The 69,230-nt window shown below is 40.7% G+C and overlaps 8 protein-coding genes and 1 pseudogene across 8 annotated transcripts; 5 read left to right on the forward strand and 4 right to left on the reverse strand.

The window, feature by feature from the left end:
• Positions 1-923: 923 nt before the first annotated feature.
• Positions 924-8,564, reverse strand: LOC142388238 (extracellular calcium-sensing receptor-like). Its single transcript, XM_075473276.1, has 9 exons — positions 8,407-8,564; positions 7,839-8,133; positions 7,604-7,690; positions 7,183-7,452; positions 6,552-6,752; positions 6,158-6,427; positions 2,132-2,359; positions 1,919-2,042; positions 924-1,834 (listed from the first exon to the last, which is right to left on the reverse strand). Exons 1-9 carry the CDS (start codon positions 8,514-8,516, stop codon positions 924-926), a joined length of 2,496 nt encoding a protein of 831 aa, XP_075329391.1. The 5' UTR covers positions 8,517-8,564.
• Positions 8,565-14,903: 6,339 nt separating this feature from the next.
• On the reverse strand, positions 14,904-19,436 carry LOC142389052 (extracellular calcium-sensing receptor-like). Its single transcript, XM_075474604.1, has 8 exons — positions 19,207-19,436; positions 18,683-18,977; positions 18,421-18,507; positions 17,958-18,227; positions 16,992-17,261; positions 16,120-16,347; positions 15,899-16,022; positions 14,904-15,817 (listed from the first exon to the last, which is right to left on the reverse strand). The coding sequence occupies exons 1-8, from the start codon at positions 19,434-19,436 to the stop codon at positions 14,904-14,906; spliced, it is 2,418 nt and encodes an 805-aa protein (XP_075330719.1).
• Positions 19,437-21,025: 1,589 nt separating this feature from the next.
• On the reverse strand, positions 21,026-25,634 carry LOC142388234 (extracellular calcium-sensing receptor-like). The gene is made up of 9 exons (XM_075473273.1): positions 25,525-25,634; positions 25,124-25,418; positions 24,918-25,004; positions 24,452-24,721; positions 24,023-24,223; positions 23,662-23,937; positions 23,204-23,431; positions 22,982-23,105; positions 21,026-21,936 (listed from the first exon to the last, which is right to left on the reverse strand). The coding sequence occupies exons 1-9, from the start codon at positions 25,632-25,634 to the stop codon at positions 21,026-21,028; spliced, it is 2,502 nt and encodes an 833-aa protein (XP_075329388.1).
• A 6,107-nt stretch (positions 25,635-31,741) lies between these two features.
• LOC142388233 (extracellular calcium-sensing receptor-like) lies at positions 31,742-35,519 on the reverse strand. Its single transcript, XM_075473272.1, has 9 exons — positions 35,410-35,519; positions 35,009-35,303; positions 34,803-34,889; positions 34,353-34,622; positions 34,015-34,215; positions 33,654-33,929; positions 33,194-33,421; positions 32,972-33,095; positions 31,742-32,652 (listed from the first exon to the last, which is right to left on the reverse strand). The coding sequence occupies exons 1-9, from the start codon at positions 35,517-35,519 to the stop codon at positions 31,742-31,744; spliced, it is 2,502 nt and encodes an 833-aa protein (XP_075329387.1).
• A 3,225-nt stretch (positions 35,520-38,744) lies between these two features.
• LOC142389053 (extracellular calcium-sensing receptor-like) lies at positions 38,745-40,350 on the forward strand (annotated as a pseudogene).
• A 935-nt stretch (positions 40,351-41,285) lies between these two features.
• Positions 41,286-45,194, forward strand: LOC142388235 (extracellular calcium-sensing receptor-like). Its single transcript, XM_075473274.1, has 8 exons — positions 41,286-41,314; positions 41,678-41,972; positions 42,088-42,377; positions 42,572-42,867; positions 43,400-43,605; positions 43,737-43,958; positions 44,059-44,182; positions 44,264-45,194. The coding sequence occupies exons 1-8, from the start codon at positions 41,286-41,288 to the stop codon at positions 45,160-45,162; spliced, it is 2,361 nt and encodes a 786-aa protein (XP_075329389.1). The 3' UTR covers positions 45,163-45,194.
• A 4,811-nt stretch (positions 45,195-50,005) lies between these two features.
• Positions 50,006-53,750, forward strand: LOC142388803 (extracellular calcium-sensing receptor-like). The gene is made up of 8 exons (XM_075474363.1): positions 50,006-50,103; positions 50,431-50,725; positions 50,833-51,122; positions 51,331-51,620; positions 51,984-52,189; positions 52,325-52,546; positions 52,647-52,770; positions 52,852-53,750. Exons 1-8 carry the CDS (start codon positions 50,045-50,047, stop codon positions 53,748-53,750), a joined length of 2,385 nt encoding a protein of 794 aa, XP_075330478.1. The 5' UTR covers positions 50,006-50,044.
• Positions 53,751-57,146: 3,396 nt separating this feature from the next.
• LOC142388804 (extracellular calcium-sensing receptor-like) lies at positions 57,147-61,003 on the forward strand. The gene is made up of 8 exons (XM_075474364.1): positions 57,147-57,175; positions 57,392-57,686; positions 57,788-58,077; positions 58,285-58,580; positions 59,069-59,274; positions 59,411-59,632; positions 59,733-59,856; positions 59,938-61,003. The coding sequence occupies exons 1-8, from the start codon at positions 57,147-57,149 to the stop codon at positions 60,834-60,836; spliced, it is 2,361 nt and encodes a 786-aa protein (XP_075330479.1). The 3' UTR covers positions 60,837-61,003.
• A 2,006-nt stretch (positions 61,004-63,009) lies between these two features.
• On the forward strand, positions 63,010-67,131 carry LOC142388805 (extracellular calcium-sensing receptor-like). The gene is made up of 8 exons (XM_075474365.1): positions 63,010-63,317; positions 63,671-63,965; positions 64,065-64,354; positions 64,564-64,859; positions 65,377-65,570; positions 65,706-65,927; positions 66,028-66,151; positions 66,233-67,131. Exons 1-8 carry the CDS (start codon positions 63,010-63,012, stop codon positions 67,129-67,131), a joined length of 2,628 nt encoding a protein of 875 aa, XP_075330480.1.
• The last annotated feature ends 2,099 nt before the right edge of the window (positions 67,132-69,230 follow it).

Raw genomic sequence — 69,230 nt, forward strand, 5'->3', positions numbered from 1 at the left:
TGTCTGCGGTGAGTTACAATTTTGAGGAGGTGCACCAGAGTGTCTGCGTAGTGTCTGCGTAGTGTCTGCGTAGGGGGGGGCATGTCTGCGTTAACTGCGACACACATGCAGACGACCTGGTTTCCGAGTATAAATCAGGCTTTAGAACTTTTGCTCACAGCAGTGGGCTCCTGGTTTGAATTCCAGCTGGGGCTTTTCTGTTTGGAGTTTGTATGTCCTCTACGAGCATAAATGTGTTCTCACCAGATACTCTGGCTTCCTCCCACCATCCAAAACATGCATGTTAGGTTAATTAGTGATTCCTGATTAGTGAATGTGAGTGTGCATGGTTGTTTGTCACAGTGTATCCCTGTGATAGACTGGTTGTCCAGGGTGTACCCCATCTCTCACCCAGTGGCTGCTGGGATAGGCTCCACCCCCCTGCAACACTTAATTGTGTTAAGCAGGTATAGAAGGTCGATTGATGGATATCTTTTTGTGTTTGATGTGTTTTTTCTGGCCTCTTCTGGCCCTGACCTTCAGCACACACTGGAGCAGTTCACAGCTTAATGTGAGGCAGTCAGAATGAGAGTGCATCTGATTGGGGATGGGTCCTTACCTCTAGCAAGGGACCTAAATTAGTGGCTTGTTGGATTTTCTTTAACTTTAGATGTACTGTACATCCAATTATTCTACCTCCTGAACATAAACAGCTGCTGCTTATTCCACTACTGAGTATCATTTCTTAATAATCTATATGGTATATCAACCTATTGTTGAGGTTTGAAAACATTTTTCGTTCGTCACGTCTTTGAAACTACAACATGCACAGACATTTTTTCATATATATAATTTTTAAACAAATTTCTTTATTGCTTTTGGGTTAGTGTTGTGATTATCGCTAAATCCAAAATACAAGGTGGAATTTAAAGCATTTGCTAATATCATGACTTGATTCCACGAGTCATTATAGCTTTCTTGGTGTTCCTCTCTGGTCTCAGCAGGATTATGTAGCATTTGGGTCCAAACAGCGCCAATAAGAGACCAAAACTGGAGGCCAAGATGGCAAATACCTCCACTGCATCTGCATATTTGCCTGGGGAGTTGATGTAAGCAGGAACAAAAGCCACCCACACAGCACAGAAGATCAGCATGCTGAAAGTGATGAGTTTTGCCTCATTGAAGTTGTTGGGAAGATTCCTTGCCAGAAATGCTAACAAAAAGCTAAGAATAGCTAGGAAGCCAATGTAACCCATTAACATAGCAAACCCAATGGTAGACCCAACTAAACACTCATAAACTATCTTGTCGTTGTGGTATTGGGTATTTTTATGTGGAGCTGGTGAAGCAGAGACGAGCCAAGCAGTGCAGATTGCTGCCTGAATGCAAGTAAGAACGAAAACTGTTCCTCTCTGCTGCATAGCACCAAACCACTTGAGGCTGGCTCCCCCTCCTGGCTTGGAGGCTTTGAACACAGCCAGAACCACCATGGTTTTAACCAGGATGCATGAGACACAAAGCACAAAGCTGATCCCAAATGCTGCATGTCTCAGCTGGCATGTCCACAGTTTGGGTTGTCCAATGAACAGCAGTGAACACAGGAAGCAAAGTTTAAGTGACACCAAAAGCAGGAAGCTCAGTTCTGAGTTGTTAGCTCGTACTATAGGTGTTCTGCGGTGATAAGTGAAGATACCCAGGACAACAGCACAGATACATGTGCCCAGCAATGAGGTGGTTGTCAAGCAGATACCCAGGGGCTCCTGATAGGAGAGGAACTCTGTTTTCTTAGGAACACAGCGATCACGCTGTGGACTGGACCAGAAGTCCTCTGGACAACTGATGCACTCTAGAGAATCTGAACAGAATAGAGAATATGGTGAGATATATACAATATCCCTCAGGCAAATTTGAAATTGAACTTTGAAAAATTAACACCTACTCTCCCTGTTGCTTATCTTTCCCTCAGAACAAGGGATACAATTAAAACAACATTCAGGTTGCCCCTTTTTTCTGGCAATGCGGGTACCAGGCGGACAACTCTCACTGCACACTGACCGAGGTGGCTGCATGAGGAGAAATGAATTTATCACTCAGTTATATTCTGCTACTATCTGCATTCCAAAAGAGGAAATGTCTGAAATAAATAAATTACCTCTTTTGATTTAAAGTTCCAGAAGATTTCATCTTCGTTAAGTATGAGCTCTTCACTTCTGGAGGCTGACCTCCTTACTTCTCCCACATTCTGAACTTGAATACGTCCACCAGGGAGCCACAGCCAGTTCATAACATCATATATTGGTAAAGCATCACCATTCTCATCAAATGACACTTGATCACCAAATGGAGTGGAGAAGTTCACCTTTTGCAAATAATGTACAAGCTACAAATGAAAAAGAGACCAAATGGAACAATTAAGGATTGACCAACAGTACAATAGCAGAGTGGATAAAACTTTGTTTTCACACATAGGTTTATCAACTCTTCAGCTGAATGACTTCCTGTAAAATCACAACATTATGTCCTTTATATCTTTTCAAATACCATCGTCTTGGGTCTGGTTATCTTTCACGTACATTTAAAAGATCAGCAAACTAGAAAGTCTGGCTTGACATATAAGGCCTGACAAAACCTAAATTAATCAGAGATTTCACAATGGTGATCATGATCTTTGTTAAGTCAGGCTTTGCTCTTCAGGCCCTGTGTGCACTCACAAGAAGTGATGCCTTTTCATGCTTCGTCTGCCCAAATACACTGATAACCTGACTCTTCATTCATAAGAAGAGCAGGCTGTATGACTGGTGAATCATATAAAACATAAAGGAAAATACACAGTTGTTGCAAGTAAGACAAAATAGGACTGCTGCCAGAAAATTGTTAGTTGTGCAAATTAATACACGCCTTCATTTTATATCATGACAGCTGCACGTCAAGCTCTAAAACGTTTACATTTGTAGGAGGTACATTAAGTTCTGCTGCTGCCTCATAATATCGTGGAAATCACTTTAGTCATTGACCAAATTAAAACAGAATTTTTTTGATTTGATATTCTAATTTATTTTCTAGAATATCTTACATCCAAAAAGATACACTATAGAACAGTTTGTTGATGAATTGGGATTATATATAAAAACAATTACTTGATTTCTATACTAACACAAAAAATAATCCTACATGTTGTTTTACTGTAATTGCAAAGATTCTTTGGTGGGTCAGTGGGGTTTGGATATTTAAGGTACTCTACACTGAGTTAATTCAACACTGAGTTCTAATCAAAAGGGCTGATTTTTAGTGAAGACCTGTGTGATGAACCAAATACGGGGTTAAGGCACCTGTTGCAAATGCTCCTCCACACCCCAGAATTGGTGTTAGGTAGGTATAGACAGTATGATGGTGCTGGGAGCTGGAGTCCACAAGGTGTGTGTAACAACTCATATGCAAAATAAACTATTCCTTAAATCAGGGCTCCGAACCGGTTCAAGGAACGAAAACGAAAAACGAAAACGAACGGAATTTTACGAGGAACGGAAACGGAAACGAAAACGAAAACGAAAACGAAATGGTCTTCAACTGTTCCGGAACAGAAACGTTATTCTGAAATCCACAAAACCGGTTAATAACGTTTTTTTTCGTTCTCTATATATTTAATAAAATTTCACAAAAGCGTAGCCTTTGTCAGGGAAAAAAAAAAGACTACTTCCGGTTGTGCGTTCACTTCGCTGCCCGCTAGGCTCAATGCAGGCAGCTATCACGAATCACTTCCTTTATCCCCTACTTAGTCTAGTTACCCACTAGTTATCCACTAGTTAAAGTGATGGTTCGGAGTAGATTCACCCTAGGGTCATTTGAACCGTGACATCCAGCCAAGTAGCCCACCCGAAGTTTTTCCGATCTTGGCTTAACATCGGCCGAGTTACTGAGTTATCCCGAATAGCTTAGTACAAGCGCTAACGGACCCTGGCAGTATCTCCAAAATTACCACACTAAAATCACAAGCCATGACACCAAACTTCTACAGTAGTACAAATATGGTCTGTACTCACAAAACGATGCATTTGGAAGTTTGTACATAGTCCAGGAGTTTATTATTATCAAGACAAGCCTAATAGCTTCTCTGCTGCTAAAGCTGCGTCGACGTCACTTCCTTGATCTGGGTGCTTCAATGTAAGATGAGGGTTGATCTACTACTGTAGACAACAAAGCAAGGCTGCTCAATTTCTCCAATGATAAAATAAATCAACAACTCTACAACATAAAAAATCATGTAGAATATAGCATATAGTTTGTTGTCTACAGTAGTAGATCAACCCTCATCTTACATTGAAGCTCCCAGATCAAGGAAGTGACGTCGACGCAGCTTTAGCCCATCTGAATGTTTTTGGATGCTGCCGGTGATTTATTATTTTTGGGCATAGAGCTACGGTGTAAATCAAGGGCAAATACTAATGAGTACGTCTATTCTAAGGTAAAGTCCACACACGTAGACTTGATAGGCCCGCCAAACACTGCCGGAACGATAAGAACGAACGATATTTTACGTTCCGAACCGGTTCAGGAACGATATGTTGGTGGCGGAACGCAAGAACGAAAACGTTAAACATGCCTGAACCGTTCGTAACGGAACAATTGAAAAATAATTTCGTTTTCAAGCCCTGCCTTAAATCTATGTTGAGTCAAATATGTTATAGATTAGATGGGTCTATTGAAAAATTGTCACTAAATCAACACTGCATTGTGGTAAAATTTGGTAATTAAGAAACTAAGATTTGATCAACATCTGAATTTAATTGGTTTTTATGTCAATTTGGGAATTTACCAATCCAACTTGTTAAATGTAAATTTTTACTTTCTTTTACTTTGTCATAGTGTCAGACAACAACTTTCAACTTCCTGCCTGATGATATTTAAACATTGTTTTAGTCTTAGTTTCCTCTCCAGAATATCATCAAAATGGGGGTCAGTGACAGCGTCTTTTTTCAGATGATTTAATCTGAAACACTAAATATTTAACTGCTTCAGAGCAGATTTTGAGTTCAGCCTAAGCTACCATGGTGATCTAGCGAGGTTGAAAGAAAGAGACTTTCAGCTCAACATAGCTCTTCTGACCACTAATCTCACTTCATAGTACACTCCTCCTAACTACCACATCTTAAATGATTGGATTTTCTTCTCTCGTGTGCCTACAACTCCATGAAACACACTGTTGTTAACAACACCCGTCTAGAGGCTAGACTGGCACACCTTAAACAATAAGCAATGGGCTGCAATCCATTAATGACCAGTTAGAGCAAACTGGAGGTTTCAGGAGGCGTTAAAGAGACAGTCACAAAAGTGACAACAGGTTCTGCAGCAATGTACAGCTTGAGAAACACAAGATGTTTTTCATCAATAAAACAATTTAACCTCCTCTAAGGGAATACACCATTTTCTTCTTAAAACAGATGTATTGAAATACAGAGATTTTTCTTCTTAAGTTTTTTAAGTCACTGGGATTTACAGATTAGAATGTAAAGTATTTTTTTACATTTATTATGTGGCATTCCTTCCTCGCTCATTTATTTTCACCTTCTTTGTCTCAATATTTCTATTGGCTTATCCTTGTTCATATAGCCTTGTTTTGGATTTTGGATTTACCTTTGGAAATTACATTTATGTGTAGCATTTATGTCTTTTGATGATAGTTGGACATTTTCAGCCACTTCCTATTTAAGATGGCCTCTGATTTGTGAGAATAGTTTGCGTGATGAAGATCTAAAAACAAAACATTGTCTTTAAAAAGTTTTCTAAATATCTTCTAATCTTTTAAAAATCTAAATATCAGCCACTGCCAACAGTTAATGTTATACTACTAGCAGATTGCAGTCTATTAGCTTGTATTGGCTGCAACCAAAAAGCTGCATATTGGCTGATATATCTTTATATTTAATGTACTCAAAATTAAAATAATTTTAAATGTGTAATTAGAAAAATATGGGCCTAATAGCCTTAAAATGGATGGAAATGTGTTTCATCTTGCAACTTGCAATTTTGAACATTCTGCTTTCGAAAGACTGTGATCAAACCAAAAAGCAAATATATCATTGTAATGATTGAAAAATGTGTGTTTTCTGAATTCTATGCTAATAAAGACATCAGGGTGGTTTTTAGAAGCATACAAATTAAGTGTAAGTTGATACCGCACCTGCCATGGCTCCATATTTTGCAAAGTGGCACAGCTGTGTCCTCTGAAAGGCCCCCTCCCTGGCTCACACTGCAGCATATCATTAAGAGCATATGCCAGCGCATACACAGCCTTGTAAACATTGTACTCAGGCCTGAGGTTAGAAAGGTCCAAAAACTCAGTCTCCACACCTTTAATATCTTCCTCTCCAGTGCATATTGCTCCTTCATTATCCATCCAATCTGCTGGATCAAATTTACACTTAAATGTGTGTTCCCAAAACTGCCTCACCTGAAACATGATTTGAAAAATTTGCTTAATACATCACTTTCATCGCCTTAACTATACCTTTTATGATATAACTATATTATTATATACTATAATTTGTTTTAGAAAAAAAAGATTAGAGTCTTACCATGTTATATCTACTGTTATCATTTTGGTCAGGACTTAAGTGTAACAGGAAGTCTCTGAGACCTGGTATTTCTCCACGACGGATAGCAATGCCCAGTGTGCCACTGAGATATGGCATGAAGTGTGCTGTCTGGAGTACAGATGCTGATGTCCAGGCTTCACTAGCAATCCACTGCCGACCTGTTACATTTTGACTCACCACCTAAAGTTATCGAATGCAAAGCAGTTAGCATTTCAAATGATAACTTTTTATAGTCATAGAAAAACGGACAGTACATTTATGCATAATGAGTAATTTGAGCTTTCCTAAGATGCAAAATGGATGCTTACATAATGCCACTGTTTGTTTAAAGCTTCCTTCTTGTAGCCTAACTACTTCAATCTAATTGTCAGAATTTGTATTTCATAGTTAATGAACAGCTTTTTAATGGCTGAACATTTTATATTATAGGTAAAATTGCTGCATTTTCTAATGGTTAAAACAATTACGTATATAAAATAGGCAACATCACTGAACACCATTGCCTCATAAAATCCAATACAGTATTTTGGTAAAGCATATGAATAAGCAAAATAATTATACATGTTTTGCAAGACTGACAGATTTTCAAATATTAAAATTTTTTTCTAACCTCTTCCATTAGTTGAATCATGTGAATCTCATGTGCAAACACGATGACAACACGAGCTGTTGATGTCTTTATCAAATGTACAATCCTCCTGAGTTCACCAGGGTCACTGTCCCAGGGTATGACCTCAACATAGGCCAGACAACCTCTACCAGACATAACCAGGTCTGACTGGAAGGACTGGGCAACATGAAGTCCATAATCATCATCACTGACCAACAAACCTACCCACGTCCAGCCAAAGTGTTTCAGAATCTGAATCATAGCACGCACCTAAGTGAAAATATTGGCATGAGTAGATTAGTTTGTTGACTAGTTTTATAATTATACACATTATATTTACATCTGTGTCATTAATTCTCAGCTTACTGTATTGTCTGAAATAGATATATTGTACAATTTGTATGTGGTATTTGTCTTTCACCTGGAAAGCATCACTTGGGATTGTTCTAAAGAAGGTTGGAAAGCGCTGTCGATCACTCAGGCATGAACATGTGGCAAAATAACTCACCTATAAAGAAACATACATACTTTCTGATGCAAGTCAAACCCAAAATAAAATATTTAAACAGCTTGTTGCTTAAATATTAAATCAAACCATAAACTGCATTGAAATTAAAATTCTACAAAAGACAGATCATATGAGACATGAAACTTACAATGGACATTTTGTATAAACCTAACACATTGGCAATGGCAATAGAAAATGTTGAATAGTGATCACCAACAATCCCCAGGACTGGAGGAGTCCCTGAACAGTTCTCTTGAAGAGGAAACTGCTTATCCCGACCACTGACCAGTGATAAGGCACCACTGAATCCAATAACAAGTGCACCACAGTTATCATAAAGACTGTATCCCAGGGTCATGTTTGGTAACAGGTCGGAGTTATTGTTGATCTCTTCAATAGCAAAAGCCATGGTCATGGCATGCCTGAATCCTAGCGTGTCAAAACTAACACACAAAATGTCACAGTTAGCTTCTAATGAGAAATTTACAATTTACAGTGAAATAAGTTCATATACTTTGTATGTGAAAAAACATTATACAGTTTAAATAATCAGATAAATTTGTAGATGCATGGTATCATTTTGTCTTACCGTCATAAAAAGTTTTAAATGGTATTTCTTATTGAGCACCATATTATTATCCTCAGTCTGAGAAATGCATGGACAAGACAGCATAAATTGTGCATTTTTGCTTTTGTCGTATGCGTGTGATACTTACCCTTTGCAGATGGGCTGTTGTGGCTCTGAGGTAAATGTCTGTTCAGGGAAGACAGAAGTGTAGTGGACCTCAAACAACCCACCAAGAACCACATCACCAGGCTTGTGCATTTCATTTAGATGAAACCTTCTCCTTAATTTACAAGCTGAGGGAAGGGAAAAGGACCCATGGTATAAAAAGATAAAGCAGAAACTCAAGAGTACATATGTGTACAGAATAGCCCCCATAGTTGCTCTCCTCCCATCACATCTATTTATTTCAAAGTTGCTTTATTTTATACATGGGGTGGTGCCATCCCTCTGACACTGTGATTGTTTAATCTTTTCCATCACCCTGGGGAAAAGGAGGGGCAGAACAAACAATTGAAAAGCTGACTTTTTTTTTAACTTTCTACAATTATATATTTAAAAGAATTAATTGTATTGGCTGTAGCTGCACAGCAAGAGGATTGTGGGTTTGTACATACCCCGTCAAAAAATACTAGGAGAACGAGCAGATAACATGCCAGTTATTGTCAAAAAAAGTTATCCCGTGTCTAAATTACTTTTGCTCATGCAACTGTACCAATCGCAGACGATAGGACAGAGGTGAACCACAAGGCCCTGAAGGCCTAAAATGCTGTAAAAATCAAATATTAAAAAGTTTCCTGCTGTAACATTATCTTGTCAGTTTGTGCTGTTGGATGAAGAGTTTATCGAAAGCAGTTAGTTTGTCGTCCTATTGGAATTTTTCCCGTTCTGTTGCCCAGAAAAGGCCAAAATCAAAATCAACCACAGAACATGACGACATCTGTGGAGTTAAAAAGTCAAAAGATAGCTTGCTTTTTATCATATTCACCATTGTTTATTGTGTAACATTACAGAACCAAGCATTTGTGTGTACGTGTGTGTATTTCACAGTAACTGAAACAATATATTCTTGTAGGAAAGAAAGTGCTATCTACCATTGAAGATAACTGATTTGAGGATCTGAGAATAAAAAACGTATCACACGTCAATAGTGAAGCCTTCAGCCAATCAGAGTTATGGTGTCATCGAGGTGGCTCTCAGTTGGTGCAGCCAGTGCCTTATGTGTGCCACCCTTAGCCACCTCCGTCCCATGAGGCTTTAACAAGGTGATGCATTGATGAAAATTGGACAAGATTTTAAACTAGCATACATGGCTTCAGGACCATCATACATCACATCAAGTTGGTTCATAAAGTCGAACGCTCCTTATGGACTATGTTCAGCTTTGTGATCGGCTTGCCTTGTGTAAAATTATAGTCAGGAACATGATAAGGGAGCTCTTTTAAATTACATTTATTTGATTAATAATTTATTTTCCTTTAATGGATTGGCTGTGTAATCACAAAATGTATGAAAAGTTCTGCCTGCTGAATAACAAGTTACCTGAAGGCTGTTTTATTGTAAGTTTTAGCTTGAGAAGGAATCCCAAGAACAAGAGATGGTTGCACTTTACATTACAGCATGCTAATAAGATGGTAATAGTGTGGTAACAAGATGGAAATAAAGCCATAATAGTAAGATAATTCCATGTAACTACCAAAGTAATAACTAGGTAATATCCTGGTCATAACAACAGGTACATGATGGTAATAACAGACCAAAATTAAAATTCCACAGTAATAAGGGCCCTGAAACCAAGAACAATAATGAAGAAACTAATTCAAAGATTATAAAATGCTTATTTATAATAATTCCTTTATATTAATTTGGTAGATGTATGTTAACACTGTAGTAATAATATGGTAACCGTCTAAAAAAATAAAATGATTATATAGGTACACACCTTTAAAAAAAAAAAATTGTAATATGATTACATGGATATGGTAATGACACAAAATTAAGGTAATAATGAACAATGTTTCAAATCAAATCAAATCAAATTTTTTTGTACAGCACATTTCATGTACAAACAATTCAAAGTGCTTTACATAAAATAAAAGCATTGCAGCCGGGAGTGGAAGAAGCATCAAAATACATAAAAGAATATAAAGAGAAACAAATAAAATCATTTAAATTAATTTAAAAACAAGCAACAGTCAAGATAAGTTAAAAGATACCGTGCAGATTTCATACATAGACACATGAGAAAAGAAATGTTTTGAACCTGGATTTAAAAATGTCTACATTTGGTGAAAGTTTAATCTCTACTGGCAGTTTGTTCCACTTGTTTGCAGCATAACAGCTAAATGCTGCTTCTCCATGTTAGTCTGGACTCTGGACTGGACCAGCATAAGCTATTTCCTTAGCATTTTAGGTTGGATTCAACAATGAATGAGGGCTGCAAACTGACGAGTTATGTTTCCATTTATTTTCATGGCAATATTGCATTAAACCAAACACCCAGTGTTATTATGATGAACTGGAAACGTGTGGTTCCTTCCATGGAAGAACCACGAATCAGGGCTGCAAAGTGATGAAGTGCCTGTTTTTGTTTAATTTCATAGTAATATTGTCATGTCGCCTTGAAGTTTTCGGACCCACATGCAGAATCGCTCGGGGAACCAGTAGATTTAAATGTTTTATTTACGGTAAAAAAACAGGAATCCAGAAACAGGACAAAGTGGACAGGTTATGGCGGTGAGGTACAACCAGCCTTCCGATTAGTATGGATTGTTAAAGGGGGGGGGAACATGGACCGGGTAAGGATTTGATGCGGAGGGTCTGCAGATGGAGATCCAGGAAGGGTGAGAGCGAGATCTGGGAGGATAGGTATTGCAGGAAAAGTCGCGCTGGAGAGTGGGCAGGAAAGTGAAGGAGATTGAAGATGTCTGTACACAGGTTAGGCCTTTCCAGGAGGATCGAGGACGAAATGGGCTCTCTTATCGTCTGGGGGCAAAACAGGATCCACATGAAAAGGTTCACTAAAAAGGCAAAGATTCACAAGAAGACAGATAGTTACTTAAACACTTAATTCGCATTCAGGCTGTCTTTCTAAGGCGCCTGGCTTTCGCCATTATGGTAAACAAGCTCATTCTAACCTTAAACAATATTCATATGAACCAGTCCACAAGGCACACGATGTAATTAGGCCATGTCATGACATTTCTCTCCCACAGAAGTACCATCAAGGTTAATCATCAGGCGTCAAGAGGTGATCTCCTTTTCCTTATAAACACCAGCCAGCTTGATGTCAGATTGGCCTCAGGTGTGCAATGACCCAGAACTGGCCAACTCTTCAGCAAAGATCCTCTCTTCAGCCAGAACACTCACACACACAAAACACAAATACCAAATCCTAACAAATATCACAAAACCAAACATTGAGGCATAATTATTAGCTTTGAAACATGATACATTTATTTAACTTTTCAAGAGGATTTCCTTTCATTATACCCCTGGATATTTGCTTTAATGCGATATTAGCAAAACATAAAATAAAAATTTTAACTTTCAAAATGGATTACCTTAAATTCAGTTAAAACACAGCACATCACTTCTTGTTAGTCCAATTATCACTTCCTGTCTGGCTGACCAGGAAATGCGACAAAGCAACATGTTAAGCTGCACATGGATCCGGGTTACCTGACTCCCACCCTCTGGTAATTCGCATACCATCTGGGACGAGCCCACAACCGACATGATTTCAAATGGGGCTATTTTTTCTAAAACTCGTGCATGTGATTGGATGAAGAATCTGTCCGTCATCTTGACTGACACGCCACTTCAGCCACTCCCAATGACTCAACCCGTGACGTAGCTCAGAGCTTACCCGACTCCCGCCCTCTGGAGCATGAATGGGCGGCCATAACGCCGCCCATTCATCCAAAGTCCCACCCAGCGATTAATGATTGGCTCTGATTATTTTCTAATTGGACGAAACACATATGACTCCCAGGCTCCTCAGATGGTTGTGTGAGGAAAGGGAATGCCCCCGCATGTAGTTGGTGAACGCAGCCAGATGACGTGAGTCAGGTTAGGATCCGGGTGCATCCACACCAAGATTAGTAAATAAATACTGCAAAGTATATCATACTGCCATGCTACTTTGCCACAAAATAAGAGTAGTAACAGAAAGATGTATCACAAAAAAACCCCACACGTTTATTTATTGCTTCAAATTGCCTCTAAATTCTTTATTTTTATTGAAAAGAGATTAGGTTCTTTACGCATTGTAATGGACAGTACAATTCATTCAAGGTAAACACAAGAAACTTGTGCTAAAGAAAAATAAATAAATAAAAGGACCAGACTCAGTGAGTAATTCCTTATACTCCCTATATAGACCAGTGAGCAGTGCTGACCAACATATCATTGGGGTCATCAGGTGGGAACCTCCTTTCATCAGTGTTTCATCTAGTTGGGCCCACGACACCTCCAGGAGGCTAGACAATGACCACTGGCGTCCCAGAGTCACCCCCCAATGCCAGCCAACACTGTCCCTCACACCACAACCACCATCTTATTTTTATATTTTTTTTTTTTTCTCCCACAGCCATAAGCTACCTCAGCCTCTTCACCAACTGCACACCAGTAACAGCAGGGTGGGGATGCAAACCCTGGTTCGGGTAGGGGGAGAAATAAAAGCGGTTAAGATAAGCAGGAATGGGATTCAAACCCTGGTTCGGGTAGGGGTAATGAAAGTATAGAGGGTGTCAGAGGTGGAGGCAGGACAAGACACACTAGCAGACACACTAGCAGATTCAGCAGACAAACTCACCTAAACAGTCCTATAATCAGCAAAAATTCCAGCAAAAACTAGGCCATACAACTCACTCAAAGCCAACTCACCCAAAATGGCCGTCTGATTTCAAAAGGATCACATGGGCCAAACCCTCCACTTAAATATCCTGAATTTCTTCTTTGCTTCTTCCAAGAGTCTGTTTACCCTAAGTGCTCCCCCTGCTGGGCCCCCAGCTGCTATTGCTTCTTCTTATCCAAATCCACTGACTGGATTTTACTGCTTCATCTGACAGTTCTTTCACTATTTTCCTCACATTCTGTCTACTTACACCCAGCTCCCTCAACAATGAGACAACCGACTTTGCAACAAATCCTCTACATCCTACTTCCACTGGACATATCCTAACTTTCCATCCTCGCTGCTCTGCTTCTGCCCCCAACTCCACATATCTAAGCTTTTTCCTTTCATATGCTTCTACTACTAATTCCTCCCAAGGAACAGTCAGCTCTATGAAATAGACTCTCATTCTACTCCTAGACCACAAAACTATATCAGGCCTTAAATTTGTAGAGGCTATCTCCTGGGGAACAACAAGCTTATATCCTAAATCTACCTGCATCTCCCAATCACAAGCATCCTCCAAGCTGCCATGCCTCCTTATTGTCTTATTAACTTTCTCCCCCTCTTGAACAAACTGAATTGCAACTCTCTTCACCTTAGACCCTCCTAAGTTTACCTGCCTTCGTTAATCTTCAATACCTGCAGCTAAGCTTCTTAATACTTGGTCATGTCGCCATGTATACCGGCCTTGTGACAGACTAACCTTACAACCTGACAAAATATGCCTTAGAGTTGCAGTACCTGAACATAACGAACATAACGGGTCTCCATTTACCCAGAGTTTTAGATTCTGGGGAGTTGGCAATAAATCATATGTTGCCCCTATCAAAAATCTAATACTCCTTTCGTCCATACACAGTTCTTTCCAACTAAGCTTTTTCTTCTCTACACCTTCCCAATTCAACCACCGTCCTTGCTTAGCCTGAGCCAATACCTATGCACCCCTTAACATTTCCTCCTGTCTACGAACCTGCTCAACAACTAGTTTTCTCTTCTCCTTGGGACCTGCTCTACTCCACACTGGTTTGCTTGGGCCAAGCCCCAAGTCTCCCTGGCCTATTTGCACATTACCCACAATCTCTGTATGTCTAAGAGTTGCTTCTGCCTCCTGAGCTGCCATTCTTGGTTTCCACTTCCTCCCCTTGGTTGGGTTTGGAACCACCTTACTAACTACCACATCTTTACTCCCAGCTAACAGGAGCTCTGTCCTAACTTTAGTACATTTAAACTCCTCTACTAGACTAGATACTGGGAGCTGGAGTATGCCTTTCCCATACAGTGCCACAGTACTTAAGCATCTAGGAACACCTAGCCACTTCCTAATATAAAAACTAACTAATCTTTCCATTTAGATAATGGAATCTCATACACAGACAGTGGCCACATCAACCTAGGAAACAATCCAAACTGCAGACACCACAGCTTCAACTTTCCTGGAAGCTCTGATTTATCTATTCTATCCAGTCCCTCAGCAACATCTTTCCGAAACTGCACTGCCCACTCTCCATCATTTATGTCTGCCTGGTACCACCTGCCTAAACTCTTTACTGCCTTTTCCCTAATTATTGGAATGCTTTCTTCATCTATTACAAACTTTCTATCACTTAATTTCCCTTTACTTATTGAGATACTCCTAGACTTAGTAGGTTTGATTTTCAATAGCAATATCAAGGGCTAATCACTAATGGGAAAATGCAAAAACCAGGCTTGTTTATAACAAGTGAACATTTAATTATAAACTGTTGCTTTTATGAGTTGGTTGTGCCTCGACCCATGATTGCTTTCTTGGTGTTCCTCTCAGGTCTCAGCAGGATTATGTAGCATTTGGGTCCAAACAGTGCCACCAATAGACCAAAGCTGGAGGTCAGGATGGCAAATACCTCCACTGCATCTGCATATTTACCTGGGGAATTGATATAGGCAGGAACAAAGGCCACCCACACAGCACAGAAGATCAACATGCTGAAAGTGATGAATTTTGCCTCATTGAAGTTGTCTGGCAAATTTCTTGCTAAAAAAGCTAACAGGAAGCTGAGGATAGCCAGGAAGCCAATATAACTAAGTAGAACTGCAAATCCAAATGTTGAACCAACATCGCACTCATAAACTATCTTGTCATTGTGGTATTTGGTGTTTTTATGAGGAACCGGTGAAGCAGAGATAATCCACACAGAGCAGATTGCTGCCTGAATGCAAGTAAGAACTAAAACTGTTCCTCTCTGCTGCATAGCACCGAACCACTTGAGGCTGGCTCCCCCTCCTGGCTTGGAGGCTTTGAACACAGCCAGAACCACCATGGTTTTAACCAGGATGCATGAGACACAAAGCACAAAGCTGATCCCAAATGCTGCATGTCTCAGCTGGCATGTCCACAGTCTGGGTTGACCGATGAACAGCAGTGAACACAGGAAGCAAAGTTTAAGTGACACTAAAATCAGAAAGCTCAGTTCTGAGTTGTTAGCTCGTACGACTGGTGTACTGTGGTGATAAGCGAAGATACCCAGGACAACAGCACAGATACATGTGCCCAGCAATGAAGTGGCTGTCAAGCAGATACCCAGAGGCTCCTGATAGGAGAGGAACTCTGTTTTCTTAGGAACACAGTGGTCACGCTGTGGGCTGGACCAGAAGTCCTCTGGACAACTGATGCACTCCAAGGAGTCTAAAAGGAAAAGGAGGAATTACTTATTTTCTATCTGACTATAAACATGTCCACACTGATAATAAATACTGAAACACTGACCAAATGTATTGCTTATCTTTCCTTCAGAACAGGGAATGCAGTCAAAACAACATTCAGGTTGCCCCTTTTTTCTGGCCATGCGAGTACCTGGAGGACAACTGTCACTGCACACTGACCGAGGTGGCTGCACGAGGAAAACTAAATCTGTCATTTCATTTTAGTATATATTGACATTAGTGTTCCACAAAAGAAGCTTTATGAAAAAAAAAAAATTGATTTACCTTTTTTGATTCAAAGTTCCAGAAGATTTTGTCTTCATCAAGTATGAGTTCTTCACCTCTGTCGACTGACCTTTTTACCTCCCCCACATTCTGAACTTCAGTTTTTCCATCAGGGAGCCACAGCCAGTTCATTACATCATATATTGGTAAAGCATCACCATTCTCATCAAATGACACTTGATCACCAAATGATGTAGTAAAGTTCACCGTTTGCAAATAATGTACAAGCTAAAAATGCACGAGAGAAAAGACATATCAAGAAAGTAACATTTCATCCAAACAGATGTTAAACTCTTCCAGCCTTGTTTAATTATGAATACACTGGCATTGTGCATATGCACAGTAGTGTTCCTACTATTGACCTTAATCTTAATAAGAGACTGTTCTGATCATTGTCTTTACATAAGCTGCAGATAGAATATCCCATTCAAATTCATGTTTTCATGTTACAGATAATAGTCATGTTGATGAGCCACACCCACATTATATTCCCTTTTTCAGTTGCAAGGTTTGCACCCCTCCAAATTAAATCAATGTCATTAAAAAAGAAAAAGGCTTAACCTACTCTGGGTTATCCTGTTTTCTGTGTACCATAGCCTTCCTGCTCTGCACTGAAATCCACTGGAGCTGGTGTTGCCAGATCTCATGACAGCAATCCTGGGTTCCCAGTCCAAAATCAAACCCTTATAATAAACATAATCAGAATACTCCATAACCTAATTATATGTTTGTCAAAGTATTATATGCTGTTTACATGGCAGTCTCTTTCTAAAAGGAGGACTTAATCAGGTTAATTTCAGAATATTGCTGTGCATGTAGATCATAGACCAATCTCTCTTGTCAAGTAATTGGAATTTAACTTGATACCACACCTGCCATGGCTCCAGATTTTGCAAAGTTGCACAGCTGTGTCCTCTGAAAGGCCCCCTCCCTGGCTCACACTGCAGCATATTATCAAGAGCATATGCCAGCGCATACACAGCCTTGTAAACATTGTACTCAGGCCCGAGGTTAGAAAGGTCCAAAAACTCAGTCTCCACACTTTCAATATCTTCCTTTCCAGAGCATATTGCTCCCTCATATTCCATCCAATCTGCTGGATCAAATTTACACTTAAATGTGTGTTCCCAAAACTGCCTCACCTGAAAAATTATTTAAAAAATTAGCTTAATACATCACTTTCATCACCTTAACTATTCCTTTATTCCACATTCAGAACTGGAAATGTTTTTTTTCATTTAATCAAAATAAGATTACCATGTTATTTCTATAGTTGTCATTTTGGCCAGGACGTATTTGTAGGAGGAAATCTTTGAACCCGGTTATTTCTCCTCGACGAATGGCAATACCAAGTGTGCCGCTCAGGATTGGCATGAAATGGGGTGTCTGGAGCACAGTTGCTGATGTCCAGGCTTCACTTGAAATCCATTGTTGACCTGTTACATTTTGTAGCATCACCTGTGTGTTACATTAAAACAAACTATTAGACTTCTAGTGATAGAAAATACAATATATTATCAGAGGAGAAACAAAACAGAATAAATTCTAGATGCAAGTTCTACAACCTAGAAATAACATTAAGTTAACATGAAGTGAGTTTTAATAGACTCACTGATCTTTGTGGATTATTAGTAGGTTAGGCATTCTAAAAATGTAAAACTATAACTTATGAATTACATGTGGTGATTATAGCATGCACTCTAGAAGTAATTTACTGTCTCCGAAAATTGTGTGTGCTCCAAACTGATGATAACTGACATCGAGTTGGAAAGTGAAATTCTGTTTACACATAAATATGAAGAAAATAAAGTTAATTATGTCTCTTAATCCACTCTTACCTCTTCCATTAATTGAATCATGTGACTCTCATGTGCAAACACCATGACAACACGAGCTGTTGATGTCTTTATCACACGTACAATTCGTCTGAGTTCACCTGGGTCACTGTCCCAGGGTAAGACCTCAGCGTAGGCCAGACAACCTCCACCAGACGTCACCAGGTCAGATTGGAAGGACTGGGCAACGTGAAGCCCATAATCATCATCACTAACAAGCAAACCTACCCACGTCCAGCCAAAGTGTTTTAGAATCTGAATCATAGCCCGCACCTAAGTGAATATATTGTCATCAAGAGAACATGAAGTGTGCAGACTTATATACTCTTTCATTAAATTACACTATTGTAAATTCTATATTGTCCGTTTATGGTTAATCTATTACAATTAAAAGTAGTAGAAAATTAGGAGAATTTTATCATCAGAAAAACAAACACACTTATCAACTTTCAAGTCTGTCTCTCACCTGAAAAGCATCACTTGGGATGGTTCTGAAAAAGGATGGAAACCGCTGGCGATCACTTAGGCAGGAGCATGTGGAAAAATAACTCACCTATAAAGAAATATACATACTTTGTTATCTCATGCAATGTGCATATACATGCACTATACACATATATATATATATATATATATATATATATATTTACATATACATATATATACACATTTGTGAGATGAACAAACAAATAAGATCAATGACAATCAGAAGTAAACTTGCAACTTACAATTGGCATTTTGAATAAACCCAACACATTGGACATGGCGATAGAAAATGTTGAGTAGGAGTCACCAACGACGCCCAGGACTGGAGGAATCCCTGAACAGTTCTCCTGTAGAAGAAACTGCTCATCCCGGCCACTGACCAGTGATAAGGCACCACTGAATCCAATAACAAGTGCACCACAGTTGTCATATAGACTGTATCCCAGGGTCACATTCGGCAGCAGATTGGAGTTCTTGTTGATCTCATCAATAGCATAAGCCATGGTCATAGCATGCCTAAATCCTTGAGTGTCAAAACTAACACACAAAATGTCACATTTTTCCATTATAAAGTAAAAGTATCTACACAACACATTGTATGTAAACTATTAATTAAAGTGACATGCTAGCATATAATATTCATATTCTATAATGATCAGCATTAGCAGAGTGTCCAGCATTGTCCTTTTCTTATGTTTGTGTGCTCTGAACAAAAAGCATAATTTGCACAAATCTATATCATCTGCTGCATGTGTGAGGTACTTACCCTTTGCAGCTGGGCTGTTGTGGTTCTGAGGTAAATGTCTGCTCATGAAAAGAAGAGGTGTAGTGGACCTCAAACAAGCCACCCAAAACCAAATCACCAGACTTCTGTATTTCATTTAGATTAAACTTTCTCCATAATTTACAAAATGAAATGAGAGATGAGGACACAGACAATACAGAAAATACAGAAAAGACAATCAAGAGCAAACATGCACCAAGGAAAGTCCCCATAACTGTCCTCCTCCCTTCTGGCTCGTTTATATTCTCCATGTGAGGTTAGCTGATTTTTTATTCAGGACTGTGTCATCATTTTTGCATACTTTGCAGCAGTGTTTATTCTTTCACACACCCTATAAGGGCAGTCATTGTGGGGGCAGGACATAACATGCATGAATTTAATTATGTTGATTTTACACTTTCATATTAAGATAAAATTATTACATCAGTGTTTCAGGAAACATAACCACATAATGTTGTATATTTTGAGAATTAGTTTTACATCCATGTTTTTTTTTTCTCCTTGAAAATGAGAGTGGCACATTCGTAAATTGATAGATGTTGGAAATGTCTCAGGATTTAATCAACTACAGTGATTTCAGTGTAGATCTTTCCTTTTGTTTTGTCTAACCTGGTTTTAACAATGAGAGGTCATTGGGTGAGAGGCAGGGTACAACCTGAACAGTTCGCCAGTCAACCACAGGGCCACATACAGACAAACTAAACAAACAACCATACACGCTCACACTCACTCCTAGGGTGAGTTTAAAGTCACCAATTAACCTAACATGCATGTTTTTGGGCGGTGGGATCATTGCCATTCTGAAAAAAATTAAGCTGTTACACAGACACTTTCCAGGTGGTATTGCATATATGATCAAGATCTGAGAGGACTTTTCCGTTTTTGTCACTTCTACATCAGACAGTTCTTTACTTTGTGAAAATATATAAACATTCCCTGGTCCGTTCCAGCATAGTCCAGGTCTAACTGCTTTGAAATTATTATGGTTTGAGTTGTTTTATATGGCAAACAATTTGCTCTTCTCACAGGCCCTTTCTGAGTAGGTTTAACTTTAGCTTGAGCATCAGGAAAGCTTTTGATTCCCCGAAGAGCACTGTGGAGAATCAAAAGCAGCATAATTTGGAATATTACATTTAGAATGCCTTTTAGACAGCCACAATTACCTGGGGACCATTTCTGATAAGGCTTCTGCGAAGAGTACATGGATCACCTAAAAGTCCAGATACACTGCACATCTCCCTTTTCTCAAAGACATCATTTTCAGAAACTCTTCATCAACTATAGACAGGTGTATGTTTTTTCGTCTACCACTTGTCAAGTTCCCTCAAACTTTTAAGGACACACTGCACATAATGCCAAAGTGTAACACGTTTTCAGCTAATAGGTTTTTTGGGAATCATTGTGTTAGCCATGAAAATACTATCTTATGACTGTCCAACTGTTAATTTTGGCATTTTTGCCAAATGTAAGTAAATAAATGGCAGTAAATATGTTGTTTATGCTGTTAACAAAGTACCCACAATACAATTTATTAAGTATTCTTTGCTAAATCGTCTGTTATATACAAGCACAACACTCATTTCTTGAGTTAGGTCCTCTTTCTTAATGCTAAATCAGCGGCTTAACCAAAAAAAAAAAAAAGAAACACCTTGAAAATTGAGAAAGCCTGGAGAACTGTTGCTTAAGACCACTTTAAAAGATGATATGAAAATCTGGCTCCTTGGAAGTAGAATATGAAGAAATAAGGGAAGACTCAAGACATTTGCCAAGCATTGTCTTATTTACAGAATTATACTTTTGCTTACTTGGTTGTGCCTCGACCCATGATTGCTTTCTTTGTATTTCGCTCTGGTCTCAGCAGGATTATATAACATTTAGGTCCAAACAACGCCACTAAGAGACCAAAACTGGAGGCCAGGATGGCAAATACCTCCACTGCATCTGCATATTTACCTGGGGAATTAATATAAGCAGGAACGAAGGCCACCCACACAGCACAGAAGATCAACATGCTGAAAGTGATGAATTTTGCCTCATTGAAGTTGTCTGGCAAATTTCTAGCTAAAAAAGCTAACAGGAAGCTGAGGATAGCCAGGAGGCCAATATAACTAAGTAGAACCGCAAATCCAAATGTTGAACCAACATCGCACTCATAAACTATCTTGTCATTGTGGTATTTGGTGTTTTTATGAGGAACCGGTGAAGCAGAGATAATCCACACAGTGCAGATTGCTGCCTGAATGCAAGTAAGAACTAAAACCGTTCCTCTCTGCTGCATAGCACCGAACCACTTGAGGCTGGCTCCCCCTCCTGGCTTGGAGGCTTTGAACACAGCCAGAACCACCATGGTTTTAACCAGGATGCATGAGACACAAAGCACAAAGCTGATCCCAAATGCTGCATGTCTCAGCTGGCATGTCCACAGTCTGGGTTGACCGATGAACAGCAGTGAACACAGGAAGCAAAGTTTAAGTGACACTAAAATCAGGAAACTCAGTTCTGAATTATTGGCACGTACGATAGGTGTGCTGCGATGATAAGTGAAGATCCCCAAGACAACAGCACAGATACATGTGCCCAGCAATGAGGTGGTTGTCAAGCAGATACCGAGAGGCTCCTGATAGGAGAGGAAATCTCTTTTCTTAGGAACACAGCGGTCACGCTGTGCACTTGACCAGAAGTCCTCTGGACAACTGATGCACTCCACAGAATCTAAAAAAATAATTGAAAATTCCCTTTACCTTTGGTCATGATTAGGTATGTCATATTTTTATTGCATTATGTGTCTTTTAATCATTTTTCACTTGTAGACCCTTGGTCTGGAGGGAGCTTCAGGCATAACACCCAAAAGTCCTTGTGCATATTTTCAATATTCAAAAACAGCTTTGGTTAAAGGGATAGTTCGCCTCTTTTGATATGAAGCTGTATGACATCCCATATTAGCAATATCATTTATTAAATTTGACCCCCTGCTGCGTCCTGTGAGCCGAGTTCCAGCCTCGTTTTGGCGTTGACGAAGGTAGTCCGGCTAGTTGGCTAGGACCACAAACATACAGCGTTTTTGCTTCTCAAAAAAATATGTGTTCAACAGAGTAATACATTTGCATACATTGGTGCTATTTTCTCTCTCCCTTCATATCACTACGGGCTGTGTAAACCGTGCAGACCGAAGTGCAGACCGAGCAGTCCCCTGCTTTCAAGCAGTAAACACCGTAACAGGTGCGGCCATCGGCAGGTGGCTGAACGCATTAATATGAAGGGGAAGAAAATAGCGCCAAGCAATTGGGAGGTCTGACTTTTTCTGTTGAACGATTTTGTGATCAAATTTAATAAATGATATTGCTAATATGGGATGTCATCCAGCTTCATGTCAAAGGAGGCGAACTATCCCTTTAAACACCAAAATTCTCCAATAGCTTGAGAAATTGCATGGAAGGTTTTTCTGCTTCAGAGAAATAGAAAACTTACATCACACAGCCATCCCAGCCATACAAATACATTTCTTTAACACGATTAAGGACATTGTCTCTCTCTGTGAAGACGTTCATGTTCAATGTGCTGCTGATATTGACTAATTTGAATTTTCCCCATTGCGGGATGAATAAAGTATTTTTCTATTCTATTCTATTCTATTCTATTCTATTCTATTCTATATAAAGAAATACCCCTGATTCTGTCGTGGTTGGCCTCTCCACACCAATATATCAAGAGGGAGAAGATTCCTGTATAATCATGTTATGGTAATGATGAGACTAACCTGTTTTATTACTGGACTTTCCTTCAGAACAAGGGACACAGTCAAAACAGCACACAGGTTGCCCTTTCTTTCTGGCCATACGGGTACCTGGGGGACAGCTCTCACTGCACACTGATCGTGGCGGCTGTGCAGAAAGTAAACATTTAATCACTTTTATTCTACAACACTATTCAACTGTTTCACACAAAACTAATGTTTGAACAACAATAAATAAAAAAGAACCTGATTAGAGTCAAAGTTCCAGAAAATCTTTCTTTCATCAAGTCTGAGTTCTTCACCATGAAGAGTCGTCTTTTTAACAACCCCCACATTTTGAACCTCAGTTCTTCCATCGGGGAGCCACAGCCAATTCATGATGTCATATATAGGTAAAGCATCACCATTCTTGTCAAAGGACACTTGATCACCAAATGGTGTTGTAAAGTTGACCTTTTCCAAGTAATATACTAGCTGCAGAGGAAGGCAATAAGTTCAGTATGATTAGTACTGTAACATCATGGGAAATAAAACATAATGTCTTGACAGATGTTCTGTGCCAAATGCTTACTATGTTAAGTAAAATGCTCTTCTGTCGTGCACTGACATTAATATCTTAAGCTGATTAAAATATTATTAATTATGATCAGCTGAACCTACTAAAATTAGTACAGATAGCATTTGATTATAAAGTGATATCTCACCTGCCAGGGCTCCAATCTTTGCAAAGAGGCGCAGCTGTACCCATCAAAAGGTCCTGTCCCTGGCTCACACCGCAGCATGTCATCAAGTGCAAAAGCCAGGGCATAAACAGCTTTGTAAATATTGTACTCAGGTCTGAGTTTAGAAACATCCAAAAACTCTGTCTCCACACTTTCTAGATCTTCTTCTCCAGTACATAAGACGCCTCCAGCTTCCACCCAACCAGCTGGAGGTGGTGCAAATCTACACTGAAATGTGTATTCCCAAAACTGATTTACCTGAAAAGTAATTCAAGCAAAGTCTGAACAAGACTACAGTAATTAGTGGTGCAATCACAGTTCCAAGTAAGGATTCTTATCTTACCATGCTGTTTTCATTGTTGCTTTTGTAATTAGGGCGTGTTCGTAATAGAAAATCTCTCAGTCCTGATATTTCTCCTCGACGGATGGCGATACCCAGAGTGCCACCCAAGTATGGCATGAAATGGGGTGTTTGTAGCAAAGCTGCTGCCGTCCAGGCTTCACTGGCCAGCCACTGCAGACCAGTCACATTCTGCTTTACCACCTGTTCATTAGATTTAAGAGTAGGGAGGATATTACTTTTAAAATATAGTACTAACAAAAACCCCAACCTCCGTTATCTATCATAATAGCTAGACAGACAGACAGACAGACAGACAGACAGATAGACAGACAGACAGACAGACAGACAGACAGACAGACAGACAGACAGACAGATAGATAGATAGATAGATAGATAGATAGATAGATAGATAGATAGATAGATAGATACCTCCTCCATGAGCTGAATCATGTTGGTCTGATGTGCAAACACAACCACCACACGAGCTGTGGATTTCTTCATCACTTCCACAATCCTCGTTAACTCAGCTGGGTTTTCACCCCAGGGCAAAATCTCTGAGTAGGCCAGACAACCTCCACCAGACTGAGTCAACTCAGTGTGAAATGACTGGGCAGCATGGAGCCCATAGTCATCACCACTGACCAGCAGACCTACCCACGTCCAGCCAAAGCGTTTTAATATCTGAATCATTGCATGCGTCTTAGTGGACACAAAGTTTAAGGATTAACATATATTTTAAATGGAAATGTTTAGCCTGTTCGCACTCTTAGTAACATCATAATTACAACACTTTGATCAAATTTAATGTTCAAAATCCATTCAGAATAAAAAGACAAATATTCATGCACTTTCTGTTAAATCTATTTTGCATATTTTCTCAAAATCTGAATCTCACCTGGAAGGCATCACTTGGTATGGTTCTAAAGAAGGATGGAAACCTGTGGCGATCACTAAGGCAAGAACATGTGGCAAAGTAACTCACCTATAACAAAACATACAATTAAAATCAAAATGTAAAGGTTGATGGAGAAACTCTGACAAACAGCAAAGATGTGAAATACCCCACCCCAGCAAAACTAAGATTGAGGGAAAGAAACTCACTATGGGCAGTCTGAATAAACCTATAACATCAGAGGTGGCAATAGAAAATGTCGAGAAGGGGTCACCAATGATCCCCAGTACTGGAGGACTCCCCGAACAGTTCTCCTGAAGAAGAAACTGTTCCTGTTGACCACTGGCCAGTGATAATGCAGCTCTGAATCCAATTACTAGTGTAGCACAGTTGTCATACAGACTGTATCCCAGAGTTAGATTCGGTAGCAGGTTAGGGTTTTTGTTGATCTCATCAATAGTGAAAGCCATGGTCATGGCATGTCTGAACCCTGGAGGATCAAAGCTGACACATAGAATGTCACAATTAAACACTAAAAAGAAAAACATTGTATCAAGAAGCTGCAGTGATTCATCCTGTCAGCCATCTGCTGCATGAGTGTAACACTTACCCCTGGCAGCTGAGCGTACTTGGTTCTGAGGTGAACGTGAGCTCAGGGAAGACAGAGGTGTAGTGTACTTCAAACAGTCCACCCAGAATCACATCACCAGAAGAGTGCATACCATTAAGATTAAACCTTCTTCTTAATTTGCAAGATGAGAAAAGAGAAGAGCAGGAAGAGAATAAGGTCAAATAGACATACAAGGACATTGATGTGTGGTGAAATGCCCCCATAACTGCACCTCCTCCTCACACCACTGTTTCTTATCTTCCAAACTGGGGATTTTATACGCAGGCTTACCACCCTTCATGGTTTCATCATAGTTGGGGCAGGGCATACGCATACCAAATAAGCTCCAAATGCCATGATAATGACACGTGTTTGTATTTTTTCATACCTCAAGACTTAAGACATATGCTCTATATTATTGTATTGTTTGTAGTTATTACTCTAGTTACTAGTCTATTAGTCTACAAGGTTTTTAATTGTTTGCTTAAAGCTGAAGCTCATCTTTGTTTGTATGTTTGTATAATAATAATATACAAACATAATATAAAATTTACAACACATATATATGTTTATATAGGAATATTTAAAACCCTATTACTCAAGGGTCTTCAATTGTCTGCTATTGTAAAGTTGGAGCTAATCTGGTCTTTTTTTTTTCCCAATGCAAACACAGGCTGTGAAACACCATGAAAGACCATACATATTTCAACCCCAGTAACAAAATTTAAGAACAGAACAGTAACACTGAGCTGGTAAAACATTGATGAAAAAAAAAAATATATGAAAAAGTCAATACATAAATCAACAGTCTAACATACTGGCAAGATCCAACTATCAATATTATCAGGAGGTGGTACATCAGTTACATTACCATATACTTAACCATCATCAGTGTGTTACAGGAAAAGTAGTCATTTCTCAATCATCATATCTATTCTATAGCTACTTTGCATCATATATAAAATTCAGATGTAGTGACGCTGGTGCACCTAAACATTTACCACACCAACTAGAATAGTGTATCAAGGATACCCTTGCGGGAGAGAGATGAATCAATTGAAAGGGTATTTCAAAGAAGTGCGGTTTACTGAAAATAATTAATGAAAACCTGTGTCCTTACAGACAACTTTGTTACTTTTTGTTACATAGATATAATTTTCTCTATTGCCAGCATATAATAATGGAAGAAAACAAAAAAAGATGATAAAGTAAAGTTTGGCCAGATTTAGTTAGTATTTATTCTATGTTCTGATTCTAACATGAGGCTGTGCACACCTGGAGGCAATTAAAGACCATTGTTATCTTTTCCAGGACAGGTCAACCAAATTAGATCACACTAATGGCAAGGCCTGTATTGGTCTCCAAGGTCATAAAGGAATCCCTGGTACTTTCCAAGCAAATAAAGGTTTCTTCACATTGCACAATGTTAATGTTCATGAGTGGCACCATCTGAACAACGTAAAGAAAGGTGGTATTCATGGTTTAACAACATCAAGTCCAGGTCTCTTGCATGGTTGAACACCTGAATTTGAAGCAGCGAAATGTTTATTTGTTTTTGAGTCAAGGTTAGCTCACATACCTCCATACTCTTGTATGTATTTTAATTAGCTTACAACCGGATGGTCCTTGACATTGTTGATATATTTTCTTTGTTTTCAAGACTTAGTGCAAGTCAGCTCACTTAAAGACAGTTTCAGAGTCAATCTTTTCTTCTTTCTGAAGGTCTGACGCAATCTCATGTTTATGATTCAGAACTGGCCATTGCAGAGGTCATTACAGAGGCTTTCAAAAGCCGCTTTCGGACAGAGCCGTTCTAAGAACGCAGTTATAAGAACGGTCCTCCTCGAATTTCGTTCTGATAACTGTCCTTCCCCAGCGGAACTGTTTCAGTCGGCATTCGCACATGAGTCGGGACCAGGTCGGGACTGATGCGGCGCGCACAGCCGTCTGCGACAGTGACGTGTTACTTTAGCCGTTTAGCGCCACATTCAACAGCAAAACAAAACAAAACAAAACCCGTTAAAAGTAAGGAGAGAAGAAAAAACACCACAAAGAAGCTATTATGCAGAGTGGGGAGGCCACCGTGATCATGGTCTGCATGATGGTGATATTAATCATGGACGATCACATCAGGCGTCTAATATCGAGGCTGGAAGAGCACACACAGAGAGTCAAGACACGAAGGATCGAGTGCAGGCCATACTTCTTCATTTCATGAAGGAAGAAAGGAGAGCAGAGCACCGCAGACAAAGGAGACCAGTGTAAGTTTAACTTATTAAACACGCGCCGGTTGTGTCTGTGTCGTATGAGTAAACATTTCAGCCTGACAGCATGACAAGGGGCGTAGCTACTGACCACCAAACGCCTCCGTCAGATGGGTTCCTATAGAACCATGAAAAGACCCAGCCTCCGAGAAGGAGCTGAAAGGGTTATAGGAACTGAGGGAAATGGTCCCGAGTTCGTGTATGTCCGAATGCGGGAGAAAACGGCCCCGTGAATTAAAAGGTTATAAGAACTGCCAAAGGTTCCTCCAGTCCGAAAGCGGCTAATGAGCAGGCTAAAACCACATCTGTTCTCTGACTTTAAGCATATGGTTGACATCAAGTCTATGTTAGAGTCATTATAACCAGTGAACTTTCAGATTCAATTCTGACTGACCGTAATCCTCTTTTCCAATCAATCATTCTGGCTAGTCTACCACTGGATCCATTGTCAGCCTTCTCTGTCAACCCTGTGCTAAAGGAACTTGTCGGATCTCAACTACTCTGGTACAAGCTTTCTGGTTGTGCAGTGTCTGGTCCTGAAATCAAGAATCCAGTCTACCCGCCTCAGAGGTTTACTCTTTACTGTAGACTTCAAGCTCAACTGTGTGAGTGGTTATACCTCTATGGGCACACCAAGCCAGTGAAAGATCGATAACATTTCGCTACAAAGATAGAATAAGCTTTTAAAAGGCTCATAAATTTATAATCATATAAACAGTGTGCAAGTTTTGTTTTTCAGTTATTTATTTTTTTGTACAGCATAGACTGGTCATTTTTGAGCAATTAAAGCTAAATAGACAGTTTTTATAAAGGATATTCTTTGGATGATAGTAATACTATTCAAAAAAATTTCAGCCACCCCTCATTTCTTTATAAGTGTTTGTGCAATTCAGCTCAACTTGAAATTCAATATTTGGTATGATCAACTTATTCAACATAAAAGGAACCATCTTTGACAAGCTTTCTTATAGTTTCTTTAACCAGTCCTTAGGAATAGTTTTCCAGGCTTTTTGAAGGACAAAGCTCTGCTTTGGATAAATTCTGCCTTTTAATCCATTCTCTGTCATAATTATCCCACACTGCATCACTAATGTTGAGGTCCGGGCTTTGGGGAGGCCAATTTCTTGCTTATAGTGTATTGAATCATTGTGTGATTTTCAGTCCAGGCATGCTTTTTGCAAAGTGTTTTACAAATGGCTCCAGACACTCAGTTTTGTACCTTTCTCTTGACATCCTCCTAACATAGAGAGGATGAAAGTGAACCAAGAATTTCTTGTTTGAATTCGTAACGCCAGAAGAAAATGTGTCTGCTGATAACAAAGAGCCTGTAAATACAATTTGAAATTGTATTTTTGCTATGTTGCATGCGGATACAGCACTGATTCTTTTTTTTTTGTTAAGGGCCCCTTTTTAATGTGTGAATGATTGACAGGTCAGTGTGGCTTACAAAAGAAATAAAAAAGTAAACTTAAAAAAAAAAAAAAAAACTCTGAAAATGGTCAGAAACAAGAAAAGATATTCCTTGTGTCACAATGGGTAGGTGAGGTAGGACACGGATGCGGACTCAGATGGGTAAAAAGCAAAGTGGGATTTATTATTCAAAAACAAAGGTCAAAACAAAGCCGCGGCTGAGCCGGATGACAAAACTTAGACTGAAATGAAAAACATTAACAGGACTATGACCAAAAACAAAAGACTAAGCATGGCATGGATAAATACTTTACTAACGTGACGTTGTGGCATGGCATGAGGGGGTGAAAATCAGGAGCAAGGTAAGGATCTCACAAACTGAAAGGGGAGACCAGAAACTAAATAGGGAAGTGGGTGTGATTAGTGACTGGGTGCAGCTGGTGGGGAATGAACAGGTGATGTGCGTGAAACTAATGAGCAAGCATGGGAAGTGAGGAGAAAAACAATGGCAAAACTTAACTAAACATGAACTCAAAAACCAAGACCTAAAACATTATAAAACTAAAAACATGGGGAAAAGTCACGTGGGCGTGACAGAGCTCCCCCTCCCCCTCACGGGGCGGATCCCAGACAACCCAAAAGTCTGAGGGTGGGAGGGAGGGGCTCGAAGCCGGAGACGGTCGGCCAGACTTCCGGCACCGTGGCTGCAGTGGCCAATCTGGCATGTGGCCAGAGTTCCGGCTTCAAGTGGCAGGAGGCGTCTGGCGGGTGGCCAGACTTCCTGCGACGTGGCGGCAGGAGGTGGTATGGCGGGCGGCCAGACTTCCTGCGACGTGGCGGCAGAAGGAGGTGTCCGTCCGGCGGGAGGCCGGACATCCGACGACGTGGCAGGAGGAGAAGCCGGAGACCGTCCGGTGGGCGGCCGGACATCCGACGACGTAGCAGGAGGAGAAGCAGGAGACCGTCCGGTGGGCGGCCGGACATCCGACGACGTGGCAGGAGGAGAAGCCGGAGACCGTCCGGCGGGCGGCCGGACATCCGGCGACGTGGCGGGAGGAGTCGGTGGTCTGGTTGGCACCCAGACACCCGTCGACGTGGCGGCAGGAGGAGGCGGTGGTCTGGTTGGCATCCAGACACCCGTCGACGTGGCGGCAGGAGGAGGGCCGGGGCCCCATGGACTCTGAGGCTTTGTCAGGCCCTGTGGGTTCTTGGTCGGGTTCTAGGACAGGTTCAAGTTCAGGCTCGTGGTCAGTTTCTCGGACAGGTTCTTGGTCGGGTTCTGGGACAGGCTCATGGACAGGTTCAGGGTCGGGTTCTTGGTCAGGCCCTGGGGCCTCATGGTCTGGGTCACTGGAATCAAAAACTGGAGAGGTGAGGGAGGATGTGAATTGCACAGCTACCTGTTCTGGCTCCAAGCCAAAAACGTCCAGTGAAGCAGCGCGGTGCACAGTCCTGGCATGATTCCAAGCGCCCTCCAGGTTATCGTGCCACCCCCGGAGCCCCCGCCTTACCGACAGGAACACCAGGAGTTTTCCAGCCACCCAAAGTCTCTCAGATGCGGAGCCCCGCTCAATAGTACGAAACAGCTCTTCGTATAAGTCCCAAAACTGGTTGGAATCCGCCGCATCCATTTTTTGGCCAGATCTTTCTGTCAGGTTGGGATGGAGGATACGGATGCGGAATTTTTTCAAAAGAAAAACTCAGTTTATTTAACAAAAACAAAGAAAAAACAAAAAGCGCGGCAGAGCCGGATTCAAAAAACGTGACTGTTGGAAAAAGCAAACAAAAACTCTTGGCATAGCAATAAATAAATACTTATCATGGGAAGGGACGAGGAACATGGAACAAACAGGTTTCTTGGCATGGAGAGCAAACAAAGATCCGGCAAACTGAGAGGGGAGATTGGAGACTAAATAGGGAGTGAGAGTGAGTGCAGCTGAGGGAAAAAACACAGGTGAAGTGAGTGAACTAATAAACAGAGTGCAGGGAAACTGAGGCATGGCTAAAAAAAAACTAAACATGGACTGAAAATCAAAACCTGGACCTAAACTGAATACAAAAACACAACTGAAACCTCAAACTAAAAACGTGAGTCCCATGGAGTGACAGGACTATGACCAAAAACAAAAGACTAAGCTTGGCATGGATAAATACTTAACTAACGTGACGTCGTGGCGTGGCATGGCATGAGGGGGTGAAAATCAGGCGCAAGGTAGGAAGGTAAGGATTTCACAAACTGAGGGGGAGACTGGAAACTAAATAGGGAATTGGGTGTGATTAGTGACTGGGTGCAGCTGGTGGGGAATGAACAGGTGATGTGCGTGAAATTAATGAGCAAGCATGGGAAGTGAGGAGAAAAACAATGGCAAAACCTAACTAAATATGAACTCAAAAACCAAGACCTAAAACATTATTAAACATAAAACTAAAAACATGGGAATTAGTCATGTGGGCGTGACACCTTGGAAGCAAAGTATAAAAAAATAAGAGAAAGCTCAAGGCTTCTTCCCAGCTTTGTACTATTTACAGAATTATACTTTTGCTTACTTGGTTGTGCCTCGACCCATGATTGCTTTCTTTGTATTTCGCTCTGGTTTCAGCAGGATTATATAACATTTAGGTCCAAACAGCGCCACTAAGAGACCAAAACTGGAGGCCAGGATGGCAAATACCTCCACTGCATCTGCATATTTGCCTGGGGAATTAATATAAGCAGGAACGAAGGCCACCCACACAGCACAGAAAATCAACATGCTGAAAGTGATGAGTCTTGCCTCATTGAAACTGTCTGGAAGATTTCTTGCCAGAAAAGCTAACAAAAAACTGATGACAGCCAGTAAGCCTATATAGCCTAATAACACTGCAAAACCAACAGTGGATCCAATTACACACTCATAAACTATCTTGTCATTGTGGTATTTGGTGTTTTTATGTGGAGCTGGTGAAGCAGAGACGAGCCAAGCAGTGCAGATTGCTGCCTGAATGCAAGTCAGTGCCAAAACTGTTCCTCTCTGCTGCATAGCACCGAACCACTTGAGGCTGGCTCCACCTCCTGGCTTGGAGGCTTTGAACACAGCCAGAACCACCATGGTTTTAACCAGGATGCATGAGACACAAAGCACAAAGCTGATCCCAAATGCTGCATGTCTCAGTTGGCATGTCCACAGTCTGGGTCGTCCGATGAACAGCAGTGAACACAGGAAGCAAAGTTTAAGTGACACCAAAAGCAGGAAGCTCAGTTCTGAATTATTGGCACGTACAATAGGTGTGCTGCGGTGACAGGTAAAAATCCCAAAAACAATGGTGCAGATACATGTGCCAAACAATGAAGCGGTTGTCAAGCAGATACCCAGAGGCTCCTGATAGGAGAGGAACTCTGTTTTCTTAGGAACACAGTGGTCACGCTGGGGACTGGACCAGAAGTCCTCTGGACAACTGATGCACTCCACAGAATCTATAAAACAATTGAAAATGCCATTTACCTTTGGTCATGATTAGACATGTCGCATTTTTATAGCATTGTGTGTTTGAATCATTTCTCACATATAGATCATTGGTCTGGGGAGAACTTCAGGCATAAAACACAAAAGCTGCATTTCCATCCAGCAGTCTTTATGCATATATTCAATATTTAAAACCAGCTTTAGTTAAACACCGAAATTCTCCAATAGCTTGAACAATTGTTGATTCTATCTTAGTTGGCCTCTCCACACCAATATATCAAGAGGGAGAAGATTCCTGTATAATCATGTTATGGTAATGATGAGACTAACCTGTTTTGTCACTGAACTTCCCTTCAGAACAAGGGACACAGTCAAAACAGCACACAGGTTGCCCTTTCTTTCTGGCCATGCGGGTACCTGGGGGACAGCTCTCACTACACACTGAACGGGGTGGCTGTGCAGAAAGTAAACATTTAATCACTTTTATTCTACAACACTATTCAACTGTTTCACACAAAACTAATGTTTGAACAACAATAAATAAAAAAGAACCTGATTAGAGTCAAAGTTCCAGAAAATCTTTCTTTCATCAAGTCTGAGTTCTTCACCATGAAGAGTCGTCTTTTTAACAACCCCCACATTTTGAACCTCAGTTCTTCCATCGGGGAGCCACAGCCAATTCATGATGTCATATATAGGTAAAGCATCACCATTCTTGTCAAAGGACACTTGATCACCAAATGGTGTTGTAAAGTTGACCTTTTCCAAGTAATATACTAGCTGCAGAGGAAGGCAATAAGTTCAGTATGATTAGGACTGTAACATCATGGGAAATAAAACATAATGTCTTGTCAGATGTTCTGTGCCAAATGCTTACTATGTTAAGTAAAATGCTCTTCTGTAGTGCACTGACAGTAATATCTTAAGCTGATTAAGATATTATGAATTACGATCAGCTGAACCTATACTAAAATTAGTACAGATAGCATTTGATTATAAAGTGATATCTCACCTGCCAGGGCTCCAATCTTTGCAAAGAGGCGCAGCTGTACCCATCAAAAGGCCCTGTCCCTGGCTCACACCGCAGCATGTCATCAAGTGCAAAAGCCAGGGCATAAACAGCTTTGTAAATATTGTACTCAGGTCTGAGTTTAGAAACATCCAAAAACTCTGTCTCCACACTTTCTAGATCTTCTTCTCCAGTACATAACACGCCTCCAGCTTCCACCCAACCAGCTGGAGGTGGTGTAAATCTACACTGAAATGTGTATTCCCAAAACTGATTTACCTGAAAAGTAATTCAAGCAAAGTCTGAACAAGACTACAGTAATTAGTGGTGCAATCACAGTTCCAAGTAAGGATTCTTATCTTACCATGCTGTTTTCATTGTTGCTTTTGTAATTAGGGCGTGTTCGTAATAGAAAATCTCTCAGTCCTGATATTTCTCCTCGACGGATGGCGATACCCAGTGTGCCACCCAAGTATGGCATGAAACGGGGTGTTTGTAGCACAGCTGCTGCCGTCCAGGCTTCACTGGCCATCCACTGCAGACCAGTCACATTCTGCTTTACCACCTGTTCATTGAATTTTAAAAGTAGGGAGGATATTACTTTTAAAATATAGTACTAACAATAATCCTAACCTCCGTTATCTATCATAATAGATAGATAGATAGATAGATAGATAGATAGATAGATAGATAGATAGATACCTCCTCCATGAGCTGAATCATGTTGATCTGATGTGCAAACACAACCACCACACGAGCTGTGGTTTTCTTCATCACTTCCACAATCCTCGTTAACTCAGCTGGGTTTTCACCCCAGGGCAAAATCTCTGAGTAGGCCAGACAACCTCCACCAGACTGAGTCAACTCAGTGTGAAATGACTGGGCAACATGGAGCCCATAGTCATCATCACTGACCAGCAGACCTACCCATGTCCAGCCAAAGCGTCTTAATATCTTAATCATTGCATGCACCTTTGTGGACACAAAGTTGAAGGATTAACATATATTTTAAATGGAAATTTAACATCATAATGACAACACTTTGAGCATTTTGATATTTAATGTTCAAAATCCATTCAGAATAAAAAGACAAATATTCATGCACTTTCTGTTAAATCTATTTTGCATATTTTCTCTAAATCTGAATCTCACCTGGAAGGCATCGCTTGGTATGGTTCTAAAGAAGGATGGAAACCTGTGGCGATCACTAAGGCAAGAACATGTGGCAAAGTAACTCACCTAAAACAAAATATACAATTAAAATCAAAATGTAAAGGTTGATGGAGAAACTCTGACAAACAGCAAAGATGTGTAATACCCCACCCCAGCAAAACTAAGATTGAGGGAAAGAAACTCACTATGGGCAGTCTGAATAAACCTATAACATCAGAGGTGGCAATAGAAAATGTTGAGAAGGAATCACCAATGATCCCCAGTACTGGAGGGCTCCCCGAACAGTTCTCCTGAAGAAGAAACTGTTCCTGTTGACCACTGGCCAGTGACAATGCAGCTCTGAATCCAATTACTAGTGTAGCACAGTTGTCATACAGACTGTATCCCAGAGTTAGATTCGGTAGCAGGTTAGGGTTTTTGTTGATCTCATCAATAGTGAAAGCCATGGTCATGGCATGTCTGAACCCTGGAGGATCAAAGCTGACACATAGAATGTCACAATTAAACACTAAAAAGAAAAACATTGTATCAAGAAGCTGCAGTGATTCATCCTGTCAGCCATCTGCTGCATGAGTGTAACACTTACCCCTGGCAGCTGAGCGTACTTGGTTCTGAGGTGAACGTGAGCTCAGGGAAGACAGAGGTGTAGTGTACTTCAAACAGTCCACCCAGAATCACATCACCAGAAGAGTGCATACCATTAAGATGAAACCTTCTTCTTAATTTGCAAGATGAGAAAAGAGAAGAGCAGGAAGAGAATAAGGTCAAATAGACATACAAGGACATTGATGTGTGGTGAAATGCCCCCATAACTGCATCTCCTCCTCACACCACTGTTTCTTATCTTCCTAACTGGGGATTTTATACGCAGGGTTACCACCCTTCATGGTTTCATCATAGTTGGGGCAGGGCATACGCATACCAAATGAGCTCCAAATGCCATGATAATGTCACATGTTTGTATTTTTCCATACCTCAAGACTTGAGACTTTTTGTAGTTATTATTCCAAGGTTTTTAATTGTATGCTTAAAGCTGAAGCTCATCTTTTCTTTTATTTTCATCAGACACATCAAGTTGTGTGAAATGAAATGAATGGCAATACATCTTTCAAACCACTAACAATGTTCAGTAACAGTAACAGTGAGCTGTTGAAAGCTAAATGGAAAAAAAGGAAAATAAAAAGTTAAACAATTAGCAACAGATAGTCGGTGGAAGCTTGGAGTATCCTAAGAGAACCCACTCATGCACGGGCAGAGCATGTTAACTTCACACTGAAAGGCCAGCCAGGATTCGAACCAGTAGGGATTCTTGCTTTGGTGTGCACACCACCACACCTTCATTTAGTCCAAGATCAAACTACCAAGAGCTGTAATCAATGTTACTGTAAACACTGAAAGGTGGTGGTATGTCAGTTATCCACAATGGTGACAGAAAGTTGCTGGTCCCTTATGTTGTTCAATCATTGTTTAAGTGATAATACAATATTATCAATAATTTGATACTACACTTTGTCTGCATGGGGACAAAAAGTGACAGTGTTATACCAAGAAAAGAATACCAAGTCTAACACAATCTGCCCACAACTAACCGAAACCATGTAATTTTTCATATGGCATTAAAGTTGAAAACAGTTGAAAAAGAAAATATATAATACTATGATATGAAAAATACAAGAAAAGACGTCTTTGTTGACTCACCAAGCCAGTCAGAGATCAAAAACGTGTTGGTAGCGATAGATTAAGCATATCATTTTGAAATAAATCTGAAATCTGAAATAAATTAAATTAATCTGTGAATCTTAAAGTTTTCATACACTTCTAGATTTTACTATGATGCCCACAAGATGATAGTGTCACAGTGAGACTTTACATCAGTGTACAGATACCTGTCCTCCTTTAACTATACTTTGTATACAGTAACTTCTGGTTGGGACATTGTGTTGAGAACATTGTGAAAATTAGTACCCAGATATTTGAAAGAGACTTTGAAAGAGTTGGACTGAAACAGGAAGTTGCACAAAAGTGACACATTTTCTGTACTGTAGGCCTTAGATCTGTTGTTCACATAAATTTCATGTGTCAGACAATAATCTAAGAAGAAAAAAAGTGAGGCACATGGTGGAAGTCAGTGAATTTTAAGATTAAATGATAATAAGAAAAAAACACAAAGTGACGGCATCTGCTCTCTCACCTCCAATTGCCTGACATTTAATAACAGGGATATAAAAACCAACAGAAAACACAACTACACCCATCATATAGACATTAGAGGGATGGAGATCAAAATTCTTTTTCTCGGCCTAAGAGTGGCTCTAGGTTGGTTTGAGGTGAACTCACATGTTGCCTTGGGTGGGTCTCTGACTGGCCTGAAACAAAGGACAGAGCAGACAGAGGCTGATGTCATCAGTGCTGGGACTTCGTCTATGTATTGCAACCTGCAGGGTACTGCTCGTTTACCTGTGTTCTCAGTGGATGGTGACTACATTATTGGAGGTGTTTTCTCCATCCACCTCAAGCAGCAAGCAGTGATACATAATTATACCACCCTGCCTGATCCACCACAGTGCACAGGGAGGTTAGTAAGGAGTGAAGATGATGGAGAATGGATGTTAGACTGAACAAAATAAATTATTTGATTTGTACAATGTGGAATTGTACTGCAAAAGGTTTTGATTGCTGTTGATGAAGGATTTTATTGAAATTAGATTTTTTTCAACTGGCGGCCTGTCCAGGGTGTACCCCGCCTCTCGCCCATTGACCGCTGGGATAGGCTCCAGCTCCCCCACGACCCGACCGACGGATTCAGCGGGTATAGATAATGGATGGATGGATGGATGAATTTTTTCAAATATTTTTACAAATATGTATTTAGATATAACCTGTGTAATTTACAGAAATTAGATGTTGTGATTCTTCATTGTAAATGTATGGCAATTAGCAACTGGTTTGAAAATGAATTAGGTTGAATAATAATTTAAGGCCTACTATAAAATAGTAGGGCTCAACGATCCCCTCACAGCAAGAGGGTTCTAGGTGTGATTCCCAGCTGGGGCCTTTCAGTGTTGAGTTTGCATATTCTTCCCGTGTGTGCGTGGGTTCTCTCCGGGTGCTCTGACTTTCCCCCACCACCCAAAAACATGCATGCTTGGTGACTCTAAACTGTCTCTAGGTATGAGCGTGTCTCATTTGTCTCTGTGTGGCCTTGTGATGGACTGGCGACCTGTCCAGGTTGTACCGTGCCTCTCTCCCAATGACAACTGGGATAGGCTCCAGCCCCCCTGCGCCCATAAATTAGATAAAGCAGGTATAGAAAATGGATGGATGGATGGGTATAGAAAATTGATGGATGGATGTAAAAGAGTAGACGAACAACTAAGCTTTGAGTTTAGTTGACGAAACAACGAGGCCTATATCGTCACAGCTAATTTGTGCCTGTTTCCAGTGGGCATATATCCTTTGCAGTATGTGTTGTTAAAGGGATAGTTCGCCTCATTTGACAAGAAGCTGGATGACATCCCATATTAGCAATATCATTTATTAAATTTGACTTACCCCCTGCTGTGTCAAGTGAGTTGAGTTCTGGCCTCGTTTTGGTGTTGACGAAGGTAGTCCGGCTAGTTGGCTGGGGCTTAAAAAATAAAGCGTTTTGCTTCTCAAAACAATATACGTTCAAAAGAGTAATACATTTGCATCACAAAATCATTCATCCAGAAAAAGTCTCTCAATCGCTTGGTGCTATTTTCTCTCCCTTCGTATCACTGCGTGCTGTGTAGACTGTGCAGACTGAAGTGCAGACCGAGCAGTAAACATCATAACAGGTGCGGCTATCGGCAGGTGGCTGCACGCATTGATATGAAGGGAGAGAAAATAGTGCCAAGCGAGGTCTTTGAACTCTGTAGGCACCGCTACATACATTGAACTGAAGACATAAAGACACTCAAGAATCCGTACACCGAAACTTCTCTGTTAAGAATTACTAACATGGTGTACAAGGCTGTTTATGCAATAGCACATGCCATTCACAATGCAGTGTGTCAGGAAAAAAATTTCACAACTCGGTATGATAAAAACAGCAGGTTGGAGTCCAAACAGGTCAGTGGAAATGAAAAGTGAATCATAAAATCTTATATTCTTTTGTTTAAATTTAACTTAATATCAATTTAAATAAAAACATTTTTTTACATTATTTAATTAACCTCTCTAACTCTCTGACTTTATTTCATCGTCTCAGGTTTTTACTGAGCTGAAGAAAGTCAACTTCTCCCAGAATGGTTATGATGTGTCATTTGATGCAAATGGAGATCCTGTTGGTCTTTATGAGCTGGTCAACTGGCAGAAGACTGAGGGTGGAGTTATTGAGTTGGTAACAGTAGGGTACTATGACTCATCACTGCCGATAGGCCAGGAGTTCCGTATCAACAGGAACCTGTCCTGGGTGGAGGGTGGCACACGAGTAATGATCCTGATGATGAACAGTTTAGCAAAAGAAACGTTGGTGAACTGCTTCACATCATCTGTGTTCATCTATTGTTTTGCCTGTGTCTCTGTGACAGGTGCCGGTGTCTGTGTGCACTGAGAGTTGTCCTGCAGGAACTCGTAAAGTGTTGCAGAAAGGAAAACCCATCTGTTGCTATGATTGCATACCATGTCCTGAGGGAGAGATTAGTAATGCTACAGGTAAAATAAAATGTCTCCATGTATATCTGCTACATGAAATATATGGATGATGCTGATAGCACTTTTTGATGTTTTGATGATGTATTCTCTTTGGGTGGCGCCTGTTTGGCCATCATAACAGCAGCTGTTTTCTTTTGTCACAGAACGACTCCGATTGTCAGGGCCAACAACTCTGAGCTGAGCTTCCTGCTGCTCTTCTCTCTGACTCTGTGTTTCTTATGTTCTCTAACTTTCATTGGAACACCATCTGATTGGTCCTGCATGCTGCGGCACACAGCGTTTGGCATCACCTTTGTTCTCTGTATCTCCTGTGTACTTGGGAAAACTATAGTGGTTTTAATGGCCTTTGAAGGCACACTTCCAGGTAGTAATGTTATAAAATTATTTGGTCCACCACAGTAAAGACTGACTGTAGTGTTTTTCACATTTATTCAAGCTTTGATATGTACAGTTTGGTTGGTACTCAGCCCTCCCTTTGCAATGAAAAATCTGACTACTTACAAGGAGAAGATCATCCTGGAATGTGCATTAGGCTCTGCTATTGGGTTCTGGGCTGTACTCGGGTACATTGGCCTTCTGGCTGTCTTTTGCTTTGTGTTGGCTGTCCTAGCTCGGAAACTTCCTGATAATTTTAATGAAGCCAAGCTGATCACCTTCAGCATGCTGATATTCTGTGCAGTCTGGATCCACTTCATCCCAGCATATGTCAGCTCTCCTGGGAAATTTACTGGCCTCCAGTTTTGGACTCATTTTGTGCATATTTGCTCCAAAATGTTTTATCATATTGTTTCAGCCAGAGAAAAACACAAAGAAACATTTAATGAACAAAAATCAGTTCTGGTACATCTGAGGTTTTGAAGTAAGATAGCCAAATGATGATAATAAAATATGAATTTAAGTATGATTTAGACTGCATAAATTTTTGCCGTCAGAAAAGTTCTTTATTTTTAATTCTGATTAGAATTTGAAATTTCCTAGGATGTGTATTGAGTGAATGAATATATTTCAATGTATACAGTCATGTTATTTGACAAATTACTTTTCATGTGCTTCACATAATAAAATGGAAGAGTTGAAAATACAATGGCTGTTGATGATTTCTGAGGCCTTTGTAACTTTTTTAAAGTTTTGCATAAAAAGGATCATAGACATAATGGAATTATCACCAAGTCCTGAATATAATTTGAGATATATTAACTGAACAAGTGAGTCAAATGTAACATACTGTGTCAATTGTTTATTCAGATTTAAAAAATGCACAAAAAAAGTATGCAAAATCTTTATTAGTGGTTCCTAGTGTTTCGCACTGCACATCAATGATCATATTTTAATATTTACAGAAACTGTTGTTCAATTCTGAAACACTGAAGGGATTATTTTCATCAAAAAACATGAATAACAAGATCAAATATATTTGAATAATAATTAGAGGTGGTGTTCTCTCAACAGACAAGGTATATAAACCAATAAAAATCTGTTTACAACCCACATATAGACACTTATAGGATGGAGATCCAAGTTTTTTTTCTTAGCGTGAGATTAGCTCTGAGTTTGTTTGAGGTGAACTCAGTTGTTACCCTGAATGGGTCTCTGACTGGTCTGACTCAAAGGACTGGGCCCACAGAGGCTGGGACTGATGGAGTCAGCGCTAACACTTCATCTGTGAAATGTAACCTGCAGGGTACTGCTCGTTTACCAGCATTCTCAGAGGATGGAGACTATGTTATTGCAGGTGTTTTCTCCATCCACTTCAACATGCACACAGCGATTCATAACTACACCACCATGCCTGAGCCACCTCGGTGTACAGGGAGGTTAGAGATTTTATTGAAAATCTTTTCTTATATTGTAGCCAAATAATAGTATTATATATACAGTTTCACTCTTTCAAATATGTTCAGCCACGGATTTATAAATATTGAAAAGAATGGTAACACATTGATACTTTCTGTTACAATAAAAGTTATTGCATTTAATTTGCCTTGATATCTGGACTGATATACAATGTTAATTATTCTAATCCAACTGGTAAACATTTTAATCTTTATTTTGATTCACAGAGGAATTGCAGCATATTTTCTTTTATTTCCCCAATTACAGATTCCCCTGTGTATTTTATGTTAAATGTGAAATGTTCTTCTTGGGTACAAACTTAAGCACTTGCATGTTTATTGCAGCGTTGACGCCGGTGAACTGCGCTACTCTCGCGCAATGATTTTTGCCATTGAGGAGATTAACAACAGCACAGAGCTGCTGCCGGGCATCAGGCTCGGTTATCAGATCCATGACTCGTGCGCCTCAGTGACCGTGACCGTGCACGCGGCGTTTCAGCTCTTGAACGGCCAGGACCCCGTGTTTCACCCCGGTGCAAATTGTTCTAGATCTGGTATGGTGATGGGTGTTGTTGGTGAGTCTGGATCCACGCCATCCATCAGCATGTCGCGCGTCATCGGGTCCTTTAACATTCCACAAGTGAATATTTTGACATATTCCTTCACTGTGTTTTTAAAACATGCTTGTGGTGTTTTTTTTCTGTTTTTGTTTTACTGTAAATCTAAAGAATCACATTTCTATATTTTTGTTGTAGGTGAGCTACTTTGCCACATGTGCCTGCCTGTCAGATAAGAAGCAGTACCCGACTTTCTTCAGAACAGTTCCCAGCGACCAGTTCCAAGCTGAGGCGCTGGCCAACCTGGTGAAACATTTTGGCTGGACTTGGATAGGTGCTGTCCGGTCAGACTCGGACTATGGCAATAATGGCATGGCGTCTTTTCTGGAAGCAGCTCACAGAGAGGGAATCTGTGTGGAGTACTCTGAGGCTTTCTATCGTACCAACCCCCATAGGAAGATAAAGAGAGTAGCTGATGTTATCCGGAGGTTACTGCATCTCTGATTTAGCTTGTTTTCTGCCTGGTCTCTGCTCGGTTAATCACTAAAATTGTCAAAGATTGGAAATTATATTAACAATATAATCTTGTGGTATAAAATGACAAATATAAAATACTTATGGCAAAAAGAAAGAGAGAAAGAAAAAAAATGGTTAATTTTGAAATTATATAATGTCTCTTCAGGTCCACTGCTGTGGTTGTTGTGGCTTTCACAGCTGGTGGAGATATGAAGGTCCTATTAGAAGAGCTGGCCAAGGACCCTCCACCACCTCGTCAGTGGATAGGAAGTGAGGCCTGGGTAACAGACCCACATTTGCTGATGTTTGATTTCTGTGCCGGGGCCATCGGATTTGGCATTCAGAAGTCTGTGATCCCAGGTCTGAGAGACTTCCTGCTGGATCTGTCTCCCTCTGAAGTGGCTGCCTCCCCACTGCTAACTGAGTTCTGGGAGGATGCATTTAACTGCAGGCTGGGAAAAAGTAAGAAAGTTTGATTGCCAAAGAAACAAATGGGATTTATCATCATAAGCTGTAATGTTTGGGTTTATTTGTTGTTTGGCAAGTAGATTTTGTATGGAAGTCCACAGCTGTTATTTGTTATACACTTCCACCCAAATACTGAAAGAGACAGATAAAAAATGCATCTATTTGATTTGTTGTCAAATCAAGTTTAGTTGCTTAGAAGATCTTTATTAGAAACCTGACTGCCGTGGTTTCAGTATTATTTCTGATTAAAATGTTCATCCATATATTAAATCAATTTAAAAATGGTATCTATACTAAGCATATACCAGTTACGGAAAAAGAAGATTTAATCTGGCTGTAATGTATACTGATGTATGAGTTATTCGTTTTAAACATTCTAAGTTTGACTTTGAAAATGTGACCTATTTTTGGATGAGTGATTCCTATTAACATGAGTCTGGATAAATAAATGTATAAGAAGATGAAAAGTAATACAATGTAACTTTTTGGAATCAAGCCATCTGCCTCTCTCTCTGTCTGTCTGCAGGTGCAGCTGCAGGCGAGAATGTGTGTGATGGAACTGAAGACATAAAGACGCTCCAGAGCCCGTACACCGAAACATCTCAGCTGAGAATTACTAACATGGTGTACAAGGCTGTTTATGCAATAGCACATGCCATTCACAATGCAGTGTGTCAGGAAAAAAATTTCACAACTCGGTGCGATAAAAACAGCAGGTTGGAGTCCAAACAGGTCAGTAGAAATGAAAAGTGAATCACAATCTTTCTTTGAATTTAACTTAATTTAAATCAAATAATAATTTAATTTGACATTGTTTCATTTAATTCATATTTTTTCTAACTTATTTTATGTCATTGTCTCAGGTGTTTAATGAGCTGAAGAAAGTCAACTTCTCCCAGAATGGCTATGATGTGTCATTTGATGCTAACGGGGATCCTGTTGCTTTTTATGAGCTGGTCAACTGGCAGAAGACTGAGGGTGGAGTTATTGAGTTGGTAACAGTAGGGTACTATGATGCATCACTGCCGATGGGCCAGGAGTTCAGTATCAACAGGAACCTGTCCTGGGTGGAGGGTGGCACACAAGTAATGATCCTGATGATGAACAGTTTAGCAAAAGAAACGTTGGTGAACTGCTTCACATCATCTGTGTTCATCTATTGTTTTGCCTGTGTCTCTGTGACAGGTGCCGGTGTCTGTGTGCACTGAGAGTTGTCCTGCAGGAACTCGTAAAGTGTTGCAGAAAGGAAAACCCATCTGCTGCTATGATTGTATACCATGTCCTGAGGGAGAGATTAGTAATGCTACAGGTAAGATAAAATGTCTCCATGTATATCTGCTACATGAAATATATGGATGATGCTGACAGCACTTTTTGATGTATTTTTCAGATTCTCCTGATTGTATCCCGTGCCCCAGAGAATTCTGGCCTAATGCAGAGAGAAATGTTTGTTTCCCCAAACCTGTGGAGTTTCTTTCCTTTGATGAAGTCCTCTCCATCATCCTGGCTGTATTCTCTGTGGGTGGCGCCTGTTTGGCCATCATAACAGCAGCTGTTTTCTTTCGTCACAGGACAACTCCGATTGTCAGGGCCAACAACTCTGAGCTGAGCTTCCTGCTCCTCTTCTCTCTGACTCTGTGTTTCTTATGTTCTCTAACTTTCATCGGAACACCATCTGATTGGTCCTGCATGCTCCGACACACAGCGTTTGGCATCACCTTTGTTCTCTGTATCTCCTGTGTACTTGGGAAAACTATAGTGGTTTTAATGGCCTTTAAAGCCACACTTCCAGGTAGTAATATGATGAAATGGTTTGGTCCACCACAGCAAAGACTGACTGTAGTGTTTTTCACGTTCGTTCAAGTTTTAATATGTACAGTTTGGTTGGTACTCAGCCCTCCCTTTGCAATGAAAAATCTAACCACTTACAAGGAGAAGATCATCCTGGAATGTGCATTAGGCTCTGCTATTGGGTTCTGGGCTGTACTCGGGTACATTGGCCTTCTGGCTGTCTTTTGCTTTGTGTTGGCTGTCCTAGCTCGGAAACTTCCTGATAATTTTAATGAAGCCAAGCTGATCACCTTCAGCATGCTGATATTCTGTGCAGTCTGGATCACCTTCATCCCAGCGTATGTCAGCTCTCCTGGGAAATTTACTGTGGCAGTGGAGATATTTGCCATTCTGGCCTCCAGTTTTGGACTCATTTTGTGTATTTTTGCTCCAAAGTGTTTCATCATATTGTTTCAGCCAGAGAAGAACACAAAGAAATATTTAATGAACAAAAATTAATTGAAGTACATAAGAGGTTTCTAAGTATGACAAGGTCATGATTATAAGATGGATATTGTAATATAACTCAAATTGAAGTTGATCATTTTTTTTCATAGAACTGCATGTAGTAAACACTTAAACATACACACACTTTTTTCAGATATAGGATTATGAATGCTATCTTAATCAGTAGTTTGTTGTTTGACAAATAACATGTTCAATAAAATGGAGAAAAAAAATATGATGGTTCTTGATTATTGACGAAGCCTTTGCAACTTTATTGAAGTTTTGCATGACTAGGATCACAGACATCATGGGATTGTCAATTAAGTTCCAAATATGAATGGGATTCAACAATAGTACAACAATATTACTGTATATAAGTTAAAAGATACCATACAGATTTCATACATAGACACATGAGAAAAGAAATGTTTTTAACCTGGATTTAAAAATGTCTACATTTGGTGAAAGTTTAATCTCCACTGGCAGTTTGTTCCACTTGTTTGCAGCATAACAGCTAAATGCTGCTTCTCCGTGTTTAGTCTGGACTCTGGACTGGACCAGCTGACCTGAGTCCTTGGATCTAAGAGCTCTGCTAGGTTTATATTCTCTGAACATATCACAGATGTATTTTGGCCCTAAACCGTTCTGGGATTTGTAAACCATCAGCAGGCTTTTAAAATCTATTCAATGACTAAAAGAGAAATGCTAGTAGCTTGGCAGCTGAGCATGATAATTGACAGGTGTTTATAAGGGCATTGTGGTAGGTAAGGGAGCTTTTAAGTTAGACTCCCAGCTGAACCGAAGCCTGTTCAATTTGGTGTTTTATTCTGGCTTTTAATGCAGTCTTAACAAGGGCTTTACTGTGAAGGTTACTGGGAGGAGGGCTGAGTTGTTTTTTTTTTCAAACAGGAGGGAAGGTTAGTCTGCTACTGTTTCTGTTTTTATTATAGATGAACAAAATTGTATTGTCCTTGTGTATTACAAAAATTTTACGTTTTTCTGTCAAATCTTAAGTGAAAAATCAAACTCTTTGCTCTTCTGCTGCCTCTGGTTAATGTTTTTTTTTATAAATAGATTATCTAGTAGCTTAGTCAACCATCTACTATCCAGTGGAACGAGCTCTTCATTTGATTTATTTAATTGGTTTTAGCAGTCAGGGATAGTGTGTGGTGTGCAAGGTGAGAATGTTGGTGGCTATTTTTGATTTGCTTTAATTTGTGTGCTAATCTTGGGCTGGTACCTCCCCACAGTGTGCAGATGATGAACATTTTATTACTGTTTTTTGTTTTACAGAATACTCTGAGCTAGCACCATTTTGAGTAATTTTATTGGGTTTTTAGCCCTTTCAAGATTTGTGTCAGTTTTTAACATGTAGTTTTAACCTTTTGTGTAATAAATGGTTTTTAACTTGGGAGGGAAGCAAGGTAGAAGTAGCAACAGAGCAGTAGCAGGCTCAGCATGGTATTCGGTCCAGTGAAAACCAGCAACTGTGACAAGAGTGGGTTGCTGCAGCAGCTCAGCCCTCTACATCCCTGTAGCTGCTCACATCCAGTTTAAGACTCTGGTGCTAGCCTACAGGGCAGTGGAAGGAACAGCTCCTTCATACCTCCAGGCTATGGTCAAGCCCTACACCCCCGCCCGACCACTTCGCTCTGCGGCCACCAGGCGCCTGGCTGCCCCGTCACTCAGGGTTCCCTGCGCACGATCGACACGGTCACGGCTTTTCTCTGTTCTGGCAGCCCGATGGTGGAACGATCTCCCGACTGATATCAGGACAGCTGAGTCTTCCCATCTGTCTAGGTACCTGACTTATCGCACTTACTCTAGCACTAGTTTTGCTCTTAGCTGTTTGGTTTTGGAAGGAAATGCACTTATGATTTTTTGTGACCTGAAGTTCTTTTGCCAACCGATGTTGAACGCACTTATTGTAAGTCGCTTTGGATAAAAGCGTCTGCAAAATGACCGTAATGTAATGTAATGTACATCCCCACCCACGGTAGGGTACCTAATCCTAGAATAGACCCTCACTTCCACCTTCCACCACCACTGGAGTCCTTCCAAGTGAATGAATCCTTTATATTGCTGGAGAATGTAAATAGCCTGTGTTTGAAGGTAATGTTGACGTTGGTATTACTGATTGGATTGAAGAAGTACATTCTTGTGCGAGGGTCAGATGTCTCTCTCCTCTCAATTAAGCTTATTTGATCTAAGATCACCTTGATGGTGAAGCTAAAGAGGAGATTTGATATAGCCCACAACACCAGATGTTCCCAGTTCACCCTCACTAACCCCCCTCACGCACACACACACACACGCCAACACACACACAAACGGATCCAACTCACTGCTACATGGTGATTTGTTGACAGCTCTGCCGTTCTCTTCACCCAAGTGTCCAAGACATATGGCCGCAGGTCTAATGACATGGCTACAAAGTTGATCATCGACCTCTGGCCTAACGTGGCCTGGTACCAGGTACACTTATGAACCATGTTTTGCTCAAACATGGTGTTTGTAATGGACAATCCATGGCTAGCACAGAAGTCCAAAAAAATTTCATCACTCAAATTCAGATCAGGGAGGCCCAACATGGGCATTGAAGTCCCCCAGAAGAACAATGGAATCTTCAGGTGACACCTCCTCCAGAACACCACCCAGAGACTCCAAGAAGACCCAATAATCTGAATTGCTGTGTGGTGCATACGCACAAAAAACAATGAGAACCTTCTTCTCTGCCACTTGCAAATACAGTGATGCAACCCTCTCGCTCAGATCTCCAACATGGAGGCGCTCAGCCGGAGGCTCGTGAGTATCCCCGCACCTGCCCGACACCTCTCTCCATGGGCAACTCTAGAGTATGAGAGAGTCCAGCCCCTCTCCAGGAATTTGGTTCCAGAGTCAATGCTGTGTGTGGAGGTGAGCCCAACTATATTTAGTTGATACCGCTCCATCTCACACATCAGCTCAGGCTCTTTCAGCAAAGTGACATTCCATGTCCCTAGAGCTAGTTTGCAATGCCAGGGATCAGCACGCCCAGGCCCCCGCCTTAGCCTGCCGCCCAGCTCACACTGCACCTGACCTCAAATATCCTCCCCTTGAGTGGTGGGCCTATGTGGAGGTGGCTTCCTGATTCTTCTTCGGGCTGAGCCCAATCGAGCCTTGGCCACCAGACACTCCCTGGCGAGCTCCACGCAAAGGTCTGGCTCCAGGGGGAGTGCCCTAGTTTTCCTTTTCTGGGCAAAGTGACTGTTGTTGTCTGGTGCCTCTCCATCGAGGTCTTTGAATCGCTCTTAGTCTGACCCTTCCCCTGTGACCAATTTGCCATGGGAGAGCCTACCAGGGGCTAGCACTCCTGTACACATAGCTCTCAGGATCATGGGGCAACTCAAACCCCTCCACCATGTTAAGGTGGCAATTCTACTGAGGAGCTTGTTAAACTGTTACTAACCAAATTACTTCTCATCACGTAACTGGCTAACAAAATGTTCTTGTGAAAAATAAATTGCCAACTATTCAATTAGGCTGCCACCTTTTGGATATTTTGCTGAAACTGTAGCCGCAGCATAGTCCTTTCTGCAAATAGGCTGACCGCAGTCAACAAGCTAAATATTGGCCAATATCAATTCTAGGCCAATATATATCTGTGCATCTCTAGAAGTAACATTATTTAGTTATGGTTGCAAAACAACAATGGTATGCCAACATAACACTCTTTTTTACAACATTAATGTAAATCTCATGGACGTCGGTTTCTCCTTGCTTCTGTTACATGTAAATACAACCCATTATGATGAAAAACTGTCTCTTTTTGGTTGGCTTAAAAAAAGAACATGACTAATGAAAATTATCAAGGTTTGGGCTAAAAAAAACATTCTCTATACAAAATGACTGTACCGTAATGGGCACCATTATTACAATTCACATGTAGTTGCTCTCAATATGACTAGAGGTCACTTATTCTTTTAATGTAATTACTGGTAATATCTGCCTGCATGAAAAGACATCATATAGGCACATTTTGGGATGGAGTACACAGTGTGTGAAGGTTTAAAGGTTTTTACACCTTCACTTTGATAATGGAACAGTTAATAGTGTCTCAAAAGATTACTTAAGGTGTGACATATAAGGTCAATAATATTTCAGGTGCATTCATGTTACTTTTTTGATATGCTGTCAAGCTATATGTTAGCTGGGTGAGGACAAATAAATGTAATCAGACCAGTTTTTGCTTGAAAGTACAGAGTTTATCTGTTATTTTCGACTGTTGAACTCTCATTAGATGCACCTAAGGTTAAAAAGCTGTTAAACTTTAACAAAGACCTCAGGCAAGGTTGACATGTGAATCTTGTTGTGTATACAAACAAAGGCAGGGTTGCTCTTGCAAAGTTTAACTATAATATAAATACAAAATAAATAAAAACATTAGGATAGAGAAAAATAATTCTATAAACTTTCATTGAGAGTGGTAGATAAACAAGAATTCAAAGGAGAAAATTACACATATAGGAAAGTAGATATATACATAACATAGAATTTAAAATATATAATCAAATATCACTAGGGGGAGTTTCCTCTCTGATAAAAAACAGAAGAGGTATATAAACTGAATACAATTCACTTAAACTCACATACAGACTTTTGAGGGATGGAGATTCAGGTTATTTTACTTGGCTTGAGATTGGCTCTGAGTTTGTTTGAGGTGAACTCAGTTGTTACCCTGAATGGGTCTCTGACTGGTCTGACTCAAAGGACTGGGCCCACAGAGGCTGGGACTGATGGATTCAGCACTCAAACTTCATCTGTGAAATGTAACCTGCAGGGTACTGCTCGTTTACCAGCATTCTCAAAGGATGGAGACTATGCTATTGGAGGTGTTTTTTCCCTCCACTACAACATGCACACAACGATTCATTACTACACCACCAAGCCTGAGCCACCTCGGTGCACAGGGAGGTTAGTCAGAGGAGGAGGTTATGGAAGCAGGATGATAGACCTGTATGGATAGAAATGTTATCTTTGCAATGTACAGTCATCCTGCAATGTTTCTCTGTGTGTTGAAGAAAAGGTTCTTGTTTTTAAAAAAGTATGTTCTTAGACTGTAACCAAATTATGAATATTTAATTTCCATTTTGTGTTTCTTAAAAATATGTGAACAACTTATTTATAAATATGAAGAAAAATAAACATTAAAATCTTAATTTTGGTTCACAGAAGAATTTCAGTCTAAATCTCATCTCTTGTTATTTTATGTAGACTTAAGCATTCATATGTTTGTTACAGCATTAACAGGCGTGAACTGCGCTTCTCTCGCGCTATGATATTTGCCATTGCGGAGATTAACAACAGCACAGAGCTGCTGCCGGGCATCAGGCTCGGTTATCAGATCCATGACTCGTGCGCCTCAGTGCCAGTGGCCGTCCACGTGGCATTTCAGCTCTCGAACGGCCAGGACCCCGTGTTTCACCCCGGTGAAAACTGTTCCAGATCTGGTATGGTGATGGGTGTTGTTGGTGAGTCTGGATCCACACCATCCATCAGCATGTCGCGCATCATCGGGTCCTTTAACGTTCCTCAAGTAAAGCATTTAATTTAGGCCTACTGCACTTTTTTTTCAAAGAGAATGACGATGTTTTTGTATCTTCTTAGAAATAACTACCGTGTTTTCTTTTTCTTATTTTGTAGGTGAGCCACTTTGCCACATGTGCCTGCCTATCAGATAAGCAGCAGTACCCGACTTTCTTCAGAACAATTCCCAGCGACCAGTTCCAAGCTGAAGCGCTGGCCAAGCTGGTGAAACATTTTGGCTGGACTTGGATAGGTGCTGTCCGGTCAGACTCGGACTATGGCAATAATGGCATGGCGTCTTTTCTGGAGGCAGCTCACAGAGAGGGAATCTGTGTGGAGTACTCTGAGGCTTTCTTTCGCACCAACCCCCGCAGCAAGATCAAGAGAGTAGCTGATGTTATCCGCAGGTTACTGCATCTCTGATTTAGCTTGTTTACACTGTTTTAACACTATGCTCAGTTATAACATATTATTTCCAAAAAGATAACATTGGAAATTGGTCAAAAATTTGGTTAGTATTTCCTCTTGTCATGCCAAAAAGGAAAAAAAAGTTATACTTATTTTTAATAAAAGAAAAAAAAAAGTTTAGTTAAGGATGATACGATGTCTTTCCAGGTCCACTGCTGTGGTTGTTGTGGCTTTCACAGCTGGTGGAGACATGAAGGTCCTATTAGAGGAGCTGGCCAGAGACCCTCCACCACCTCGTCAGTGGATAGGCAGTGAGGCCTGGGTAACAGACCCACACTTGCTAAGGTTTGGTTTTTGTGCCGGGGCCATCGGATTTGGCATTCAGAAGTCTGTGATCCCAGGTCTGAGAGACTTCCTGCTGGATCTGTCTCCCTCTGAAGTGGCTGCCTCCCCACTGCTAACTGAGTTCTGGGAGGATGCATTTAACTGCAGGCTGGGTAAAAGTGAGAAAGTTACTTTGATTGGCATACATATCTCATCATAAGCTGCTATGTTTGTTTGTCAAGCAGATATTTCTGTGTAAGAAATATTAACACACATTTTTACCTGAATACTGAATCTAATTCATGGGACTGTGACTTAAAGAGATGTATCATTCTTTGGATTTTAAACATGCTGTTTTCGATCAAAGTTGTGAAATTTTGCATGTATGTATGTATGTACACATTTGAAAATGTGACCTTGTATGAGTGATTCTTATTAACATGAGTCTGGATAAATAAATGTATAAGAAGATGAACATTAATGCAATGTAACTTTCTGGATTCAAGCCATCTGCCTCTCTCTCTGTCTGTCTGCAGGTGCAGCTGCAGGTGAGAATGTGTGTGATGGAACTGAAGACATAAAGACGCTCCAGAGCGCGTACACTGAAACATCTCAGTTGAGAATTACTAACATGGTGTACAAGGCTGTTTATGCAATAGCACATGCCATTCACAATGCAGTGTGTCAGGAAACAAATTTCACAATTAACTGCGACAAACACAGCAGGTTGGAGTCCAAACAGGTCAGTGGAAATGAAAAGTGAATCACTATATCTATATGTGTATATATATACATTGCTTTAATTTAAATCTTGATTTTTTTTCTCTATTATGTAATTTCCCTCTCCTTTTTTCTGTATTTTATCTAATCAATTCAGGTTTTAACTGAGCTGAAGAAAGTCAACTTCTCCCAGAATGGTTATGATGTGTCATTTGATGCAAATGGAGATCCTGTTGCTTTTTATGAGCTGGTCAACTGGCAGAAGACTGAGGGTGGAGTTATTGAGTTGGTAACAGTAGGGTACTATGATGCATCACTGCCGATGGGCCAGGAGTTCCGTATCAACAGGAACCTGTCCTGGATGGAGGGTGGCACACGAGTAATGATCCTGATGATGAACAGTTTAGCAAAAGAAACGTTGGTGAACTGCTTCACATCATCTGTGTTCATCTATTGTTTTGCCTGTGTCTCTGTGACAGGTGCCGGTGTCTGTGTGCACTGAGAGTTGTCCTGCAGGAACTCGTAAAGTGTTGCAGAAAGGAAAACCCATCTGTTGCTATGATTGTATACCATGTCCTGAGGGAGAGATTAGTAATGCTACAGGTAAGATAAAATATCTCCATGTATATCTGCTACATGAAATATATGAATGATGTTTTCAGCACTTTTTGATGTATTTTTCAGATTCTCCTGATTGTATCCCGTGCCCCAGAGAATTCTGGCCTAATGCAGAGAGAAACGTTTGTTTCCCCAAACCTGTGGAGTTTCTTTCCTTTGATGAAGTCCTCTCCATCATCCTGGCTGTATTCTCTGTGGGTGGCGCCTGTTTGGCCATCATAACAGCAGCTGTTTTCTTTTGTCACAGAACGACTCCGATTGTCAGGGCCAACAACTCTGAGCTGAGCTTCCTGCTGCTCTTCTCTCTGACTCTGTGTTTCTTATGTTCTCTAACTTTCATCGGAACACCATCTGATTGGTCCTGCATGCTCCGACACACAGCGTTTGGCATCACCTTTGTTCTCTGTATCTCCTGTGTACTTGGGAAAACTATAGTGGTTTTAATGGCCTTTAAAGCCACACTTCCAGGTAGTAATATGATGAAATGGTTTGGTCCACCACAGCAAAGACTGACTGTAGTGTTTTTCACGTTCGTTCAAGTTTTAATATGTACAGTTTGGTTGGTACTCAGCCCTCCCTTTGCAATGAAAAATCTAACCACTTACAAGGAGAAGATCATCCTGGAATGTGCATTAGGCTCTGCTATTGGGTTCTGGGCTGTACTCGGGTACATTGGCCTTCTGGCTGTCTTTTGCTTTGTGTTGGCTGTCCTAGCTCGGAAACTTCCTGATAATTTTAATGAAGCCAAGCTGATCACCTTCAGCATGCTGATATTCTGTGCAGTCTGGATCACCTTCATCCCAGCATATGTCAGCTCTCCTGGGAAATTTACTGTGGCAGTGGAGATATTTGCCATTCTGGCCTCCAGTTTTGGACTCATTTTGTGTATTTTTGCCCCAAAGTGTTTCATCATATTGTTTCAGCCAGAGAAGAACACAAAGAAATATTTAATGAACAAAAATTAATTGAAGTACATCTGAAGTTTGTAAGTATGACAAGGTGATGATTATTAGATGGATATTGTAATATAACAGGAAATTCATACATTTTATGGAATTAGTAAATTCTTCATAATTAATTCTGAGCAGAACTGAAATTATAAGTAAATACTTAAAAATACTCATCCACGTTTCTAAGTGCTATCTTTATCTATAATATTCTTATTTAACAAACAGGTTTTCATATGTGAACCATTTTAAATGAAATGGAAAGGATGAAATATACTGTGGCTGTTGATCATTTAGTAACCTTTTCTAACATTTAAAAGCTTTACATAGAGAAGACCAAAGACATCATTGGGACAATAGTGGACGATTTGAGGCAAGGTGGGACAACACCCCGGGATAAGGACTGGTTAAAGATCCTGTAGAAGACCCCAGTCAGCTGGTCTGCCTACGCCTCAACTCTTGCTCCTCCACCATGAAGGTGTGACTGCTGTGGGCTGGTGGGTGTAGTCTGACTGCCTCTGGTGGCTCCCCATCTAAGAAGCGGCTCAGCTCGTCTGCCAATGAAGCTTCGCTATCAACAGCTTTAGTCATCCAGGGCTTCCTGTTAAGATTAATCTAAATGTGCTTATCCACAGTTACAACATCTGTGGAAAAGTTGATGTTGTCCAGGACAGCTGCTGTGTACTGCTAAAGGTCCTGATGTTCAAACGCATCCCAATTTGTAGATATGAAGCAGTTCTTCAGCTGTTTATGCATACATTTAGACCAGGTTTGAAGAGATGATAAAAGCGCTTCTCTTGAGGTGGCTGTATGCTGGGATTAAGAGCAGTGACAGGTGGTGGCGGCAGTGCCATTCAGCACATTGCGAATAATCCTAATTTGGCACTCCCAGACACTACCTACAGAAGGAGCATTGTAAATGGACTCTTAACTATTTTTCTGCTAGTAATGCTTCCAGTGCTTTGGTGTCAGGTGGATTTAGAGATTCTTTGAATAAAGTTTTTAGTTCCTACAAAGTTTGTGTCCTGGTCACAGCAGATTTTGCGAACAGCTCCCCTTAAGGCTCTTTTTCAACCCTCAAAAAGCTGGTCCATCTGTGGTGCTCTCAGCCTTCACAGACTGCCATGTTTTTGATGGAGGTAGATCTGCATTCCAAAAAGCTAGTAATGCACAGGCCCTGGTGATGACACTATGTGTTGATCGATTACTAATTGGTTGAAATTTAGCTTGGGCTGGCTTGAGCCAGAAAGGGCCGACAACAATTAATTTCACTTCAAAATGACGAAGAGCCAAAAACATAAAAAGCAAAGAAGCACAGGGCATAACATTGACCACAGCTGCACTGAATAATCTTCATCATTCAACTTAGTTTCAGGACATCACAAAGCAAAAATTAGCCTGACGTGTGCGTGAGCTGCAATATGTGGGCGACACAGCGTAAGGTTTACTTCTGATGTTGCAATGTTTTTCATGATCAATTTCTCTGCCATGCTTGGTTTAGGGGCCAGATACCATCTACAATACCACCATCATTATTTTTTTTGTTGTGAACTTATGAACAACAAAACGCTAACTCCTTCTGTTGGCGCCAAATTGACCATTTACCAGAGTACTTCTGTTTACATCCTGTTAATCCAGCAACTGCTTCCAGTTTGAGTGATCAGGTGTGCCCCCTTGTGGAATCCTCCGATAACAAGCGTACTTCACAGACAAGTTTGTGAGCACATGCGCTGATAACAGAGACAGTTGCTTACATAAACGCGAGGTGAAACACTTAAACACGATTGGCAACAAACACATGAAGTCTTTGAGCTTCATTGTTGATGTATACCAAAACTCGATAAGAGTCTTTCCAGAATAATTCTTCACTGATTTGGATGTCAACCTCAGTCGTTAGCATAACCCTCAACCTTGCAGCAATAATTGCGGCTGAAAGTTCAAATTTAGGAAGCTGGAAGCTCATACAGTTGTTGGTAAAACCCACACTTTGGCCTTTATAAGAATGCATTTTGCTTCACCTTTATGATCCTTGTACCTGAGATAGTAATATGCAACATATCCTTTGCTACTGGCATTAGACAGCCATTTCTTCCAATGTTTGTAGACCACTTTTTCAGTCGTTCCACCATGGGCATAAAATATCATGAAGTGTGTCCCTCCATCCAATGCCCCTGCAACAAAACTCAGAGAATGCAATTTCCACTCAGGATAAAAGAGGCTATAAAGTCAAGAGGTTCATAATGACACAAGACAACTGGCAGGATACCACTGTGAGTTGGGGGCTGGTCCTTTGTGTCATTTATACAATTCACATGCAGTTGCTCTCAATACGACTGGAGGTCACTTATTCTTTGAAATGTAGTTACTGGACATATCTACATGCTTGAAGATACACCAAATAGGCACATTTTGGGAAGGAAGGACAAAGCATGTGGTTTAAAGTTTAAAAGTTTTGATACCCTCACTTTGATAGTGTAATAGTTAATAGCAACCATATTGCTACCTTAATGTGTAACATTATGTTAACATTTTTCAGGTAAGTTAATTTACGTTTTCATTTTAATTTTTCAATACTGTGATAGGTTATATATTAGTTGAATGAATAAAAGTTAATCAGACAAACAGATGTAATCGGACCAGTGTTTACTTGAAAGTACAGAGTTTATACATTATGGTCAACTGCTGAACTCTCATTACATACAGCTAAAAAGTATAGCTAGTCTTTAAAAAAACAACTTGGGGAAGCTATAAAATAGTAGTTGTTTCTATTATGTTTCTATATATTACTTGAAAAGATATTAAACTTATCATGTATTGAGAAAAAAATGACTTACTGACTTAGTCAATTACTTACTTATTATTTAAATATTTCAAAGGGGTGAACTAATATGAAATAACACAAATAGTAATACAGATTAAGAAGTATTATTTGTGAACTCTCGTTTAGACTAGTAAATTCAAAAAGTTCAAAGAAGACAAGGACACATATAGGAGAGTAAATACCTACATGTCAAAGAAATTAAAAGATGTAATAAATTATCAATGGGTGGGGGCTTATTCCTCTCCCTGAGGAACAAAGAAGAGGTATATAAACCAATGAACATACACTTATGCCTATATACAGATTCATGAGGGATGGAGATTCAGGGAGTTTTACTTGTTCTGAGAGTGACTCTGAGTTTGTTAGAGGTGAACTCAGTTGTAATGCTGGATGGGTCTCTGACTGATCTGACTCAAAGGACTGGGCCCACAGAGGCTGGGACTGATGGAGCCAGCACCCAAACTTCATCTGTGAAATGTAACCTGCAGGGTACTCCTCGTTTACCAGCATTCTCAGAGGATGGAGACTTTGTTATTGGGGGTGTTTTCTCCATCCACTACAACACGCACACAGCGATTCATAACTACACCACCATGCCTGAGCCACCTCGGTGCACAGGGAGGTCAGTGAGAGGAGGAGGTTATGGAGGAAGGATGATAGACCTGTATGAATAGAAATGTTATCTTTGCAATGTACAGTCTCCTGCAAAGTTACCATAAAGAAGCAAAGGAAATATGATTATTTTAGAAAAATATATATCCATTTTAAAATCTCCCTGTGTTAAAATGTAAATTGTTCTTCTTTTATGTAAACTAAAGTAATTGCATGTTTGTTACAGTATTAAGGGGCGTGAACTGCGCTTCTCTCGCGCTATGATTTTTGCCATTGCGGAGATTAACAACAGCACAGAGCTGCTGCCGGGCATCAGGCTCGGTTATCAGATCCATGACTCGTGCGCCTCAGTGCCAGTGGCCGTGCACGTGGCGTTTCAGCTCTTGAACGGACAGGACCCCGTGTTTCATACCGGTGAAAACTGTTCCAGATCTGGTATGGTGATGGGTGTTGTTGGTGAGTCTGGATCCACGCCATCCATCAGCATGTCGCGCATCATCGGGTCCTTTAACGTTCCTCAAGTAAATACATTACGCAGTGTTTTTAGAACATCAGTGTGATGTTTTTTTTTTTCTCTTTTTACTGTCAATTTAAATAACTACGTTGTCATATTTTGATTTAGGTGAGCCACTTTGCCACATGTGCCTGCCTGTCAGATAAGCAGCAGTACCCGACTTTCTTCAGAACAATTCCCAGCGACCAGTTCCAAGCTGAAGCGCTGGCCAAGCTGGTGAAACATTTTGGCTGGACTTGGATAGGTGCTGTCCGGTCAGACTCGGACTATGGCAATAATGGCATGGCGTCTTTTCTAGAGGCAGCTCACAGAGAGGGAATCTGTGTGGAGTACTCTGAGTCTTTCTATCGTACCAACCCCCGCAGCAAGATCAAGAGCGTGGCTGATGTTATCCGGAGGTTACTGCATCTCTGATTTAGCTTGTTTTCATCGTTTTGACACTCTGCCTGGTCTCTGCTCAGTTGCTACAAAGATATTCCCCAAAGTCAGCATTGTATACGTGTTTATTATTTAAGAAATATGTCTTCTTGTGATGCTGAAATGAAAAGTAGAATATTTATGAAAACAACAAAAGAGTGTCTTTTGATGATGTAATGTCTCTCCAGGTCAACTGCTATGGTTATTGTGGCCTTCACAGCTAGTGGAGAAATGAGGGTCCTGTTGGAGGAGCTGGCCAGAGACCCTCCACCACCTCGTCAGTGGATAGGCAGCGAGGACTGGGTGACAGACCCACACTTGCTGAGGTTTGATGTTTGTGCCAGGGCCATCGGATTTGGCATTCAGAAGTCTGTGATCCCAGGTCTGAGAGACTTCCTGCTGGATCTGTCTCCTTCTGAAGTGGCTGCCTCCCCACTGCTAACTGAGTTCTGGGAGGATGCATTTAACTGCAGGCTGGGGAAAAGTGAGAAAGTTACTTTGATTGGCATACATATGTCTCGTCATTAGATGCTATGGTTGATTTGATTTGTTGTTTGTCATGTAGATCTTTCTGTGGAAGAAAGTCTACAGCTTTATTATGAACAGATACATTTCTACCCTAATACTGAAACAAAACAAGACAGAAAAAAGATGCATGTATTTCATGTGATTTGAAATGATTTAACTCACATTCATAGAATGAATTTGGAAAACTGTGCTTATGCTTATTATGTGTCAGTTACAGAAACTGTAGATAAAATCAGGTTGTGACATACTGACGCATCAATAAACATTTCAGTTCCGACCAGTTCAGTTAAGATTTTAGCTTTTGTATGCATGTGAAATTGTGATTTGTTTTTTGTACAACTGATTCTCGTTTAGTTTGTATAAATAAATGTATCAGACATTGGAAATTAATGCTATGTAATTTTTAGAATGACACCATCTGCCTCTCTCTCTGTCTGTCTGCAGGTGCAGCTGCAGGCGAGAATGTGTGTGATGGAACTGAAGACATAAAGACGCTCCAGAGCGCGTACACTGAAACATCTCAGTTGAGAATTACTAACATGGTGTACAAGGCTGTTTATGCAATCGCACATGCCATTCACAATGCAGTGTGTCAGGAAACAAATTTCACAATTAACTGCGACAAATACAGCAGGTTGGAGTCCAAACAGGTCAGTGGAAATGAAAAATGAATCACTATATCTTTCTTTTGTTTTAATTTAACTCAATGAAAATGAAATTATTTTAATCAAGTTTGTTTAAACTTAGTTATCTTTTTTTCTGCCTGACTTTATTTCATCCTCTTAGGTTTTAACTGAGCTGAAGAGAGTCAACTTTTCCCAGAATGGCTATGATGTGTCATTTGATGCTAACGGGGATCCTGTTGCTTTTTATGAGCTGGTCAACTGGCAGAAGACTGAGGGTGGAGTTATTGAGTTGGTAACAGTAGGGTACTATGATGCATCACTGCCGATGGGCCAGGAGTTCCGTATCAACAGGAACCTGTCCTGGATGGAGGGCGGCACACGAGTAATGATCCTGATGATGAACAGTTTAGCAAAAGAAACGTTGGTGAACTGCTTCACATCATCTGTGTTCATCTATTGTTTTGCCTGTGTCTCTGTGACAGGTGCCGGTGTCTGTGTGCACTGAGAGTTGTCCTGCAGGAACTCGTAAAGTGTTGCAGAAAGGAAAACCCATCTGCTGCTATGATTGTATACCATGTCCTGAGGGAGAGATTAGTAATGCTACAGGTAAGATAAAATATCTCCATGTATATCTGCTACATGAAATATATGAATGATGTTTTCAGCACTTTTTGATGTATTTTTCAGATTCTCCTGATTGTATCCCGTGCCCCAGAGAATTCTGGCCTAATGCAGAGAGAAACGTTTGTTTCCCCAAACCTGTGGAGTTTCTTTCCTTTGATGAAGTCCTCTCCATCATCCTGGCTGTATTCTCTGTGGGTGGCGCCTGTTTGGCCATCATAACAGCAGCTGTTTTCTGTTGTCACAGGACAACTCCGATTGTAAGGGCCAACAACTCTGAGCTGAGCTTCCTGCTGCTCTTCTCTCTGACTCTGTGTTTCTTATGTTCTCTAACTTTCATCGGAACACCATCTGATTGGTCCTGCATGCTGCGGCACACAGCGTTTGGCATCACCTTTGTTCTCTGTATCTCCTGTGTACTTGGGAAAACTATAGTGGTTTTAATGGCCTTTAAAGCCACACTTCCAGGTAGTAATATGATGAAATGGTTTGGTCCACCACAGCAAAGACTGACTGTAGTGTTTTTCACATTCATTCAAGTTTTAATATGTACAGTTTGGTTGGTACTCAGCCCTCCCTTTGCAATGAAAAATCTAACTACTTACAAGGAGAAGATCATCCTGGAATGTGCATTAGGCTCTGCTATTGGGTTCTGGGCTGTACTCGGGTACATTGGCCTTCTGGCTGTCTTTTGCTTTGTGTTGGCTGTCCTAGCTCGGAAACTTCCTGATAATTTTAATGAAGCCAAGCTGATCACCTTCAGCATGCTGATATTCTGTGCAGTCTGGATTGCCTTCATCCCAGCGTATGTCAGCTCTCCTGGGAAATTTACTGTGGCAGTGGAGATATTTGCCATTCTGGCCTCCAGTTTTGGACTCATTTTGTGTATTTTTGCTCCAAAGTGTTTCATCATATTGTTTCAGCCAGAGAAGAACACAAAGAAATATTTAATGAACAAAAATTAATTGAAGTACATCTTAGGTTTGTAAGTATGACAAGGTGATGATTATTAGATGGATATCGTAATATCAAGAGGAAATTCTTACATTTAATGGAATAAGTAAAGTTCTTCATTGTCAATTCTGAGCAGAACTGAAATTAGAAGTAAATACTTAAATATACTCATTCACATTTCTGAGTGCTATATTTAGCTGTAATATTCTTATTTAACAAACAGCTTTTCATATGTGAACCATTTTAAATGAAATGGAAAGGTTGAAATATACTGTGGCTGTTGATATTTGATTAACCTTTTCTAACTTTTTCAAAGTTTTACATATATTGTAAGATCATGATTATAAGATTGGAATTGCAATATAACTGAAACTGCTCACATTTGATTAAGTCAGCATAGTCTTCTTTCTGAACAGAACAGAAATTAGTCGTAAAATCAATATACTCATTATTTTTTACATATAGGATAATGAATGCTATCTGTTTCTGTAATTTCCTTCTTTGACAAGTTAATTATCATTGTCTGAACAAATTAAATTATTTGAAAAAACTCAACAAAGCTTGATCATTCTTTCACCTATATAGTTTTTTGAGTTTTTCATGAATGCAATCAAAGACATCATGGGATTGTCACTAAAGTAGAGCAATTGAAAAAAATAATTAACACAACATACTGTGGCAATTATCTATTTTAGTGAATGTTCTTCTTTAGTTTTATTGTAGCAATTTTATCTATTATTTTTATCAATTTTTGTTATTAATATCAATGTTGCAGAGTATTAATACTGAATACTTGATCTCACTTCTGCATTTGACACTGTAGATGATAATATTTTCACTGACAGACTCAAAGAGTGGGTTGGTATTTCAGAAACTGTTCTTAAGTGGTTCTCATCATATCTCTCTTGAAGACCTTTATCAGTAAATGTTTGTCATTTTAAATCATGAACCTGTGTCTTCAGATATTCTCCAAGGTTCTGTTCATGGGCCTAGTGCTGCTTATATTATACATTCTGCCATTTGCTCATTTGTTAAGTACATTTAAAGGTGTAGTCTGTCACTGTTATGCAGATGAAATTCAGTTGTCCATCTTTCCATTTTCTATACCTGCTTAAATCAATTTAAGTTGTGCATGGGGCAGGGGCATATCCCTGTTGTCATTGGGCGAGGTCAGGGTGCGCCCTTGGTGTGTCGCCAGTCCATCACAGGGCCACACTGAGACAAACGAGACAAACTACCATGCACTGTCACACTCTCTCCGAGAGTCTAGAATCACCAATTAACCTTACATGCATACTTTTGGACGGTATAGGAAGGTTTAATAACTGGAGAGGCCACATGCATAGTTTAGTTCACTCCTGTTTTTACCAACTAAGGAACATTGCTAAATTCAGCCCTGTGGCATCACTCCTGGAGATGGAAATTACCCCCCTTGCTTTTGTTTAATCTTGATTGAGTGCAAGTCCCTTTTCACTTGTCTGAACAATTCATCTCTGCACTTCCAACAATTGGTCCAGAATGAAGCTGCAAGTCCCCAGAAAAAGATATCCAGAAGGTCCAATATCACAACAGTTTTGAATTCTTTATATTGCCTCTCTATCAGGGGTGCACGGTGGCGTAGTTATGTGGTGGTTGGCACCAGTGCCTCACAGCAAGAGGGTTCCTGGTTTGAATCCAAGCTGGGGCCTTTCTGTGTAGGGTTTGCAAGTTCTCCCCGGGTACGTGTGAGTTTTTGTCCAGGTATTTCTTCCTCCCACCGTCCAAAAACATGCATGTTAGGTTTATTGGTGACTCTAAATTGGCCCTGGGTGTGAGGGTTGTTTGTCCTGTTTTTCTCTGTGTGGCCCTGTGATGGACTCGCGACCTGTCCAGACTATACCCTGCCTCTCGTCCAATGACAGCTGGAAAAGGCTCCATTGACTAGAATTTGAATTAAAAAAAAGAGAAAAATGTATAGATTAGGAAAAATATTGAGCCAGCCTTCATTCATAGAGTCAAATTAACAAGAGATCAAAGATGAAAATAACATATCAGGAAAAATGAATACATATGTGACAAAATAAAAAAAAACTTTAAATATAACTGGGTGGGGGCTTTTTCCTCAACAACAAGAACATCAAAACATCAGAAGAGATATATAAACCAATGAAAATGCACTTACACCCACATACAGACTCTTGAGGGATGGAGATTAAGGTTATTTTACTTGGTCTGGGACTGGCTCTGAGTTTGTTTGAGGTGAACTCAGTTGTTACCCTGAATGGGTCTCTGAATGGTCTGACTCAAAGGACTGGGTCCACAGAGGCTGGGACTGATGGAGTCGGCACTCAAACTTCATCTGCGAAATGTAACCTGCAGGGTACTGCTCGTTTACCAGCATTCTTAGAGGATGGAGACTATGTTATTGGAGGTGTTTTCTCCATCCACTTCAACATGCACACAGCGATTCATAACTACACCACCATGCCTGAGCCACCACGATGCACAGGGAGGTCAGTGAGAGGAGGAAGTGGTGGAGAAAGAAAGATAGACCTGTATGAATAAGATTTCGATATTTACAATGAGTCTTTCTGCAGTTTCTTTGTGTGATGGAGAGAAAGTAATTGCTTGAAAAGATACATTTCTTGGAAAGCCAAATTAGAGGTTTTGCATTTACATTTGATGTTTTCTTAAATGATCTGTTAAAACACAGATTCATAAGTAAAGAGAAAATTAAGCCTTTAAATCTTTACTTTAGTTGATGAATTCGACCGTTTGTCGATTGAGCCATTTCCATATTTCCTTCTGTTAAAATGTTAATTGTTCTTATTTCATGTGAACTTAAGCACTCGCACGTTTGTTACAGCATCAACAGACGCGAACTGCGCTTCTCTCGTGCTATGATTTTTGCAATTACGGAGATTAACAACAGCACAGAGCTGCTGCCGGGCATCAGGCTCGGTTATCAGATCCATGACTCGTGCGCCTCAGTGCCAGTGGCCGTGCACGTGACATTTCAGCTCTTGAACGGCCAGGACCCCGTGTTTCAGACCGGTGAAAACTGTTCCAGATCTGGTATGGTGATGGGTGTTGTTGGTGAGTCTGGATCCACGCCATCCATCAGCATATCGCGCATCATCGGGTCCTTTAACGTTCCTCAAGTAAATACATTACGCAGTGTTTTTAGAACATCAGTGTGATGTTTTTTTTTCTCTTTTTACTGTCAATTTAAATAACTACGTTGTCATATTTTGATTTAGGTGAGCCACTTTGCCACATGTGCCTGCCTGTCAGATAAGCAGCAGTACCCGACTTTCTTCAGAACAATTCCCAGCGACCAGTTCCAAGCTGAAGCGCTGGCCAACCTGGTGAAACATTTTGGCTGGACTTGGATAGGTGCTGTCCGGTCAGACTCGGACTATGGCAATAATGGCATGGCGTCTTTTCTTGAAGCAGCTCACAGAGAGGGAATATGTGTGGAGTACTCTGAGTCTTTCTTTCGCACCAACCCCCGCAGCAAGATCAAGAGAGTGGCTGATGTTATCCGCAGGTTACTGCATCTCTGATTTAGCTTGTTTTCATTGTTTTGACATCCTGCCATGTCTCTGTTCAGTGACTACAAATATATTCCCCAAAAGGAAGGATTGTATTTGTGTTTATTATTTGATAAATATGTCTTCTTGTGATCCTTAAATTAAAATATAGAATATTCATGAAAACAACAAAAGAGTGTCTTTTTATGATGTAATGTCTCTCCAGGTCAACTGCTATGGTTATTGTGGCCTTCACAGCTAGTGGAGAAATGAGGGTCCTGTTGGAGGAGCTGGCCAGAGACCCTCCACCACCTCGTCAGTGGATAGGAAGTGAAAGCTGGGTAACAGACCAAAACTTGCTAAGGTTCGATTTCTGTGCCGGGGCCATCGGATTTGGCATTCAGAAGTCTGTGATCCCAGGTCTGAGAGACTTCCTGCTGGATCTGTCTCCCTCTGAAGTGGCTGCCTCCCCACTGCTAACTGAGTTCTGGGAGGATACATTTAACTGCAGGCTGGGGAAAAGTAAGAAAGTTATTTTAATTGGCAAAGAAACAAATGTGATATCTCATCACAAGGTGCTATGGTTAGATTAATTTGTTGTTTGTTAAGCAGATCTTTCTGTGTAAGAAAGTCCACAGGTGTCTTATGAACAGAAAAGTTTCTACCTGAATACTGAAAGAGAACAAAACAGAAAAAAGATGCATTTATTTAATGTAATTTTAAATCATGCTTCAGTGCTTAGCTATTTTAGAAAATATTTTTCAAAATCCTGACTGCCGTAGGTTCATTGTGTCATCAATAAAAAATTGTTACTCACATTCATAGAATGAAATGGTAAAACTGTGCTTATGTTGATCATGTATCAGTTACAGAAACTGTAGATATAATCAGGTTGTGACATACTGATATATCAATAAACATTTCAGTTCCGACCAGTTGAGATAAGAAGATGTATAAGAAGATGAAAATTAATACAATGTAACTTTCTGGAATCAAGCCAGGTGCCTCTCTTTTTGTCTGTCTGCAGTTTCTGCTGCAGGCGAGAATGTGTGTGATGGAACTGAAGACATAAAGATGCTAAAGAATCCATATACCGAGACGTCTCAGTTTAGGATTACTAATATGGTGTACAAGGCTGTTTATGCAATAGCACATGCCATTCACAATGCAGTGTGTCAGGAAACAAATTTAACAACTCGGTGTGACAAACACAGCAGGTTGGAGTCCAAACAGGTCAGTAGAAATGAAAAGTGAATCACTATATCTTTCTTTTGCTTTAATTTAAATAGATTAAATGACATTATTTCAATCAAGTTTGTTTAATCTTAGTTATCTTTTTTTCTGCCTGACTTTATTTCATCCTCTTAGGTTTTAACTGAGCTGAAGAAAGTCAACTTCTCCCAGAATGGCTATGATGTGTCATTTGATGCAAATGGAGATCCTGTTGCTTTTTATGAGCTGGTCAACTGGCAGAAGACTGAGGGTGGAGTTATTGAGTTGGTAACAGTAGGGTACTATGATGCATCACTGCCGATGGGCCAGGAGTTCCGTATCAACAGGAACCTGTCCTGGATGGAGGGTGGCACACGAGTAATGATCCTGATGATGAACAGTTTAGCAAAAGAAACGTTGGTGAACTGCTTCACATCATCTGTGTTCATCTATTGTTTTGCCTGTGTCTCTGTGACAGGTGCCGGTGTCTGTGTGCACTGAGAGTTGTCCTGCAGGAACTCGTAAAGTGTTGCAGAAAGGAAAACCCATCTGCTGCTATGATTGTATACCATGTCCTGAGGGAGAGATTAGTAATGCTACAGGTAAGATAAAATGTCTCCATGTATATCTGCTACATGAAATATATGGATGATGCTGACAGCACTTTTTGATGTATTTTTCAGATTCTCCTGATTGTATCCCGTGCCCCAGAGAATTCTGGCCTAATGCAAAGAGAAACGTTTGTTTCCCCAAACCTGTGGAGTTTCTTTCCTTTGATGAAGTCCTCTCCATCATCCTGGCTGTATTCTCTGTGGGTGGCGCCTGTTTGGCCATCATAACAGCAGCTGTTTTCTTTCGCCACAGGACAACTCCGATTGTCAGGGCCAACAACTCTGAGCTGAGCTTCCTGCTCCTCTTCTCTCTGACTCTGTGTTTCTTATGTTCTCTAACTTTCATCGGAACACCATCTGATTGGTCCTGCATGCTGCGACACACAGCATTTGGCATCACCTTTGTTCTCTGTATCTCCTGTGTACTTGGGAAAACTATAGTGGTTTTAATGGCCTTTAAAGCCACACTTCCAGGTAGTAATATGATGAAATGGTTTGGTCCACCACAGCAAAGAATGACTGTAGTGTTTTTCACATTCATTCAAGTTTTAATATGTACAGTTTGGTTGGTACTCAGCCCTCCCTTTGCAATGAACAATCTAACTACTTACAAGGAGAAGATCATCCTGGAATGTGCATTAGGCTCTGCTATTGGGTTCTGGGCTGTACTCGGGTACATTGGCCTTCTGGCTGTCTTTTGCTTTGTGCTGGCTGTCCTAGCTCGGAAACTGCCGGATAATTTTAATGAAGCCAAGCTGATCACCTTCAGCATGCTGATATTCTGTGCAGTCTGGATCACCTTCATCCCAGCATATGTCAGCTCTCCTGGGAAATTTACTGTGGCAGTGGAGATATTTGCCATTCTGGCCTCCAGTTTTGGACTCATATTGTGTATTTTTGCTCCAAAGTGTTTCATCATATTGTTTCAGCCAGAGAAGAACACAAAGAAATATTTAATGAACAAAAATTAATTGAAGTACATATTAGGTTTGTAAGTATGACAAGAGGATGAATATTAGATGGATATAGTAATATAACAGGAAATTCTTACATTTAATGGAATTAGTAAAGTTCTTCATTGTCAATTCTGAGCAGAACTGAAATTAGAAGTAAATACTTAAATATACTCATTCACATTTCTGAGTGATATATTTAGCTGTAATATTCTTATTTAAGAAACAGCTTTTCATATGTGAACCATTTTAAATTAAATGGAAAGGTTGAAATATACTGTGGCTGTTGATCATTGATTAACCTTTTCTAACATTTTCAAAGTTTTACATATATTGTAAGATCATGATTATAAGATTGGAATTGCAATATAACTGAAACTGCTCACATTTGATGAAGTCAGCATAGTCTTCTTTCTGAACAGAACAGAAATTAGTCGTAAAATAAATATACTCATTATTTTTACATATAGGATAATGAATGCTATCTGTTTCTGTAATTTCCTTCTTTGACAAGTTAATTATCATGTGCTGAACAAATTAAATTATTTGAAAAAACTCAACAAATCTTGATAATTTTTCACCTCTAGAGTTTTGTGAGTTTTTCGTGAATGCAATCAAAGACATCATGGGATTGTCACTAAAGTAGAGCAATTGAAGAAATTAATTGAACACAATATACTGTGGCAATGATCTATTTTGGTGAATGTTCTGCTTTAGTTTTATTGTAGCGATTTTATCTATTATTTTATCAATTTTTGTTTTTAATATCAATGTTGCATAGTATTAATACTGAATACAAAGACAAAGAACAGCTCATAAAACCCCTATGATGATGAATATTTTTGGACACTGTGTACCCTTGCCCGGACGTGGGTTACCGGGGCCTCCCCCTAGAGCCAGGCCCAGGGGTGGGGCCCGCCGGCGAGCGCCTGGTGGCCGGGTCTGTGCCCGTGGGGCTCGGTCGGGCACAGCCCCAAGAAACTACACGGGTCCCCCTTCTGACGGGCTCACCACCCGTGGGAGGGGCCATAGGGGTCGGGTGCAGTGTGAGCTGGGCGGCAGCCGAAGGCAGAGACCTTGGCGGTCTGATCCTCGGCTACTGAAGCTGGCTCTTGGGACGTGGAACGTCATCTCTCTGCTGGGGAAGGAGCCTGAGCTGGTGCACGAGGCTGAGCGGTTCCGGCTAGATATAGTTGGACTCACCTCGACGCATGGCTTGGGCTCCGGAACCAGCCTCCTCGAGAGGGGTTGGACTCTCTTCCACTCTGGAGTTGCCCGAGGTGAGAGCGTAGAGCAGGTGTGGGCATACTTATTGCCCCCCGGCTGTGCGCCTGTACATTGGGGTTTACCCCAGTAGACGAGAGGGTAGCCTCCCTCCGCCTTAGGGTGGGGGGACGGGTCCTGACTGTTGTTTGTGCTTATGCACCGAACAGCAGTTCAGAGTACCCACCCTTTTTGGAGTCCCTGGAGGAGGCACTAGAGAGTGCTCCTCCGGGAGACTCCCTCGTCCTGCTGGGGGACTTCAATGCTCACGTGGGCAATGACAGTGAGACCTGGAGGGGCGTGATTGGGAGGAACGGCCCCCCCGATTTGAATCAGAGTGGTGTTTTGTTGTTGGACTTCTGTGCTCGTCACGGACTGTCCATAACGAACACCATGTTCAGGCATAAGGGTGTCCATATGTGCACTTGGCACCAGGACACCCTAGGCCGCAGCTCGATGATCGACTTTGTGGTCGTATCGTCGGACTTGCGGCCGTATGTCCTGGACACTCGGGTGAAGAGAGGGGCGGAGCTGTCAACTGATCACCACCTGGTGGTGAGTTGGCTCCGCTTGTGGGGGAGGAACCCGGTCAGACCTGGCAGGCCCAAACGTATTGTGAGGGTCTGTTGGGAACGGCTGGCGGAATCCCCTGTAAGGAGGAGTTTCAACTCCCACCTCCAGCAGAGCTTCAACCATGTCCTGGGGGAGGTGGGGGACATTGAGCCCGAATGGGACATGTTCCGTGCCTCCATTGTTGAGGCGGTCGACCGGAGCTGGGGCCGTAAGGTGGTCGGCGCCTGTCGTGGCGGCAACCCTCGAACCCGCTGGTGGACGCCAGTGGTGAGGGAAGCCGT

Source organism: Odontesthes bonariensis, chromosome 9, assembly GCF_027942865.1.
Source record: "Odontesthes bonariensis isolate fOdoBon6 chromosome 9, fOdoBon6.hap1, whole genome shotgun sequence".
In the NCBI taxonomy this organism is placed as follows: domain Eukaryota; kingdom Metazoa; phylum Chordata; class Actinopteri; order Atheriniformes; family Atherinopsidae; genus Odontesthes; species Odontesthes bonariensis.

What these genes read in the sequence shown, in the direction of transcription:
- LOC142388804 (XM_075474364.1), top strand. Translation starts at nt 57,147, where the DNA reads ATGCCTGAGCCACCTCGGTGCACAGGGAG. An exon ending in GCAGGTTGGAGTCCAAACAG is followed by an intron (nt 59,275 to 59,410) that starts GTCAGTGGAAAT and finishes TCATCCTCTTAG; the next exon opens with GTTTTAACTGAGCTGAAGAG. An exon ending in GGATGGAGGGCGGCACACGA is followed by an intron (nt 59,633 to 59,732) that starts GTAATGATCCTG and finishes TCTCTGTGACAG; the next exon opens with GTGCCGGTGTCTGTGTGCAC.
- LOC142389052 (XM_075474604.1), bottom strand. Translation starts at nt 19,436, where the DNA reads ATGGGGACTTTCCTTGGTGCATGTTTGCTCTTGATTGTCTTTTCTGTA. An exon ending in TGATTCAATTAATGGAAGAG is followed by an intron (nt 17,262 to 17,957) that starts GTAAGAGTGGAT and finishes ATAATTTTTCAG; the next exon opens with GTGAGGCAGTTTTGGGAACA. An exon ending in GGAACTTTGAATCAAAAAAG is followed by an intron (nt 16,023 to 16,119) that starts GTAAATCAATTT and finishes TTCCTCGTGCAG; the next exon opens with CCACCTCGGTCAGTGTGCAG.
- LOC142388238 (XM_075473276.1), bottom strand. Translation starts at nt 8,516, where the DNA reads ATGCACAAGCCTGGTGATGTGGTTCTTGGTGGGTTGTTTGAGGTCCAC. An exon ending in GTTTATACAAAATGTCCATT is followed by an intron (nt 7,691 to 7,838) that starts GTAAGTTTCATG and finishes GTTTCTTTATAG; the next exon opens with GTGAGTTATTTTGCCACATG. An exon ending in GGAACTTTAAATCAAAAGAG is followed by an intron (nt 2,043 to 2,131) that starts GTAATTTATTTA and finishes CTCCTCATGCAG; the next exon opens with CCACCTCGGTCAGTGTGCAG.
- LOC142388234 (XM_075473273.1), bottom strand. Translation starts at nt 25,634, where the DNA reads ATGCACTCTTCTGGTGATGTGATTCTGGGTGGACTGTTTGAAGTACAC. An exon ending in GTTTATTCAGACTGCCCATA is followed by an intron (nt 25,005 to 25,123) that starts GTGAGTTTCTTT and finishes GTTTTGTTATAG; the next exon opens with GTGAGTTACTTTGCCACATG. An exon ending in TACCAAGTGATGCCTTCCAG is followed by an intron (nt 24,722 to 24,917) that starts GTGAGATTCAGA and finishes GTGTCCACTAAG; the next exon opens with ACGCATGCAATGATTCAGAT.
- LOC142388803 (XM_075474363.1), top strand. Translation starts at nt 50,045, where the DNA reads ATGCACACAACGATTCATTACTACACCACCAAGCCTGAGCCACCTCGG. An exon ending in GTAGCTGATGTTATCCGCAG is followed by an intron (nt 51,123 to 51,330) that starts GTTACTGCATCT and finishes ATGTCTTTCCAG; the next exon opens with GTCCACTGCTGTGGTTGTTG. An exon ending in TGCATTTAACTGCAGGCTGG is followed by an intron (nt 51,621 to 51,983) that starts GTAAAAGTGAGA and finishes GTCTGTCTGCAG; the next exon opens with GTGCAGCTGCAGGTGAGAAT.
- LOC142388235 (XM_075473274.1), top strand. Translation starts at nt 41,286, where the DNA reads ATGCCTGAGCCACCTCGGTGTACAGGGAG. An exon ending in GGTCCTTTAACATTCCACAA is followed by an intron (nt 41,973 to 42,087) that starts GTGAATATTTTG and finishes TTTTTGTTGTAG; the next exon opens with GTGAGCTACTTTGCCACATG. An exon ending in GGGTGGAGGGTGGCACACAA is followed by an intron (nt 43,959 to 44,058) that starts GTAATGATCCTG and finishes TCTCTGTGACAG; the next exon opens with GTGCCGGTGTCTGTGTGCAC.
- LOC142388805 (XM_075474365.1), top strand. Translation starts at nt 63,010, where the DNA reads ATGGAGATTAAGGTTATTTTACTTGGTCTGGGACTGGCTCTGAGTTTG. An exon ending in CCACCACGATGCACAGGGAG is followed by an intron (nt 63,318 to 63,670) that starts GTCAGTGAGAGG and finishes CGTTTGTTACAG; the next exon opens with CATCAACAGACGCGAACTGC. An exon ending in GCAGGTTGGAGTCCAAACAG is followed by an intron (nt 65,571 to 65,705) that starts GTCAGTAGAAAT and finishes TCATCCTCTTAG; the next exon opens with GTTTTAACTGAGCTGAAGAA.
- LOC142388233 (XM_075473272.1), bottom strand. Translation starts at nt 35,519, where the DNA reads ATGCACTCTTCTGGTGATGTGATTCTGGGTGGACTGTTTGAAGTACAC. An exon ending in TGATTCAGCTCATGGAGGAG is followed by an intron (nt 34,216 to 34,352) that starts GTATCTATCTAT and finishes TTCAATGAACAG; the next exon opens with GTGGTAAAGCAGAATGTGAC. An exon ending in GGAACTTTGACTCTAATCAG is followed by an intron (nt 33,096 to 33,193) that starts GTTCTTTTTTAT and finishes CTTTCTGCACAG; the next exon opens with CCACCCCGTTCAGTGTGTAG.